This window comes from Pseudorca crassidens, chromosome 4, assembly GCF_039906515.1.
Source record: "Pseudorca crassidens isolate mPseCra1 chromosome 4, mPseCra1.hap1, whole genome shotgun sequence".
Classification (NCBI taxonomy): domain Eukaryota; kingdom Metazoa; phylum Chordata; class Mammalia; order Artiodactyla; family Delphinidae; genus Pseudorca; species Pseudorca crassidens.
The window spans coordinates 119141446-119213534 of NC_090299.1; the positions used below are offsets into that span (position 1 = coordinate 119141446).

Here is a 72089-nt window from a genome sequence, read left to right on the forward strand (position 1 = left end):
TGTATCTATAACTCTGTTTCTGTTATGTTCATGCGTTTTGTTTTTTTTAGATTCCACATATAACTGAAATCGTACAGTATTTGACTTTCTAAAGATGATATAGACTTCTTTCACTGAAGTTACTACTGCTCAGGGTAATTTTAGAAATCTTCCATTGGAACTGTTTACTTTTGAAAATTTTTTTTCCAGTAGAGGAAAACCTAATTCTTTGAGGGTAGATTTAACCTGTGATAGTCATAAAATATTTTGAATCAAGTCTGATGAATAAACTACATAGGGCCATTATTAAGATTCTGGTCCAAATTAACATATAACTACGATGAGACTAATTCTCTTGGATGACTTACAAATGGATGTTCAGGTTGTTTTCAAAGAGAAGTTTCAGAAAAGTTTTTAGCAATGGCAAGTAGAAAAACATAATTATAGCTTCATGAGGTTACTAATTGGAAGGACAACATCTTAATGCATAAAGAATCTTATTTCTATATAGTACAAGTCTACAATTGCTGAAGAGACAATTGCTCAAATCAGTTGCCTTTAACCTTTAATTTTTGTACAGGTTAACAAAAATCTTCCTATTTTCAGTTAAACATAAAGATCTTTTCTTTGAGGAGAAAAATATTCCAGCAACTACTAAATCAATTTTGTATTTGAAGGATCAAGAATAAACAATTACATAGTTTTGAAAAGATTCTATAAAAGCAATCAAACAATGAAAAGCAAAGTTATGAACACTACATAGGAAGAAGTTCCTACTTATAATAGGTACATGCAACATATTTTGAATCAATAAATAGCAACTTTCTGATCTCAGTACTTGGTAGTATATATGATAATTTATTATTTTGATTTGCTGGAATACTACTACACTAATACATGGTTTTAAGAAAATATTATAGAGAAGTTTTATTGCCACTTGTTTACTCCACATAAAGGAGAAAAAGAGACAGACTCAATGACACCCCAATATAATTTCTTTAGAAGTCTGATACAAGAAACCACAGAAAACATTCTTAACCAATAAGACATGAATTAGATTCTAAATGCATTTTCTATGATATAAGACATGGAGAAAAAAGGAACAAAACACTCAAGTGTACCATTTGCAAGAGTAGTTTCTGCAATTTCAGCAATCTCTTATCTAGGCATTTAACAGCACTGTAAGTTTAAAATGCATTTAGGAATTAAGAGAATGAATAATACTCCTTAGAGTACACAGTTTATTCAAACATTTAAAAATAAATTAGTTACACAGAATATAGTGAAATTAGTCAAAAACAGTATCAAGTAATTTGTTTTTAAAGTGGCAGTACAACACAGTAAAAGCAGTGGCTTTAATAACTATTCGGGAGAATCACACAGAAGCAACTAGAAATACTTTTCAAAGAAATATGCAAATTTTTACTTTTTCTTTTTTCCATTTATAATTTAGAATTTTAGCTCTACTTTATGTCTTTTTGGTAGGTGATCTTAACATCTGAGGTTAAAGGGACAGGCCTCACAATTAAGTAGCCATCTTCTTTGAATATTTCATCCTTCTGTTCCTGTGAATATAATCACCTTTCAGTTGCATGATTCCTTCAGCCTGATTCACATTTCATATCTCAAAGAATATGTTTCTAATAAAGAGACGGTGCATATTGACTCTACTATTAATTTTTCAAACCATTGTCAGGTCCTTCAAGGCTGTGCTTCTGACTACCCACACATGATGTAACAGCCAGCCACATATTCCATTTACTTCACTTTACTTCCCTTATGAGTAGTTCATATTTTATGGGTAGCTAGGGTACCAACTTAGTAATGTTAGATGACTACTGTATAGATAAAACCAGTAATGGAAATGTAACACCTTCATGTTCCTAAATGCTATACACATGACAAAGGCAGAAATATGTTAAAGAAAAAAACATTTTAAATGATCTTAGAAAGAATAAAAGATCCCCTCCCCCACAAAAATACATGTAACACACTAGTAACCATACCTAGACAAGCATTATAATACAAGAACTCCATTAGACATAAGAAATAGCTGAAGCCAGGTTTTGAGCCTTATCCTCCACATCCAGCCAGTTGTAGCCAGTCCACTGAGTGCTACGGAGTTAAATGCTTTTGGGATTGACTGAAATACGGTTACAATTGTACAAGAGAACACTGGTTCAGATCCAGCAATGACTTATGGACTTGCCCACAGGCTGACAGCAAAAAACTGGGACATTTAAATCTGCTTCACGATAGACCTTTATCTGCTAGCTGAGCCCACTTACAATTTTTTCTTCTTATTTTTTTGATCTAATATATCCAAGGCACTGGCTTTTGGAATGTGGCCTTCTGCCTTACTGTACTGACAAGCCTAGGTTGCCATTTAATAAGGACCATCACAGCTACTAGGCAATGAGCTTCAGGGCTGGACAGACGGAGTAGTGTTCTTCATTGCCGCAGCTTCCTTGTGAACAAGATGACTGACAGCAGTAAACTATACTAAATTCTAAGGCATGACTAAAGGAAAATTTAGGAAGGCCTAAAAGAGAGGTACCAAACTTGCACTGCAAATACAAAATATAATATTTTAATATTCTTCATAAATATTTATAAAAATATACACATATAACAAATAAGCCACTTTATAATGCTGCTAAAACCATGAAGAGCTGTTAGATCAGTAGATATATCAATATCCTGGGCTTTAAAGTAATCTAAAGAAATATTTTCAATTAAAGTTCAATAAATATACTGGAGAGAATTAAATATAACAGGAAAAACAGTTTCAATCTTTCTGTTTTTACAATATCTTTTATTGGTAATGATGGACTTGAAGTATTCAACAGTTCAACTACAATCTATAAAGGGTTTTTGTAAAAATGCATTCATTTACTGAAAATAAATAAATCCAGACTCTGTACAGTTTAGAAAAACTATGATGGTGGCAAATAACAAAATAGAAAGATAATAAATCTTGGGTTCAAAATGAAATGACTAAATCAAAGAAGAGTGTTAAACATATTTTTGGAGTCTCCTCATTAGGGAGTCATGTAATGGACACCATTCCCTCTCACGGCTCTCAAATGGGCACTAGAATAATGTCGAATTTAAAGCCTTCTCCTCTAATATCCCCTCTGGTTCAATTTTTGATTATGAAACAAATCCTTTCGGCATGCAATGAAAAAATAAAACTGCAGATTCGTTCAGAGGGAATTAGTTCAGTTAGATCTTTTGGTGTCCTAACAATTCAAACTGAAATTAAGGGCTTCCCACAGCATTCCTATAAGCTTCTGAAAACACAACTAAAGGGCACTCAGAAAGATGAAACATTTTTCCTATTTCTGTAATAGCCAAGGAATTGAAAACTCAACACCTAGAAAAAGCAAGGCATAAATTCATCAGCACCAAGTAGAAAAGATCTTCAAATGGAGCAGGTCTGTTATGTGTCCTGATATCCTTGTGTTGATGAATAGGTTCCAATCTCCCCTCTAGGAAAAATCCACTGCCTAAGGTTAACACCTTTAGGCAAAAGCTCAGCAAATGACTTCATTTTACATTTTGATTCATACACACTTTTTAAAAAAAGGAATTTCAAGGTTTTGGCACTCCTTTAAACACATTTTTTTTGGAGGAGAGATGGTTTCAGGTTAGAGTGTCTTCCTTCCCTACTTCATTATTTGTTAAAGTGGGAAGTATGAACTTTATTACTAGTAGTTTCAGCTACCATTTCAAAAGTTGCACTTAGTCACAATACAACAGTTTACATTTAAATGAGACTCTAGTAGTAGTTAAAATTGTTCAAAGGTGGCCATTACAAAATACTGGTAGTCTTTCTTGCCTATCAGATGTTATTAAATTGTTGGTGGCTGGAGTTCAAGTCACATACAGTCAACCACATTACTGGATCCATGACCTACATCTCGAATTTGGCTAGTTAAACAGGCACACACAGCTACACCTGCTCCAGCTCTGCAGTGAGACACAGATCCAACAAGCTCCCACCTGAAAAGATAGAGGAGAAAGGATGTTATCTTAAAACAAATCATGATTTACTTTACTCAAAAGACAAAACAAAAAAATCCCTATTATGGGACTGGTTTTGAAAGATAGTAAGCTATCCCCAAAGTTTTCTATTAACTACATGTAGCAGCATTTTAGCACTCCGGAATAATCTGTTACTGGAAGATCCCATTAAAGTGTAAAGGAAATAAAAATTACCTATTCAGCACTGGATCAAATGCTTCTACTGTATTTAAGTATGCATTGCCATTATGACCACCAACTGCAAAGATTTTGCCCATCACTGTTGCGATCCCCACTCCACCCCTGGGAGTGGTAAGGGCTGCTACATAATCCCACTTGTTGCTTCGAGGATCATACCGCTCAACTGAACTCAGAGGAGAATTATCATCAAAACCACCTATATAAAGAAAGATTTTTAAAATAGCATTATGTTTCATAGAAATTAACCATTAAATTTCAGTTCAATAGCTTCTACAAACCAATCTTTTCAAAACATTTTAGAAAACCCCAACATCTATCACTACTACCAACTCCTATTATACATTTACTACAATTCAAGATAATTTAAATAGTATTTTCCTCAATATTAGGATTAAAAATCTTAAAGTGAGAAAAACTAAAGTCCCTATATTTAAGCAGATAATTTAGGAGAAAAAAACCCCACGGACATTCATATAATTTTCCCTTAGCTTCCTAGAGGCAAGCAAGAAAGTACTGAGATTCCTTCTCTTTGTGTGTACATGTATATATTAGATTTTTAAACAGTAAGAAGGCTTGAGAAGAGAATAAACTACACTAAGTCACTTGACTCATTTAAATATGTCAAAGTTTTCCAACTGTTTCCCTTAGTACTATAATCGTAATCATAATTACAGAGATGGTGGACTATGACTGAATTCTTACCAATTTTTGCCAAAACTACATCTTCATGCTCCCTATTCTAGATGACGACAGTCCTCTCCACAGATCATCTTAACAATGTTACTTATTATGTTCCTGATTGTTAAACACAGAGACTGCTATTTTAACAGTGCTCTTTCCTTTAAAAATGTATGTGTCTCTTTTTAGGCTCCACCTCAGTCTACATGAGTAATAGGTCTCCCTGATGACTAAGCCTATTTTCCTGAGGACAGAAGTGTTGATATTCTGACAGTCTATTTAGAAACAAGGTCAGGTTAAAAAAAAAAATCAACAAAGTTAACTTCTCTAATGGGTTTAATTTTATTAAATCAATTGAGGTAAAATTCACTGATCGGGAGTTCCCTGGTGGTGCAGTGGTTAAGAATCCGCCTGCCAAAGCAGGGGACACAGGTTCGAGCCCTGGTCCGGGAAGAACCCACATGCCGTGGAGCAACTAAGCCCGTGAGTCACAACTACTGAGCCTGCACTATAGAGCCCGCGAGCCGCAACTACTGAGCCCATGCACCACAACTACTGAAGCCCATGTGCCTAGAGCCTGTGCTCCACAAGAAAAGAAGCCACAGCACTGAGAAGCCCACGCACCACAACAAAGAGTAGCCCCCGCTAGACACAACTAGCGAAAGCCCGTGCACAGCAACAAAGAATCAACGCAGCCAAGAATTAATTAATTAAAAAATAAAATAAAATTCACTGATCTTAGTTCATAATTCAGTGACTTTTAACAAATGTAATAGTGTTATCACCACCACAACCATGATAAAAAAACATTTTTTCACTGTAACAAAGGCTCTACTTTCAATTATTGCTAATGCTAATGTAGAAGAGATTAAGTTTTTAATACAGGGTAGTTATATTTTTCATGGCCCTCTTTTTCATGGGCTCCCTATCATTTCCCTAGCTAATGCATATAAATTTTGAACAAAGAACTCAAAGCAGAGGAACAGAAAAGGGAGGATGCAATTAGCTTCCTGTACATACAGTTACCTTCAAAGTTTTCTTATTCAAATCAGTTGTACCTGTTTTAAGTAGAACTTGAATGACCAAGAGGGTTTTTATTTTAAGGTTCTACCTGAGTCAGTCTTATTTTTACCATGTCTGTTCTACTATAAGTGCCCAGAAAATTTAACAAGTAACAGCAACAATGATACTCCTGTTGAGATATAACATATGTCAATGCCTGTGCTAGACAGGGAGCTGAGAGAGGTAGCAATGGTGTAAGTGTAAGAACTCTGGGTTCTCACAGACCCTGCTTCAAATTCCAGCCTTGTCAACTTATTTAGGCCTGTGACTATATTATTCACTCTCTCAGTCTCTCACTACCTCAAAGAGCTGCTGTGATGATTGGGCTAGACTGAAAAGGTAAAAAATTATGTTATTTCTCTTATTCAATACACATAAGCACTGAAATACTCAGTATTACTTCTATTACTTGTAGATGTTTAAGTGCTAACAATATCCCACTCTCTTATCAAGAACTCTTTTAAGTTTTTTTTAACATCTTTATTGGAGTATAATTGCTTTACAATGGTGTGTTAGTTTCTGCTTTATAACAAAGTGAATCAGTTATACCTATGCATATGTTCCCATATCACTTCCCTCTTGCATCTCCCTCCCTCCCACCCTCCCTATCCCACCCCTCCAGGTGGTCACAACGCACAGAGCTGATCTCCCTGTGCTATGCGGCTACTTCCCACTAGCTAGCTATTTTACGTTTCGTAGTGTATATACGCCCATGCCACACTCTCACTTTGTCACAGCTTACCCTTCCCCCTCCCCGTATCAAGTCCATTCTCTAGTAGGTCTGTGTCTTTATTCCCGTCTTGACCCTAGGTTCTTCATGACCTTTTTTTTTTTTCCTTAGATTCCATATATATGTGTTAGCATACGGTATTTCTTTTTCTCTGACTTCACTCTGTATGACAGACTCTAGGTCCATCCACCTCACTACAAATAACTCAATTTTGTTTCTTTTTATGGCTGGGTAATATTCCATTGTATATATATGCCACATCTTCTTTATCCATTCATCTGTTGATGGACACTTAGGTTGCTTCCATGTCCTGGCTATTTTAAATAGAGCTGCAATGAACACTGTGGTACATGATTCTTTTTGAATTATGGTTTTCTCAGGGCATACGCCCAGTAGTGGGATTGCTGGGTCATATGGTAGTTCTATTTTTAGTTCTTTAAGGAACCTCCATACTGTTCTCCATAGTGGCTGTATCAATTTACATTCCCACCAACAGTGTATGAGGGTTCCCTTTTCTCCACACCCTCTCCAGCATTTATTGTTTGTAGATGTTTTGATGATGGCCATTCTGACCGGTGTGAGATGATATCTCATTGTAGTTTTGATTTGCATTTCTCTAATGATTAATGACGTTGAGCATTCTTTCATGTGTTTGTTGGCAATCTGTATATCTTCTTTGGAGAAATGTCTATTCGGGTCTTCTGCCCACTTTTTGATTGGGTTGTTTGTTTTTTTGAGATTGAGCCGCATGAGCTGCTTGTAAATTTTGGAGATTAATCCTTTGTCAGTTGCTTCATTTGCAAATATTTTCTCACATTCTGAGGGTTGTCTTTCCGTCTTGTTTATGGTTTCCTTTGCTGTGCAAAAGCTTTAAAGTTTCATTAGGTCTCATTTGTTTATTTTTGCTTTTATTTCCATTTCTCTAGGAGGTGGGTCAAAAAGGATCATGCTGTGGCTTATGTCATGGAGTGTTCTGCCTATGTTTCCCTCTAAGAGTTTAATAGTGTCTGGCCTTACATTTAGGTCTTTAATCCATTTTGAATTTATTTTTGTGTATGGTGTTAGGGAGTGTTCTAATTTCATTCTTTTACATGTAGCTGTCCAGTTTTCCCAGCACCACTTATTGAAGAGGCTGTCTTTTCTCCACTGTATATTCTTGCCTCCTTTATCAAAGATAAGGTGACCATATGTGTGTAGATTTATCTCTGGGCTTTCTATTCTGTTCCATTGATCTGTATTTCTATTTTTGTGCCAGTACCATACTGTCTTGATTACTGTAGCTTTGTAGTATAGTTTGAAGTCCAGGAGCCTGATTCCTCCAGCTCCGTTTTTCCTCCATTTTTCTTTCTCAAGATTGCTTTGGCTATTCCCCTCCAACTCTATTATACAGTAAGTCAAAAAGCAATACAGAGACACTAACTGCCATCATGCATATGAAATACCTATTGGTTTGCTTAGTCAACACAATTCCCTTGAAATGAAGACAAGAAAAGTAAAGTAAAAATACAGAGGTAGAGTTTTAAACATGAAAGATGAAGATGTAAACAAAGAAGCTTGAATATGAATCTTAAGAATTCAAAAGCAAATCTTAGGACTGATTCCACTTGGGCCTAAATGCAATGTAAATTTGTGTCACTGACACTATCATTGTATGTCCTGTAAAAAATTAAACTAGAGAAATATCCACTCACCAACAACATATAAGCAACCATGGAGCTCACTAACTCCATTGCCTGCTCTTCGCTGACCCATTTCTTTAACTTCTATCCATTTATCGAGATGTGGATCATACCTCTCCACACTAGATAGAGAAGCTACTCCATCATTGCCACCTACTGCATAAACATGGTTCTAAATAAAGAAAGAAAAAAAAAACACAAGACATTAGATTTTGAATTGATTTACATGCTGTCCTAATGGTAGACCAGAATGTGCAAGAGAGCAGTATTTCATATAACAATCTGGTATGTAATCAATATCTGCATACTGGAAATATGAATACATCAGACCTTTCCTTATTTGGTTAGGTATGTGATGCAATGCAATCCAGTGAGCAAGCTGCAACATAACTTACCACAAGAGCCACAGAGCCAACTCCTCCTCGGGGAGTATTCATTGGTGCCACTGTACTCCACTGATCAGATTCTATGTCGTATCTCTCAACATCGTTGAAGCAAGTGTTGTCATCTAACCCTCCAATTGCATAAATTGGGCCTCCCAAGGAGGCCAAGGCAATTCCTCGCCTGCAAAAACAATAAAAGACACTTCAGCATTCCATTTGTTTCCAGAAAAAAGGTAGCAAAATAATTTTGCTAATGTACCCATTTATCACATTAAATGTCAATGTGGCTTTTTCCCGTTATTTTTAGGTTTATCAAAGCTTCTGAATAGATGGCTACAGGGTTGCCAAATTGTGCAAGTGTATGTGAACAGTGTCCTCTGGAGTTTTATAATGCATAGCCTACACAGGTTACTTTAAACTTAAATGAAATAATAAAGGAAAACCCAACAAAATACTATAAATGGAGTCCAAAACATTCAGTTAGTAAAACACTCAGTTGCATAATTAAGAGACTGATGAATTGACAGAGATGGTCTGCTACAGAGGTCAGAAGTCAATCTCATTACTAAATTCACGTAATTGCAGAGCACATTTTGTTGCAGTGTTTCATTACATCACACAAAAGAACATCAATTTTATATTACAAGCTTTATATCACATTGCTTAACTTCTGAAGGGCATCTATTTATCTTGGAACAGAAGAGACTTAGCCCATGTTAAAAGCTAATTCATCATAATGGTGACTGAAAAAAAAATTATATCAATTTCTTAAAAAACACACTGCAGCAATCAAAAGTTGAACGATTCTAAAATTTATCTGTCACTGACCTGGTATATACTTTGGATAATGTGTATTGCTTAAACCTTTACTACCTTGCTTCTTCATCTGTCACCCATTTGAGAAAGCAGTAGACACAACTGATATTAATTTGTCAATATAGGTAATGCACCAAGAACAGTGATTAGCCCATATTCAGTGCTGTGTATTAGCTACTATTATTTCTGGAGAGAACTGCTGCTCTACTGAGATTATAACTCTCAGTTTACCAAAAGAGTATCCTAGGAAAGAATTCTTAAGGATAATGTTGTCATTCATTTTGTGTCCTTAACTTCTTTTCCCTTGAGTATAAAGCAATGACTTACAAAATACTGTGGTTATAAAAACTTTCAGGTGTAGGTGAACACATGCGTGTACACTCTAGAATATACAAGTGTTATATCGTGGCAGAAGTGAGTATACCATATAATCCCCCCCTCCCTCCACCCCCTAAATCACAAGACCATAAGACACTATTGATTATTTCTTACTCCTCAAAACTCTCTTGATTTTTGTGACATCACATGTTTCAGTTTCCTCCTCCATTACATCTCTGGCTGGTACTTTTCAGCTTCCTTTACCAGTGCCTTCTTCTCTATGCTGTCACTGAATTATGAAGTTCCCTAAGGCCTCTTATCACCCTATACTCTCTCTGTAGGCAATTTCATTCTTTCCATAGATTTATAACTAATATGTATTTCCAGATATATATACAGCTTCTACTTCAAATCTGTGTGTCTGGATCTTCAACCTTAACTTTAATCTAAGTGAAACTTACTGTCTACCTCCTTGTGCTAGGCAGATTTTAAGATGTCTTCCTCCACAATATTCACCCTCTGGTTTTACTCCTATGATTATACTACGTTACATGGCAAAGTGGAGATTACCTGAATGAGCTTAATCTAACCACGTAAGCCCTATAAAAGCAGAGAGGTTTCTCCAGCTGGTAGCAGAAGACAGGTCAGAAACTCAAAGAACGTGGTGGATTCTACAAGTCGCTGCTAGTTTGAAGATTGAGGGGAGCACTTGGAAAGGACCTCAGAATGGCTTCTAGGAGCTGAGAGTGACCCCTGGCCTACAGCCAGTAAAAACAAGAAACTCAGTCCTTCAATCACAAAGAACTGCATTCTATCAATAACCTAAATGACCTTGGAAGTAGTTTCTTCCCCAGAGCCTCCATTAGAGCCTACAGCTTACACCTTGATTTTGGTCTTGTGGAGCCTAAGTGGAAAACTCAGTTACAGTTCCTGGACTTCTGACCTGTGGAACTGTGAACTAATTAATGGATGTTGTTCTAAGCTTCTAAGTTTGTCATAATTGGTTACACAGCAAGAGAAAACTAATATACCCATTAGAAGACAAACAAAAACTTGATCCTGTACACCGTCTTGCTCTTCCTAATGCAGAAAGTCACACCACTATCCATATCCAGTTGTTTAAGCCAGAAACTTAAGGATCATCTTAGCCTCTTCCTTATTGTTCTTTTTACCTCCCACATCTAATTATTATAAACTCTTGTTGATTGTACACTTCTGAACTCTCTCAAATATGTCCTCTTTCCTCTATCTCAACTTCTTCCACTTTAGTCCAAGCCACCGTTATTTCTTCGACTAAAAATATTACAATAACCCTTTTGGTTTCCCAGACTGTTTTCACTCTGGTCTTCCTCAAATACATTCTCCATTTCATAGCAGAGGATCTTTGAAAAGAGAAATCTGATTCTATCACTCCCCTACTATCAAAAAAAAAATGTGTGTGTATTTCAAAGCGCACCAGATTAAAAAATCTTGGCAAACTTGAAAGGCCCTTATTTTTTGCCTGCTATTTCAGCTGTCTGTTGACACTATCCCCTTTGATCTGTCAGCCACATGGGACTTCTTTCATGCTCTCAGCTCTCATTCATCTCCAGATTTTCAAAGGCTCTTCATCTCTTTCCATCCACCAACCTTACACCACCCACCACCCACCACTTAATGAGTCTAAATTCTTTTGTTCCTTCAGACCTTAGGTTAAATGGAACTCCACTCTCAAGCATTCTTTACTTACGCTAGTGCTAGCATTATTACCCTTGTAATTATGTCTTTATTTCTATCTTGCCTTCTAGAATGTAAGCTCTATGGCTGTCTTATTTATTGCTGTATCTTCAGCACTTGGTATATCCTGTAATGGGCATTTAACCAGTATTTGCTGAATAAATAAATCAACCCCTAGAGATGCTCTGTTAGGATGATGGGTTTCAATAAAACCATACCTTGAACAAACATCAGTATCCATTTTAGTGAAAAGATGAAAAAGAAAAAGGGCGAAAAACAGAAAACCAGGTATTTAACATATGAATATTATTTTGGAATACACACTGAAACAATGATTTGGGGGGATACAAATTATAAAAACAAATAACATGAGAAAATAAATGCAGTTCTATTATTTTTTATACAGTTGGAAAGCTATTGTAGTGCTCAGGGTATATTTTAGAAGATTAAAGAAATTCAACTGCTATTTTGTTAGACAAGTTTCACTCAATTCTCAGCTAAAAACCAGCTTAGCATGATAAGGAGGCAAGAGTATAAAGATTAAAAATGTACTTAAGGATTTTCTCCCCTATTTTAATTCATGTGTTAGAATTTAAACTGTTTGTAGTTACCATGTAGCATAAATCAAGCCCTACTAAAGTATTAAAATGTCATTTATAGATAAGTAGTGTATTTTAAGGCTAGGTTTTCCCACTAAGATTCTTTCTCCTCATGAGTGAAAAAAAGGCCAAAAATCTCTTTTCAGCCGAACTCTCTTCACATTTCCATCTAAGTTTTCATACTTCTAACACACAAGAAAACTCAGTTAAAAATACTATGTTAAATTAATCAAGAATAGAAAACTAGATGTCAGTGTATCCCCATGTGCAAAATTATCTTCAGTTGAGCACCACTAGTACATAGGAACGCAACTATTTTTGAAACTTTTCTGAAAATTTTAAATTATTTCAAAATAAAAATTTAAATAAATGCTCAGGTATGAGTCAAAACTATGACAATCATTATCATACTCAAAGACATGATTCTATTCTTAGTTCTCAGGAAAATTTTGAAAGTTATAACGAAGCATCACATTGGATGCTTTCACAAAATGTGTTTAGGAAGGTATTTAAAGTTTCTAAAAATGTAGAGTAAAAAATTAGCCCTTTCAGTTATAGGAAGCTTTATTTTCCACCAACAAATCAAAATAAATGTCCATGCTCATCTACCTCTTTGTGTTCATTGATGCCTTCATCATCCATTTATTATTGAGAGGATCAAACATCTCCATACTACCTAAATGTTCATTTCCATCATGTCCACCCACTGCATACACTTTACCTGTAAAGTAAAGAAGTATTTTCATTTGTTTCCAAGTAAATAAATTTATATATAATCAATATATAATTAAAATAGCACAATTAACTTTCAACAAATATTCTTCTGTTCAACATTATGATCAAGTCACTTCAGTAGTCAAATGAAAATAAATGTAAGCTTCTGCTTAATAAAATGCCTGAAACACGCTGTTTTACAAGTTATTTAAATGTTCAAACATTATCCTGCCCTTAGGTTTCCCAACTTTTTATTACTTAGTAGATGAAATCACTAATCATCCTTGCAAAGAATGTTTAATAAAATGAAAAAATGCTCTTGTATAAAGAAAATATAAAACTCTTAATATATCAAACCTTTTCTAAATGAAACAAATAAAAATTGGAACTATTAACATACCAAAATGGTAACTGTGACTATTTAGGTGTCTGGGTTACAGATGATTTTTGTTTTTTATGAAAATATGTTTTCTTATTTCTCCCCAAAGCATTTATACTTCTATAACTGGAAGAAAAGTGACTTTTTAATTCTCCTAACAATTTATCCATGGTTCTGCAATTAATTCATTTTTAGTAACCAGGTAAAAAACCTCATTTCAATAATAATAATTAGGTATAGAAAAAAGTTAATATATATTTATTATTTGTGTTCAATAAATATTTTTCTTTAGTTTGGTTATTTTGTAAATATAACTCAGAATAGTTTAACTCCCTTTTCCTTAATACTCATCTCCTGTTAAGCATCCATATGCAAGAGATTGTACACTGAGCATCTATGGGCATAAAACAAGTAAACATTCACCAAATAACCTGATATATTGAAACATATTTTATAATGTAGGAATTTTCTTATAGAAAGAAATTCTCAAAGTTCAAATATTTAAAAGAACATTGTGGTGACACGATGTGATTTAACACAAAAGCAGACCCACCTTCCACTGAGATTACACCCACATGTCGCCTTCGACTGTTCATTTCTGGTCCAAAGAACCAACTGTTTTTGTTGATAGAATAGCATTCGATACTGCGAAAGGGGTCACCCGATCCACCGCGACCACCTACACAAAATAGCACACCTAAAGGTAAAGCCACAAAATAGAGGTTAAAATCACAGCTCCCCCTTTTTTTTTTTTTTTACAGCTAATTTTATTTTTATTTTTTGGCCATACCACATGGCTTGTGGGATGTTAGTTCCCTGACCAGGAATTGAACCCAGGCCCATGGCAGTGAGAGAATGGAGTTCTAACCACTGGACTGCCAGGAAATTCCCCCTAACCAAAAAAAAAAAAAAATAGATAAGTAAGTGTGGAAAAAAACTTACGAACTCAAAATTTTGATTAACAGGAAAAAAAAATTATTTGGATAGCATTTAACGTCATTATACCACTAAAAATCTAATTTTCTTTTCTTCCCCCTCATTTGAACTTTTCAAAGAATAGAATACATCAGTTATCTCAGCTTGTTAACATTCCACTATAATACGGTTGAGTTCCTCACCCACCCTGAAAAATTGCTCTTGCTAGTAAGGTCATGACAAAATCCAACAAACTCATAAAGTTAATTTCTGACTGAATACAATTACAACATTTGATATACTGATCACCCTAGTTTTTTTGGAAACTCCTTAACTCTTGATTTCCATAATATCAAAGTCTCCTTTTGTCTCCAATCATTTCTCTCTTTTCTGTTTTCTGTTTCATTCTCAGCCTACTTCTCACATACTTCATGCTTACACAGGAAAAGTTCAATCCCTTTACTTAAAATTCCATCTGTATCATAATGCCTTCCAATCTACACTTCTAAGCCACATTTCCACTTGATGTCCCAGAGGCACCTCAAACCCATCATAAAAGATCTCCCTTCCTCACCCACCTAAAGACCTTCGTCCTTCCCTGAGGTATCCTTTCTCTCCCTCGCTATTCCCACAGCCACTGTTAGTTCAGGCCCTCATCAGCTATTACTGCAAAATCTTGTTCTCTCTTATCACTTAGTACTCTTTTGCTTTCAGACTGTCAACTGAATAATCTAATTAAAAGGCTCTTTCAACAGCTTTTCATTACCTGTATCAGTAGTTCTTAAAAATTTTACTGAATGCCACTAAATTGTACATTTAAAAATGGTTAAAATGGTGATTTTTATGGTATATGTGTTTTACCACAATTTTTCTTAACAAATCAAAACTTTATTCTGGGGACTTCCCTGGTGGCGCAGTGGTTAAGACCCCATGCTCCCAATGCAGGGGGCCTGGGTTCGAACCCTGGTCAGGGAACTAGATCCCACATGCTGCAACTAAAAGATCCTGTATGCCTCAACAAAGATCCCGTGTGCTACAACTAAGACCCGACTCAGCCAAATTAAAAAAAAGGAAAAAAAAAACCTTTATTCTGATTCAGAATCACCAGAGGAGCTATTTTATAAAACACAGATTGCTGGGCCTGACCCCTCCCCCACCAAGAGTTTGATTCAGTTGGTTTGGGGTAGGTCCAAAATTTTGAATTTTTAAAAACTTCCCAAGTGAATGGTCATGCTGCTGGTCAAGAGGCCACCACTTGCTTCACACTATTGAGAACCACTGCTCTACAGGATAAAGCCTTAGTAGAGCATAAAGGCCTTGCATTGTCCAACGCGATTTTCTCCCTGTCTTTCCTTTAATGTTTAAGCTCCTGCATCACCCATATAGTGATCATCCTCAATGTTCTGGTAACAACTTTTGGTAACTCTCATTCATGTAACATACAGTATTGAAATGATCTATTATGCTGATATCTGTCACCAGAGTCTAAGCGAGATTAAGATAGTGTGTTAAGCGTTTATGCACTAATAAAGACGAGTACAGTGCCTGGCGTGTACTAAACATTCAATAAATGTAAAATAAACTGAATACCCTTTTCTCTAACTGGCACCCAGAAAAACATCTATTTATTATTCAAAACTAAGACTGGGGGTTATTTTCCCTATAAAACCTCTGTCCCTTCCAAAGTAAAAATAACCACTCTTTTTGCTTCCCACTATACCTTTTGATTATATCAAAGTACCTTTAATACTTTATGGCATTTACTTATTCATATGTCTATTTCCCTAGATCAGACTGAAAGTTCTCTCAAAATAGGAACGGCTGTAGTCTATTTGTGTGTTTGCATTTCTAATGCCTAACCCAGAACCCGGCACATAGTAGGCACTTAATATATGTTTGCTGAATGACTACATACATGAATGACCAGAACTGCCTGTGCTATCTTTTCCAACCAATTCAATGTTTTAAGTCAGAGAATTAAAGTTGAAAGAATTAAAAAGAATTAAATTAAAGAATTAAATTAAATGAAAGAATTAAATTAAAGTTGAAAGTTGAATTAAAGTTGAAAATTAAAAAGAATTAAAGAATTAAATTAAATGAAATAATTAAGGTTGAAAGAGATTTTAAAGATCCTGCAGTCAAAATTATTTATAAACTGAAGCCTTCAGAGATTAAGAAATCTGCCCCAAATTACAGATGTTTTATGGCACAGCTGGAATTATAATCCCAGAATGTAATCCCAATTATTGATTAGATTTTATTTAAGTGGACCCTAATATTTCAGCTACATAGGTCACCTAGGGACATGACATGGAAGGAAAAAAATTAAAATGAAGTAAAAAGATCACGACACAAATCCTTTCTCCACTGTTCTGTGTAGCCTTGGGCATCCTTTCACTCTGATTCTTAGCTTCCTCATCCATAAAATGGAATAACACCACCTTTCTCACAATAAGGATCAAATCCTTCACTAAAACCTACTTCATAAAGTTCTTGCAATCATGTAAGAGATCATGTATATGAGGGTCTAATACATTTGGCATATAACCTAGACTGCCAAAATCTTTGAATTCAAGTCTGAATCTGAAGAATTAAATACCTTGACTTCTTAAAACAGGATTCACAACTAAAAAAATCTACACTTCAAAAATTTAATACTTGAAACCAACCTATAAAAGAAAAATAAGCCATCCTTTTCATGTTAAACTATTTAGAAGAACTACTTCTTCATAGGCAGATCTACAACATTCAAATTTTCTTTATACTATCTAGATAAAGTCCCACTATTCATTACCATGTACTGCCTTTTGTTGTTTTTAGGCTATTCCACGGATCTCTTTTTTTAATAACCACATTAGGTCACAGCAGATGTACAGGAAGTCTGTGTTCAGAGTACTGATTCCAGAATTCACTGACCACATTTATTCTCCCTTATCCCACAAATATATTCTTTTTAAAGACTAACATAAGTGAACATAAAACTATTTTCTTGGGAAAACATGAAAGTCTGTAAATTATGGCAAATAAAGGCGAAAATGCATGCCTCCTCAAGTATAAGAGCTTTATATTCTAAGAGTTTAATGTGGTCTGTTATACTATTAACATTAGATGTATTAAGTACCTTTCTTTTGATGTGATAAAATGCAAAAATAAACATTTAAATATGCAGTATGTGTTAAGCTCCATGTTTGGTACCAGGGATACAAAGTTATTAAGATACCTACCTGTCTCTGAAGGGCTCAAAACATGTCAAATAAATTTCAGTGCAACATAGTAAGATGTGAAAAGCAAGTGTCATTTAAGCAAAAATGACAGAGGATCTAATTCTGCCTAGAAGAATCAAAAAGACCCCCAAAGAAAAGATATTTCAGCAGGCTCTCCAGAGTGTATAAGTCTTGTTACAGCTTTTTAAAAAATTGGCTTATTGGTAAAAACTATCTGAAATCATGCACAGTAAGAATTCATATATAACCTTACTTGCCAATTATTACTTTAAGACAATCAGATACTAATTATCTTACAATTAGGTTTCAGCAAACATAACCAACCGTCAAATACAACAAAATTCCTTAGAGCAGAGTTGATAAAATGAGTAATTTAATTACCAGCAGTATGTTTCCTTGGGGTAGTCCGAATGGAGTATTCAAAGTCAGGTACTGCTCTGCTACTCAAGTGAAGGTGGTAATTTCTTGCTTCATCCAATAAATCTCTACATTTTAGATTTTGTTTGACAATCTGTTCTTTTGCCACAACACCCATAAGAAAATCAACCGGCAACAGCGGCAAACGAACCTAAGATTGTGAATAGTTGCAGATATAAAATTTAAGTTGCAATTGGACAGTTCATTCTCTACTTTCACTGCAGCATGTTCTCTTTTTAAAACTCATTTACCTTCTAAAATCTGAATGAAGCTCAATGTGCCAAGTTCTAAAGCAATTTAGATTGCTTTAGATGATATCTAAAGATATCTCAAAGGGATTTTTAAAATATTCAGGTTAAAAAGCAAGTAATGATCTTTCTAATTCAAATAAGACACATTCAGACTTATCCTTAAATGATTTAGTAAGTAGGAAAGAGTCAAAGCCATTTTCACATCATATTACATCAACGGATAATCTACACTTTTTATGATAAATGGAACATGCTGATTTGCTTCCATATCATTTCATTTCTATACACAATCTTATTCATCCCTACCTGTGCAAGTGTTTCATCCAACCATTTGGAATGATGCTGAGGATTGGCAAGAAGCCACTTGATGGCTGCACTATAGACCTGCTTTTCATTCTCAATATTTAGATCACTGGAGGACAAAAGCTTATGGAGATGCTGGGGTGACACACTTACAAAGTCTTCACACTCCACCACTTCAGGAAAATGCTCACAGGCATACTGATCCGCCATGTCCATTAAGTCTATTCGATTGTGACTTTCTGCAAAGGCTCTTACTGCCAGACAATTGGAGGGATGAAAATGTAACTTCATGTATTCACAACAAGCTCTAGCCACCAGTTCAACCTGTAGAATACAGGCTGCATATAAGAGAGGCTGGACATTGTCAACAGTCAAAGTGAGTCGTGAAGAATAGACAAACTTTACCAAGTCTTCTATTGCATCACCATCAAAATCTCTGATCTCAATCAGTGTTTGCTTGGCTTCAGCCATTTCAGAGAGAAACATAGCTCTGAAGTAGGGAATAACACAAGCCAATACCAGTTTGTGACAAGAGATTAGCTTTGAGCCAACCTGTTCAAAACAAAACAAAGAGAGACTCAGTTTAATATCAAAATTAGCCTGAGATCAGCATTGAGTACATGCTGTATAGCAGGGATAAAAACTCCAGACAAGTTTAGTGTATTTGTTTTAGCAATGTAATCCTTTGTCACTTACTTTCAATCTAGGCCAATTTCTTAAGGTCACGCAATTTTCTTCTTCCAAGTTAGAGTCAAATCTTTTATACATGTATCTATAATGTATTATACCATAAACTATGATTTTTCTGTATTATCTCACATTTCAGAAGCATTTTGTGAATTAATGAGGCTAATAGCAAACATCACCTAGCACTTACTATGTATCAGGCACTATACTTTTTTTTTGGTCTAAGAGTCCCTTCTTTTTTTCCAATTTTATTGACATACAATGTTGTATAAGTTTAAGGTATGCAACATTATGATTTGATATATGTATATATTGTGAAACGATTAGCACAGTTTTAGTAAGCTATTCATCACCTCATATAATTACAAATTTTTTTCTTTCTGATGAGAACTTTTAAGATCTACTCTCTTAGCAACTTTCAAATATACAACACAATATTGTTAACTACAGTTATCGTGTCAGGCACTATTCTAAGTGCTTTTCATATATTAACTCACTCGATTGTCCCAATGCCCCTATGAGTCGATACTATTATTATCCACAATTTACCAGTGAGAAAATTGAAGGAGAGTAAACAAATCAATGTTAGTATTTACTATGAGCTTAACTGAAGTTTTTTCATTTCCTATTTAAATCATTTTGAAATGATATCTTACAGAAATGTAATAACACTGAAATCTCACCACTTTGTTGAAAAATTAGATTGCTTCCAATAGTCTGCCATTACAAACACAGTAGTGAACTTTGTTGTAGGAGAATCTTTGTTTACATTCTCTATTATTTCCTAGAGATAAATTCCTAAAAACAGAAATGCTGTTTCAAAGGATAAGTACAATTTGGATACATACTACTAAATTGTCCATTTCTGATCTGCTTACAATATTTGTGCCATATTCTGAATGTTATCTTAAGAAAAATCTGCCAATTCAATGTATGAAATACCTCATTGTTTTAGTTTACTTGTTACTAATATGATTGAATCATTCATAAATTTTGGACTACGTTTATTTCTTCTAAGAACTCTTTCTATGACTTTTTTTCTCATTTGTAAGAACTCCTCAGACATTTAGAATATTAGTCATTTGTCATATATACATTTCAAAACTTCTCTTTTATAAGTATGCTTCAAAATTTTATTCACTCCCTATGGACTTTTATATAATCCAATCAATCTTTTTCCTTATGACTTCTGCCTTAGGTGCTATGCTTGAAATGGGAATCATTCTAACAGTCCATAAATATTTACAGGTATTTTTTCTAGTTTTATGTTTTTCACAAATCTATTTCCATCTGGAATTTTTTGGTACTGAGAAGACAGATATCTTTTTTTATTGATGTATAGTTGCTGTACAATATTATATGTTACAGTTGTACAATATACTGATTCACAATTTTTAAAGGTTATACTCCATTTACAGTTATTATAAAACATTGGCTATACTCCCTGTGTTGTACAATATATCCTTGTACCTTATTTTATATAGTTTGTACCTCTTACTCATCTTATTTTTAACACAGTAGTTATCCAGTTTTCCCAGCACTTTATGTTAAATAATCAATGAGTACAAGTAATAGGATAGTAGTGTTTTAGCAATTATCCTGTTTCCATGTAACATTTTGATTATGTAATACACTTATAGTTGTGTTTCATTATTTGGGAACTAATTTTAAAATAAGAACTCCTAAAGAAAAAGGCCTGAGGAATGTTACAATGTATAAAAGGTTTTGCTTATAAATGTCCCTTACCCAGCTTTTTTCACTAATGTAGAGGAAGAATGAATATCACTTATTTCAACAAGTACAAGATGATTGTTTCTGTTGGTTATACTATATTCACTTTGTTAAAATAATTTAGAAGGCAGGATTTAGAGTCTACTGAGATTCAAGTTGTAAACTATACTACAGCAGAAAGCTTGGCATGTTCTCAAATTCACACTAGCCCTAAAATGGGATCTGAAAGCTGATGTTAAACATTTAAAAAATAGTCTAAAAATATCTTTTTTTTTTTTTGATCATCTGCACTGGCCAGATATGTTGATAACTGAACAATTTTTCAATTGATTTAATTTTTACTTCTTTGACATTTTTAGTACTTTACTTAACAGTAACTCAAGCTAAATGTTTGAGACCGATATTGAAATAAAAGTGTAGAAAACACATAGAACAGAAATGAAGACTGGAAGGAAAAAAGCCTATATACCCAAGTCTCCTTTCATGTACATTTATAAGCTGTATTCTAATTTTTCAGTTTAAGCCCTTGTAATTTTGCCCTTTTATCTCAATTAGCTACTCTTTTTCAATAATCCACCAATTTTATTCAGTCAGAGTAGCCATAAACATGTTTAATTGCCAGGTCAAGAAGGGGTTAAATGTATAAGACTCAATGTCTTGGCTTGTAGTGAATTACCATATCACAATGTCTAGTCACATTCACTGTTCTACAATCTTATCTCACTACGTTTACTTTAAAAACCTACACAATGAAAACAATAATTTTTAGGTAGCATTTTGGGGGTCAAATAAACAAGGATCTATGGATATAAACACTCAAATATCCCTTCTTCTGAGCAACATTAAAAATAAAATCAAAATACTGACTTACTATTTGAATGGACAAAAGTAGAAGTGATCATTTTATTAGACTTCTTAACACAGAATGCTTAAGTGTTAAATATAAAATCACTTTTTTTTTTAACATCTTTATTGGGGTATAATTGCTTTACAATGGTGTGTTAGTTTCTGCTTTATAACAAAGTGAATCAGTTATACATATACATATGTTCCCATATCTCTTCCCTCTTGCGTCTCCCTCCCTCCCACCCCTCCAGGCGGTCACAAAGCACCGAGCCGATATCCCTGTGCCATGCAGCTGCTTCCCACTAGCTATCTACCTTACGTTTGTCTCGGGCTTCCCTGGTGGCGCAGTGGTTAAGAATCTGCCTGCCAATGCTGGGGACATGGGTTCAAGCCCTGGTCCAGGAAGATGCCGCAGAGCAACTAAGCTCATGCGCGACAACTACTGAGCCTGTGCTCTAGAACCCGCGAGCCACAACTACTGGAGCCTGTGCTCCACAACAAGAGAAGCCACCGCCACGAGAAGCCTGCACACCACAACAAAGAGTAGCCCCCGCTCACCGCACCTAGAGAACGCTGGCGTGCAGCAACGAAGACCCAACACAGCCAAAAATAAATAAAATAAATAAATTTATATTTTAAAAAAATCACTTTCTCCTTTATCATTTCTCTTTTATTAGATTATGCCTGCTCTCTGGTCAGGAGTTAACTGCTACATTTATAAGGATAACAATTTTATCATTTCTACCTCTTGGAAGTATACTACTATAATGCAGTTCAAATACTTTGTTTCTCTGCAATCTTTCAGAGCACTTATTCTTACCTGATCAGTTGAAAGTTTTGACAGCCAATAATTATAACACTTAGAGTCTTGAACGTGTTCATTAGAATCCTATAAATACTTGTTTTAAAAAAAAAAAATCACAGAAACGTGCACTTTCAAAAAAAATGCCAAACAACATGACTGAAACATAATCAGTGATGGCATCAAGAGGTGATGTAAGGGATTGTCCTCCTCTAATAATCTCTATCAACTTCTTGAGGTAAAATTAACTATGATCTTTAACAAGGATAATGACATTTCCTCAAACTACATAAAACATAAATAAAAGCATCTTTGTAGATGCTAGTCTTGTTGATCTATGATGTATAATTTAAGCATTATGAGAGCTATGCAATACCCCTTTCAAGACAATTTCCCTCTGCCTTTTCCCCACCAAATTGTTGCCCTTAAGAATCTTCCCTCATACATAACTTTAGAGCTGCCACTAGATATACTGTTCTAAAATATTTTCACTAATAAATACATAATAATATATAAACAAGTTTTACCTTTCCTTGGAATGACCTCAAGATTATATATAATCTCCTATGTGAAGCCTTTCCAATCACCTCTCAGACATAGTTAACAGATCCTCTCCTATGCTTCCATAAAAATATCATAAAATGACAATCACTAAATTGTATTTTAGTTAGCTGTGTATGTGCCTATCTCCAGCTAAATTTCAAACTCCCTCAATGCAAGTACAGCACGTTATTCAGATTTATTTATACTCTCCATATACTAGGGTAAGACCTTAGTAAATATCTGTTAAATGAGTTTGTTTTTCCAATATCAGTGCTCACTTTGGAATTTAAAAACACACTAATGGCCTTACATATGAACAATAAAACCAGTTTTGATAACTGTCTTTCTAAAATGCTTGTCCTAAAAGCAATAATGATCTAATGAAGCATACTAATAAAAAAAGGAGATGAATATATCAAAGTATAATCCTCAAGGTTATATGAATGTAAAAAGTGAAGTTTGTATTGAACAGAGCATTGTAAACTACCCATAATCCTGCTTGGTTTAGTTGTTCTGTGACAGTTAAAATTCTGAAAGTTTAAGAAATGTTGAATTAGAATTAAGAAACAAATCCAATAACAGACCTGCTAAAAGATTAAGCTACAGTTCTTTCTAATGATAAGAATATACTGTAGCAGCATTATCTAATACTTTTGGAACAACAAGAATAGTACACATAATGATCCTAACAGCTGATTATTTATTATTATGTACTGAGCACTGTTGTAAGGACTTCACATGTTATCAATTCACTTATTCCTCACAAAAACCTAATCATCATCATAATTTTACAGTTGAAAAAATAAAAATGATAGCTCCTTTCAATTAGTAAAGTTTCTCATTGCTAAATGACTTCTATCACTGCTTCAAACACAGTAATTTTGGGTTTCCACCATATTCTTTTTTTTTCCACCATAGATTCTTCTGAGGTTTTCACTTCAACCTATTGCTGAAGTTACCCAATAAACAAAGAAAAGTTATGAGATTAGTTATCACTTGCCCTAAAATGGCTGTATCCTTACTTTTCACTTAAGAAAGTTTACACGCAGTAGCTAGTAAAAATTATTCTAAGATCCAATTATAAAATGTATACAATCAATAATATTCTATTTAATTATTTTCCAACATATACTGATATGATGAACTGATAATTTATTAAATTCAAATAATCTATTTTACATTTTTATTTTTGTCAAATCCAGTGTGGGTCACTGAATTTCACACTTGCGTTGAAAATTAGAATGGCATTAGATTAAACATAATATACTATACAGATCAGGTGTTCTATACCTACAGTTTAGGTCTTCCTTCATTAAAATTTATACATGGCTAAATTTCACATAAAGCTAGTAAAATTATTTAATAGTTTTCTTCTCAATATCTTAGTGTCCTTACATATTTGTAGGTCCTAATTAAAAGTTTAAGTAAAGAGAATGTAGGTCATTTATTTACAGTATAACACTATACTCCTGGACATTCTGGGCCTAAAACTCAGAATTTATGCATTCAGTTTACAGACTTTTGCTGAGTGTCCCTGATCTGATTCTCTAAGGGTGTCCTCAATCCCCACAACTCTGAGCTCTAAGAACCTGGCTGATCAGGAGCAGAAAGCAAAATCTAAAAGATCCCAAAGTGGCAAATCTCATGTGGAAAATGCTGCATGTATACACATAAATCCTCAAAAAAATTTAATATTACACTGAGAGATAGGAATAGTAAGAAGTACTTTAAATGAGCTATGAGAAATAATTAGAACACAGGCTCTTCAACACTGCTTTATCAATTTTCCAACTTTATTAAAACTGTCCTTTGTAGCAGAGCAACATAATCATATAGGCCTTAGACAAAGTTTACTAAAGACTTTTTCATCCAAGTCTAAAAAACACTCTACTTCACTATCAGGTAAAAATAAACAATCTCACTTAAAGACGGTAATATTGAAATAGAGATTAAATTACAGGCATATCTTGGAGATACTGCAGGTTCAGTTCCAGACCACTGCAATAAAGCAAATATCTCAATAAAGCAAGTCACATGAATTTTTTGGTTTCCCGGTGTATATAAAAGTTATGTTTAGACTAAAAAACGCTAACCATCACCTGACAACTCAGGGCTGCCACAAACCTTCAATCTGTTTAAAACAAACAAACAAAAAAAACACATTATCTGAGAAACACAATAAAGCAAAAAAGTGCAGAAAAACAAGATATGCTTACACCAGAATAGGAACACACAGTTAAACATTAGTGGAGCTACATATAAAACCAAGAATTCTGACTTCTAACCAACATCAAAAGTAAGTGAATACATCAAGTTGGTTTTTTTTTCTTTTTTCTTTTTTTGGCTGCGCCAGGCAGCATGCAGGATCTTAGTTCCCTGACCAGGGATCAAACCCATGTCCCCTGCAATGGAAGCATGGAGTCCTAACCACCAGACCACTAGGGAATTCCCAACATCAAGATTTTTTAATTCACAAGTTAAAAGCTAATTCCCTGGTGGTCCAGTGGTTAGGACTCCACGCTTTCACTGAGGAGGGTGCAGGTTCAATCCCTGGTCAGGGGACTTAGATCCCGCAAGCCGTACAGTGCAGCCAAAAAAAAAAAAGCTTATCTGGTCAACAGCAATTTACCCATTTCACAAATAATAACTATTTGTTGTTTTAGGGCTCCAGAACTTTCAGAAGTGAAACTAAGAAATAGTGAATATCAACATTTAATTAGTATAATAATTTTATCTTATGCTAGGTTCCCTTTACTTACCCTCCCTTATGTCCCTTCCCCTTCAATGTAATAAAGGGTTGAAACTAAAACCGTTCTGACTATAATAAGTAAAGCAACAAAAATTTGCCTTGCATGGTTATAGAAACCTTTATTTTATATAATACACTGAAGAGATTGAGGAAAGAAAAAAAGACAGTCTCACCTTCAATGTGATATCACAGAGTTCTCCATTTTCATAAAACTGAAGAAGAGAACCATGAAAATCTTTCCAAGCTTCATTTGCTTCAAAGATAAAGGAGTCTTCTCCATCACCATCACCAAGTGAAGATCTGTTCTTTACTTGCTGGTGCTGTTGCCTCTTCCCCTTTGTGAAGCGATTCCTAGCTTGTTTTGCATTTACAGATTCTGAAGCCATTTGTAACACTCTTCTTTTAATACAGCTCTCTTCTCAAACATTCCATTTATTCTTTTGTAAAGGACGGGGAAAAGGTAGATGGGGAGAAGGTAGATGCAGTCCACTAAACTTCAGACATTTTTCAAAACCTACTCAACTGCCATTGTCCAGTTAGCTGAGACTGAAAAACGTAACAAAACACACATAAAACAACCACTCAAAAAATGATTACTAGAAATTATAGTTTACCAATACCGTATATGTAAAATGACCATATAAATCACTGTTGAAAGAAGAACAGGTGACTTTGTATTTTTACACTAAATGTCACATAAGCCACCTCAGCTAATTGTATCAGTGAAGGGACTCCTTTAAAATCTAATTGGAAAATTGTGGGAAGATGGTGGAGTAGAAGCACAAGGAATCTGTCTCCCCACATAGACAACAACTGCACTGACAGAATCTGTCTGATGTAACTGTTTTGAAACTCTGGAGTCGGCTGAAGGATTACAACTTCCAGAAGACTTAGTAAATTACAGTTGACTTTGGTCAATGTCAGCTCTGTGTACAGTAGCAGCTGCCCACCCTCAGCCATGTGGCAAGCAGCTGTGCATGTGTTTCTGGAGCAGCTTGCACAGAGTTTGCAGAAGCCACAGTAGGCAAGAAGGACTCTACCCTCTGAATATCAGGGATCTCTCCTCTGATTGCTCACTACTGTTTCTGATCACAGAGGTGCAGACAAAGAGGTGGCCAGCCACTGTGATTGCACCTCCTCCCACTGTTGCAGGCCCCTCCCTCTCATCTGAAGTGACTTCCACGATATTTTAAAGGCTGGTGCCCTTTACCGCTGCATTTTTCACTATTTCCCCTTTTGGAAGTAAGACACTAAAGACTAAGACATTAAAAAACAACTGCATATACAAAGAAAATCAGAAAGTGACCATGCATGCCCAGGAAAAGGCTCAGAAAAGACCTGAGAAGACTTTAAGTTTAAACCTCAAGCTGATCTTCATCATAAAGACAGCCCACAACAATTAAAAAAAAAAAAAAAAGCCAAACAACAAAAAAACCACAACAAGCCTTAAGGAATAGGGAAAAATCTGATTTTCAGAGTTACCACATTATTAGACTCAAACATCTAGTATTTAACAACCAAAAAAATCACAAGGCATACAAAGAAACAGAAAAGTATGGCTTATTCAAGGGGAAAAATAAATCAACAGAAACTGTCTCTGTCTAGTAAAAATGCCATTAGTTCTTTTTCAAAGACTTTAAAAAGACTGTCTTGAAGATGCTCAAAGAACTAAAGGAAGATGTGAACAAAGTCATTTGTGTTAACAAAATGGAACTATCAATAGAGAAACAGAAAACCTAAAAAGGAACCACAGAGAGATTCTGGAACTGTAATATTAATAACTGAAATTAAAAATTCATTAGAGGGGGGCTTCCCTGGTGGCACAGTGGTTAAGAATCCGCCTGCCAATGCAGGGGACACAGGTTCAAGCCCTGGTCTGGGAAGATCTCACATGTCATGGAGCAACTAAGCCTGTGCACCACAACTACTGAGCCTACGCTCTAGAGCTCACTAGCCACAACTACTGAAGTCCACACGCCTAGAGCCTGTGCTCCGCCACAAGAGAAGCCACCGCAATGAGATGCCCATGCACCACAACAAAGAGTAGACCCCGCTCGCCACAACTAGAGAAAGACCACGTGCAGCAATGAAGACCCAATGCAGCCAAAAATAAATGTAAAAAAAAAATCATTAGATGGATTTGAAGGCAGATCTGGGCAGGTAGAAAAAAGATTTAGCAAAGTTGAAGCTAAGACAATGAAAATTATCAAGTCTGACAAAGACTGAAGAAACATAAACAGCACCTAAGGGACCTGGGGAACACCATCAAACAGATCAACATACATATCATGAGAGTCCTAGAAGGATAAAAGACAGAGAAGAGGGCAGAGAGAATATCTGAAGAAATACTGGCTGAAAACTTCCCAAATTTAATGAAAGACATGAACATAAACATCCAAGAGACTCCAAAAAATATGACCTCAAAGAGACCCACACCAAGACATATTATAATCAAACTTCCAAAAAGCTAAAGAGAGAATCTTGAAAACAAGAAGAGAAGTGAATCATCACATACCAGTGATCTCAATAAGATTATCAGCAGATTTCTCATCAGAAACTTTGGAGGCCAAAAGACAATGGGCGGATATGTTAAAAGTACTAAAAGACAAGATGTGTCAATGAAGGATCTATATCCAGAAAAACTGTCCTTCAAAAGTGAGAAAGAAAGTAAGACACACCCAGATAAACAAAAGCTGAGGGAGTTCATGATCACTAGACCTGGTCTGCAACTCAAGGGAGACCTACAAGATGAAAGAGATGAAAGAACACTAGACAGTAACTCAAAGCTATATGAATATAAAAGTAAATACATGGGTAAGTAGAAAAGCTAGTATTATTGTAACAGTGGTTTGTAACTGTACTTTTTATATTTGAGAGACAAATACATTTTTAAAGAATTATTAATGTAAAAAGCTAGTTTTACTGTAATTTTGCTTTGTTACACCAAATCACGTTTCCTACATAATTTAGGAGAATACTTAAAATAATAAGTAAAAAATAAAACTTAAATAAAATTTAAATTAAACAATTTTAATAATTTGAAGTTTTAGTTCATGTTTTTAGGCACACAATGTATAAAGATGCAATTTTGTGACATCAACAACTGAAAAGGGTAGAGATGAAACTGTAAAGAAGCAGAGTTTTTGTCTGTTATTGAAGCTAAGCTAGTATAAATTCAAATTAGAGTATTATAATTGTAGGATGTTAAATGTAATCCTCATGATAACCACAAAGAAAATGCCTATAGAGTATACACATAAGAAAATAAGAAAGGAACTTAAACATTTCACTACAAAAAAAATCAACTAAACACAAAAGAAGACAGTAATACAGGAAATGAGGCTCAAAAAGCTCTAAGGCACATAGGAAACAAATAGCACAATACCAGAAATAAGTCCTTCCTAATCAGTAATTACTACAAACATCAATGAATTAATAAACACTCCAATCAAAAGACAGAGATTGGCAGAATGAATAAAAACACATGATCCAATTATATGCTGTCTACACAAGACTCATTTGAGATCCAAAAACACAAACAGGTTGAAATGAAAAGGATTGAAAAAAATATTCCATGCAAACAGTAACCAAAAAAGAGCCAAAGTGGCTACACTAGTATCAGACAAAAATAAGATTTTAAATAAAAAATGTTACAAGAAACAAAAAAGGACAGTATATATTAATAAAAGGTTCAATACAGCAAGGATATACAATTATAAACATTTACATATATAATGACAAGTCATGAAAACATATGGAGCAAAAACTAAGAAATGAAGGGAGAAACAGACAGTTCTACAATAATAGTTGGAGACTTCAATAGCCTACTCACAATAATGAACAAAACAACCAGACATAAGTATGGAAACAGAGGACTTAACACAATAAACCAACTAGATCTAACAGACATATGCAGAACAATACCCAACAACAGAATACACATTCTTCTCAAGTACATGCACATGGGATGTTTTCCAGGAGAGACAACATATTAGGCCACAAATTAAGACTCAATAGATTTTAAAAGATAGATATACCAAGTATCTTCTCTAACCACAACACAATGAAGTTAGAAATCAATAACAAAAAAGAAAACCGAAAAATTTACAAAATTGTGGAAATTAACACAATTTTAGACAACTGATGGATCAAAGAAGAAATCACAGAGAAATTAGAAAATACTTAGAGTCAAATGAAAACAAAAACACAACATACTAAAACATGAGATGCAGTGAAAGCTAAGCTAATTTCCCACTAAGGGGGAAATTTACAGTTTTAAACACATCAAAAAAAAAAATCAAATCAACAACCTAACTTTAAAACCTCAGGAACTAGAAAAAAGACGAATAAACTAAACCCAAATCTAGCAGAAGGAAGTAAATAATAAAGGTTTGAGCAAAGAGAAATTAAACAGAGAAGAGAAAAACAATAGAGGAAAGTCAATCAAGCCAAAAGTTGGTTCTCCGAAAAGATCAACAAAATTGACAAAACTTCAGCTAGACAGACTACGAAAAAAAGAGAGGGACTTCCCTGGTAGTGCAGTGGCTAAGAACACACCTGCCAAGGAAGGGGACATGAGTTCAATCCCTGGTCTGGGAAGATCCCACATGCCATGGAGCAACTAAGCCCATGTGTCACAACTACTGAGCCTGCGTTCTAGAGCCCACGGGACACAGCTACTGAGCCCTTGTGCCGCAACTACTGAAGTCTGTGCGTCTAGAGCCCGTGCTCCGCAAAAAGAGAAGCTACCGTAATGAGAAGCCAATGCACCGCAACAAAGAGTAGCCCCTGCTCGCCGCAACTAGAGAAAGCCCCACGCAGCAACGAAGACCCAACACCGCCAAAGATAAATAAAATTGAAAAAAAAAGAAGGGCTTCCCTGGTGGCGCAGCGGTTGAGAGTCCGCCTGTCGATGCAGGGGACACGGGTTTGTGCCCCAGTCCAGGAGGATCCCACATGCCGCGGAGCGGCTGGGCCCGTGAGCCATGGCTGCTGGGCCTGCGCATCCGGAGCCTGTGCTCTGCAACGGGAGAGGCCACAACAGTGAGAGCCCCGCGTACCGCAAGAAAAAAGAAAAAAGAGATAAGCCTCAAATCACTATATTCAGAAATGAAAATGGGGACATTACTACTGATTCTAAAGAAATAAAAAGAACTATAAGAGAAAATTACGAACTGTACATCAACAAATTGGATAACCTAGATGAAAAGGACAAGTTCCTAGAAACACAAAACCTATTAAGACTAAATCACAAAGAAATAGAAAATCTGAATAGACCTATAACTTGTAAAGAGATTGTATCAGTAATCAAAAATCTCCCAACAGTTTTGGTTGGAGCGCAGGGAGAGGACTGCGGTTAGCGGCCTGAACATAGCCTGAAGGGGTTAGTGCACCACGGCTAGCCGGGAGGGAATCCGGAGAAAAGTCTGCACCTGCCGAAGAGGCAAGAGACTTTTTCTTTCCTCTTTGTTTCCTGGTGCGCGAGGAGAGGGGTTTAAGAGCGCTGCTTAAAGGAACTCCAGAGACGAGCGAGAGCCGCGGCTAAAAGCGCGAACCCCAGAGACGGGCGCGAGCCGCGGCTAAAAGCGCGGACCCTAGAGACTGGCGCGAGCCGTGGCTAAAAGCGCGGACCCCAGAGACGGGCGGGAGATGCTAAGGCTGCTGCTGCCGCCACCAAGGGGCCTGTGTGCGAGCACAGGTCACTATCCACACCCCTCTTCCGCGGAGCCTGTGCAGCCCCCAACTGCCAGGTTCCCGGGATCCAGGGACAACTTCCCCGGGAGAACGCACGGCGGGCCTCAGGCTGGTGCAACGTCATGTCGGCCTCTGCCGCCGCAGACCCGCCCCGCCCGCAGTGCCCCTCCCTCCCCCCCCCCCCCCCCCGGCCTGAGTGCGCCAGAACCCCCGAATCAGCGGCTCCTTTAACCCCGTCCTGTCTGAACAAAAAACAGACGCCCTCCAGCGACCTACACGCAGAGGCAGGGCCAAATCCAAAGCTGAGCCCCTGTGAGCTGTGAGAACAAAGAAGAGAAAGGGAAATCTCTCCCAGCAGCCTCAGAAACAGCAGATTAAAGCTCCACAATCAACCTGATGTACCTGCATCTGTGGAATACATGAATAGACAATGAATCATCCCAAATTGAGGAGGTGGGCTTCGAGAGCAAGATCTATGATTGTTTCCCCTTTTCCTCTTTTTGTGAATGTGTATGTGTATGCTTCTGTGTGAGATCTTGTCTGTATAGTTTTGCTTCCACCATTTGTCCCAGGGTTCTATCCATCCATGGTTTTTTTTTCTTAATAATTAATTTTAATAACTTTATTATACTTTATCTTCTTTCCTTCCTTCCTTCCTTCCTTTCCTTCCTTCCCTCCTTTAGACAACAAATCATCCCAAATTGAGGAGGTGGTCTCTGAGAGCAAGATTTATGATTTTTTCCCCTTTACCTCTTTTTGTGAGGGTGTATGTGTATGCTTCTGTGTAAGATTTTGTCTGTATAGCTTTGCTTCCAACATTTGTCCTAAGGTTCTATCCGTCCCTTTTTTTTCCTAAATAAGTATTTTTTAATTCAATAACTTTATTATACTTTATTTTACTGTATCTTCTTTCTTTCTTTTTTCCTTCTTTCCCTCCTTCCTTCCTTCCTCTCTCCCTCCCTCATTGCTTTCCTTCTTGCCTTCTTTACTTCTTTGCTTCTTTCTTTCTTTCTTCCTTCCTCCCTTCCCTCCTTCCTTTCTTTCTTCATACTTCTACTAATTCTCTCTACTTTTTCTCCCTTTTATTCTGAGCTGTGTGGATCAAAGGCTCTTGGTGCTCCAGCCAGGAGTCAGGGCTCTGCCTCTGAGGTAGGAGAGCCAACTTCAGGACACTGGTCAACAAGAGACCTCCCAGCTCCACATAATATCAAACGGCGAAAATCTCCCAGAGACCTCCATCTTAACACCAGCACCCAGCTTCACTCAACGACCAGCAAGCTACAGTGCTGGACAACCTATGCCAAACAACTAGCAAGACAGGAACACAACCCCACCCATTAGCAGAGAGGCTGCCTAAAATCATAATAAGGCCACAGACACCCCAAAACACACCACCAGACGTGAACCTGCCCACCAGAAAGACAAGATCCAGCCTCATCCACCACAACACAGGCACTAGTCCCCTCCACCAGGAAGCCTACACAACCCACTGAACCAACCTTAGGCACTGGAGATAGACATCAAAAACAGCGGGAACTACAAACCTGCAGCCTGCAAAAAGGAGACCCCAAACACAGTAAGATAAGCAAAATGAGAAGACAGAAAAACACACAGCAGATAAAGGAGCAACATAAAAATGCACCAGACCTGACAAATGAAGAGGAAATAGGCAGTCTACCTGAAAAAGAATTCAGAATAATGATAGTAACGATGATCCGAAATCTTGGAAATAGAATGGACAAAATGCAAGAAACAGTTAAGAAGGACCTAGAAGAAATAAAGATGAAACAAGCAATGATGAACAACACAATAAATGAAATTAAAAGTACCCTAGATGGGATCAATAGCAGAATAACTGAGGCAGAAGAACGGATAAGTGACCTGGAAGATAAAATAGTGGAAATAACTACTGCAGAGCAGAATAAAGAAAAAAGAATGAAAAGAACTCAGGACAGTCTCAGAGACCTCTGGGACAACATTAAACCCACCAACATTTGAATTACAGGGGTTCCAGAAGAAGAAGAGAAAAAGAAAGGGACTGAGAAAACATTTGAAGAGATTATAGTTGAAAACTTCCCTAATATGGGAAAGGAAATAGTTAACCAAGTCCAGGAAGCACAGAGAGTCCCATACAGGATAAATCCAAGGAGAAATACGCCAAGACATATTAATCAAACTGTCAAAAATTAAATACAAAGAAAGCATGTTAAAAGCAGCAAGGGAAAAACAACAAATTACACACAAGGGAATTCCCATAAGGTTAACAGCTGATCTCTCAGCAGAAACCCTACAAGCCAGAAGGGAGTGGCAGGACATACTGAAAGTGATGAAGGAGAAAAACCTGCAACCAAGACTACTCTACCCAGCAAGGATCTCATTCAGATTTGATGGAGAAATTAAAACCTTTACACACAAGCAAAAGCTGAGAGAGTTCAGCACTACCAAACCAGCTTTACAACAAATGCTAAAGGAACTTCTCTAGACAAGAAACACAAGAGAAGGAAAAGACCTATAATAACGAACCCAAAACAATTTAGAAAATGGGAATAGGAACATACATATCGATAATTACCTTAAATGTAAATGGACTAAATGCTCCCACCAAAAGACACAGATTGGCTGAATGGATACAAAAACAAGACCCATATATATGCTGTCTACAAGAGACCCACTACAGACCTAGAGACACATACAGACTGAAAGTAAGGGGATGGAAAAAGATATTCCATGCAAATGGAAACCAAAAGAAAGCTGGAGTAGCAATTCTCATATCAGACAAAATAGACTTTAAAATAAGGACTATTAGAAGAGACAAAGAAGGACACTACATAATGATCAAGGGATCGATCCAAGAAGAAGATGTAACAATTGTAAATATTTATGCACCCAACACAGGAGCACCTCAGTACATAACGCAAATACTAACAGCCATAAAAGGGGAAATCGACAGTAACACATTCATAGTAAGGGAATTTAACACCCCACTTTCACCCATGGACAGATCATCAAAAATGAAAATAAATAAGGAAACACAAGCTTTAAATGATACATTAAACAAGATGGACTTAATTGATATTTATAGGACACTACATCCAAAAACAACAGAATACACATTTTTCTCAAGTGCTCATGGAACATTCTCCAGGATAGATCATAACTTGGGTCACAAATCAAGCCTTGGTAAATTTAAGAAAACTGAAATTGTATCAAGTATCTTTTCCGACCACAACGCCATGAGACTAGATATCAATTACAGGAAAAGATCTGTAAAAAATACAAACACATGGAGGCTAAACAATACACTACTGAAGAAATCAAAGAGGAAATCAAAAAATACCTAGAAACAAATGACAATGGAGACACAACGACCCAAAACCTATGGGATGCAGCAAAAGCAGTTCTAAGGGGGATGTTTATAGCAATACAAGCCCACCTTAAGAAGCAGGAAACATCTTGAATAAACAACCTAACCTTGCACCTCAAGCAATTAGAGAAAGAAGAACAAAAAACCCCAAAGCTAGCAGAAGGAAAAAAATCATAAAAATCAGATCAGAAATAAATGAAAAAGAAATGAAGGAAACAATAGCAAAGATCAATAAAACTAAAAGCTGGTTCTTTGAGAAGGTAAACAAAATAGATAAACCACTAGCCAGACTCATCAAGAAAAAAAGGGAGAAGACTCAAATCAATAGAATTAGAAATGAAAAAGGAGAAATAACAACTGACACTGCAGAAATAAAAAAGATCATGAGAGATTATTACAAGCAACTCTATGCCAATAAAATGGACAATCTAGAAGAAATGGACAAATTCTTAGAAATGCACAACCTGCCAAGACTGAATCAGGAAGAAATAGAAAATATGAACAGACCAATCACAAGCACTGAAATTGAAACTGTGATTAAAAACCTTCCAACAAACAAAAGCCCAGGACCAGATGGCTTCACAGGCAAATTCTATCAAACATTTAGAGAAGAGCTAACACCTATCCTTCTCAAACTCTTCCAAAATATAGCAGAAGGAGGAACATTCCCAAATTCCTTCTACGAGGCCACTATCACCTTGATACCAAAACCAGACAAGGATGTCACAAAGAAAGAAAACTACAGGCCATTATCACTGATGAACATAGATGCAAAAATCCTCAACAAAATACTAGCAAACAGAATCCAACAGTACATTAAAATGATCGTAAACCATGATCAAGTGGGGTTTATTCCAGGAATGCAAGGATTCTTCAATATACGCAAATCTATCAATGTGATACACCATATTAACAAATTGAAGGAGAAAAACCATATAATCATCTCAATAGATGCAGAGAAAGCTTTTGACAAAATTCAACACCCATTTATGATAAAAACCCTGCAGAAAGTAGGCATAGAGGGAACTTTCCTCAACATAATAAAGGCCATATATGACAAGCCCACAGCCAACATCATCCTCAATGGTGAAAAACTGAAAGCATTTCCACGAAGATGAGGAAAAACACAAGGTTGCCCACTCTCATCACTGTTATTCAACATAGTTTTGGAAGTTTTAGCCACAGCAATCAGAGAAGAAAAGGAAATAAAAGGAATACAAATCGGAAAAGAAGAAGTAAAGCTGTCACTGTTTGCAGATGACATGATACTCTACATAGAGAATCCTAAAGATGCTACCAGAAAACTACTAGAGCTAATCAGTGAATTTGGTAAAGTAGCAGGAAACAAAATTAATGCACAGAAATCTCTGGCATTCCTATATATTAATGATGAAAAATCTGAAATTGAAATGAAGAAAACACTCCCATTTACTATTGCAACAAAAAGAATAAAATATCTAGGAATAAACCTACCTAAGGAGACAAAAGACCTGTATGCAGAAAATTGTAAGGCACTGATGAAAGAAATTAAAGATGATACAAATAGATGGAGAGATATACCATGTTCTTGGATTGGAAGAATCAACAGTGTGAAAATGACTCTACTACCCAAAGCAATCTACAGATTCAATGTAATCCCTATCAAACTACCACTGGCATTTTTCACAGAACTAGAACAAAAAATTTCACAATTTGTATGGAAACACAAAAGACCCCAAACAGCCAAAGCAATCTTGAGAACGAAAAATGGAGCTGGAGGAATCTGGCTCCCTGACTTCAGACTATACTACACATCTACAGTAATCAAGACAGTATGGTACTGGCACAAAAACAGAAAGGTAGATCAATGGAACAGGATAGAAAGCCCAGAGATAAACCCAAGCACATATGGACACCTTATCTTTGATAAAGGTGGCAGGAATGTACAGTGGAGAAAGGACAGCCTCTTCAATAAGTGGTGCTGGGAGAACTGGACAGGTACATGTAAAAGTATGAGATTAGCTCACTCCCTAACACCATACACAAAAATAAGCTCAAAATGGATTAAAGACCTAAATGTAAGGCCAGAAACTATCAAACTCTTAGAGGAAAACATAGGCAGAACACTCTATGACATAAATCACAGCAAGATCCTTTCTGACCCACCTCCTAGAGCAATGGAAATAAAAACAAAAATAAACAAATGGGACCTAATGAAACTTAAAAGCTTTTGCGCAGCAAAGGAAACCATAAAGAAGACCAAAAGACAACTCTCAGAATGGGAGAAAATATTTGCAAATGAAGCAACTGACAAAGGATTAATCTCCAAAATTTACAAGCAGCTCAATAACAAAAAAAAAACCGAATCCAAAAATGGGCAGAAGACCTAAATAGACCTTCCTACAAAGAGGATATACAGACTGCCAACAAACACATGAAAAAATACTCAACATCATTAATTATTAGAGAAATGCAAATCAAAACTACAATGAGATATCATCTCACACCAGTCAGAATGGCCATCATCAAAAAATCTAGAAACAATAAATGCTGGAGAGCGTGTGGAGAAAAAGGAACACTCTTGCACTGCTGGTGGGAATGTGAATTGGTTCAGCCACTATGGAGAACAGTATGGAGGTTCCTTAAAAAACTACAAATAGAACTATCATATGACCCAGCAATCCCACTACTGGGCATATACCCTGAGAAAACCAAAATTCAAAAAGAGTCATGCACCAAAATGTTCATTGCAGCTCTATTTACAATAGCCCGGAGATGGAAACAACCTAAGTGCCCATCATCGGATGAATGGATAAAGAAGTTGTGGCACATATATACAATGGAATATTACTCAGCCATAAAAAGAAACAAAATTGAGCTATTTGTAATGAGGTGGATAGACCTAGAGTCTGTCATACAGAGTGAAGTAAGTCAGAAAGAAAAAGACAAATACCGTATGCTAACACATATATATGGAATTTAAGAAGGAAAAAAAATGTCATGAAGAACCTAGGGGTAAGACAGGAATAAAGACACAGACCTACTGGAGAACAGACTTGAGGATATGGGGAGGGGGAAGGGTGAGCTGTGACAGGGCGAGAGAGAGTCATGGACATATACACACTAACAAACGTAAGGTAGATAGCTAGTGGGAAGCAGCCGCATGGCACAGGGATATCGGCTCAGTGCTTTGTGACCGCCTGGAGGGGTGGGATAGGGAGGGTGGGAGGGAGGGAGACGCAAGAGGGAAGAGATATGGGAACATATGTATATGTGTAACTGATTCACTTTGTTATAAAGCAGAAACTAACACACCATTGTAAAGCAATTATACCCCAATAAAGATGTTAAAAAAAAAAAATCTCCCAACAAATAAAAGCCCTGGACCTTATGACTTCACTGGTAAATTTTACCAAACACTTAAAGAACTAATATCATTCCTTCTCAAACTTTTCCAAAAAATTGAAGAGGAAGAAACACTTCCTCACTGATTCTATGAGGCCAGCATTATCCTGATACCAAAGCCAACAAGTGTTGGCACGATGGGGAGAAACTGGAACCCCTGTGTACTATTGGTGGGAATATAAAATGGTACAGCCACTGTGGAAAACAGTGTGGTAGTTCCTCAAAAAATTTAAAATAGAATTACCATATCATGCAGCAATTCCACTTCTGGATATATATCCAAAAGAATTGAAAGCAAGATCTTTTTTTTTAATTGAAGTACAACTGATTTACAATGTCATGTTAGTTTCAGGTATAAAGCACAGTGATTCAGTCACATATATACATATGTATATAATATATATTCTTTTTCAGATTACTTTCCCTTACAGGTTATTATAAAATGCTGAATATAGTTCCCTGTGCTATACAGTAGGTCCTTGTTGGTTACCTATATGTTAATCCCAACCTCCTAATTTATCCCTCCCCCTCTCATTTCCCCTTTGGTAACCATAAGTTTGTTTTCTATGTCTGTGACTCTGAAAGCAAGGTCTTGAAGAGATATTTATACACGCATGTTCATAACAGCTCTAATCACGATAGCTAAAACGTGGAAGCAACTCAAGTGTCCATAGACAAATGGATAAGCAAAATGTGGTATATACATACAATGAAATATTATTCTGCCTTAAAAAGGAAATTCTGCAATATGCCATAATGTGGAAGACCTTGAGAACATTAAAGATATTATGCTAAGTGAAATAAGCCAGTCAAAAAAAGATAAACTGTATGATTTAATATATGAGGTACAAGTAGTCAAAATCATAAAGACAGAAAGTATAATGATGGTTGCCAACGGCTGTGGGGAGAGGAGAATGGGGGCTTGTTTAATGGGTACAGAGTTTCAGTTTTACAAGATGAAAAGAGTTATAGGAATGGATGGTGGTGATGACGGCATAACAATGTGAATGTATTTAATACCATTGAAACATGCACTTAAAAATAATTAAGATGGTTGGGCTTCTCTGGTGGCACAGTGGTTGAGAGTCCGCCTATCAATGCAGGGGACATGGGTTCGTGCCCTGGTCCAGGAGGATCCCACATGCCACGAAGCGGCTAGGCCCGTGAGCCATGGCCGCTGAGCCTGGGTGTCCGGAGCCTGTGCTCCCCAACGGGAGAGGCCACAACAGTGAGAGGTCCGCGTACCGCAAAAAAAAAAATAATAATTAAGATGGTAAATTTTATGCTATGTGTATTTTATCACATTAAACAAAAATCTAATTTGAGAATAATTCAATAGCACATGACTTTCAGGATGTGGAATGCACTATCTCCAAAAAGAGAGGCTATGAGCTAAAAATTTTAAGTTTAAAGACTATCCGATGATGCAAAGCAAAAATAGAGGGTAGGGCTTCCCTGGTGGCGCAGTGGTTGAGAGTCCGCTTGCTGATGCAGGGGACACGGGTTCGTGCCCCGGTCCAGGAAGATCCCACATGCCGCGGAGCGGCTAGGCCCGTGAGCCACGGCCGCTGAGCCTGCGCATCCGGAGCCTGTGCTCTGCAATGGGAGAAGCCACAGCAGTGAGAGGCCCGCGTACCGCAAAAAAAAAAAAAAAAAAAAAAAAAAAGAGGGTATTTTGACTGAAATAGGTTCATCCTAGATTTTGAGGTCAGATCATGGTTCCACCATTTACCAACTGAGTAACCTTGGGTAAATGACAATCTGCTTAAACTTTCGTTACCTCCTCTGTGAAACAGAGAAACCAGTTACTTACCTTACAGAAATATTCTGGGGATTAGAGATACGGTGTTGCTAAACACGGACACTTGCATTATAAAAATCTCATTTCATTTGCATTTTCACATCGAATTTACTAGTATTTACATAAAGTCAAACTTACTCATTATCAAAGCATATTTGATGACTATTCACACCACCAATAGTTCTACGCTACAATCCTATTTTAGTGACAGAAACAAAGAGACTTTAAGTTAAAATCTGTGATTATACCACTTACTGGCTTTTTTTGAAGTCTTTGCTAACCTCAATTTCTTTATCTGTAAATAGGTATACCTATCTACTTCATAAGACTATTCTGAGAATTATATCAAACGCAATAATGGATTTACAAGTGCTTATGAAAGTATGACCCATGTTGCAAATACTGGTATTATTAGCGTGGAAGCTTCACTTATTATGCAGTTTTTGAAAAAGATAAATACCTTAACTAGTCTTTTCCTGTATTACCTCTTTACTGTTAATTGCATCAACTATTTCCAGCTTTTGACAGTAACCAAAGTGGTCAATGTAAGACTACAGATTATAGTTATTAATATACTTTTTTTTTTTTTGGCTGCGCCACGCAGCATACAAGATCTTAGGTTCCCCAACCAGGGATTGAACCCATGCCCCCTGCATTAGGAGCGCGAAGTCTTAACCACTGGACCTCCAGGGAAATCCCAATAGTTATTAGTATCTTCTTAAAGTTACTGTGGTGGACACATGATGGTGACCCCTAATGAGTCATGCCTTCATATAATCCCCTTGAGTATGAGAAGAACCTGTGACTTGCTTCTAACCAACAGAATATGGAAAGGTGATGAACTGTCACTCTCTTGATTATGTTACATTACATAAGCTTGTGTGAGAGCCTCTCCTGCAAGCCTTGAGAGAGCCACGTAGCAGGAAACTATAGGCAATCCCCAGGACCTGAGGGAGGCCTCCACCTGACTGTCAGTAAAAAGTTAGGGTCCTCAGTCACACAACTGCAAAGAAATTCTCCCAACAACCTAAATGAGTTTGGAAGTAGATTTTTTCCATAGTTAAGCATCCACAGGATAACAAAGACTGGCCCACACCCTGACTGCAGCTTTTGTGAGATCCTGAGCAAAGGACCCAGATAAGCCAGACTCCTTACTCACAGAAACCGAAAGATAATAAATGTGTGTTGTTTTAAGCCACTAAGTTAATGGTAGTCTGTTAAACAGAGTAGAGAACTAATACAGACACCTTCTGTCAGGTCTAAACTTTTATCTGAGGAAAGCATGTGTAGATGTTCTAATAGGCAGCAACCACTCTACTATCTTTTAAGCTCACATTTCTGATGCAGAATAAACAATGAACAGATGGAACAAATAGAAAACAAATACCCCAATTTGTAGTTGAAAACCTCTTTGGTAAACAGTCAGATAGTAAGCATTTCAGGCTTCGCAGATGGTAAATCTCTATCACAACTACTCAACTTTGCCAATGTAGCACAAAAGCAACCACAGACAATAGTAAGTAAATGAGCATAGATGTATTTCAGTAAAACTTAATTTATAAAAACAGTTGGTGCCATTTGGCCCTTGGGTCATAGTTTGCCAAAACCTGAGAAGGATGGCTGATTTAAACCCAACTATGTCAATAATCATGTTAAATATAAGTGGTCTAAACACCCCCAACTAAAAGACAGAGACTCAGAAATACTACTCAGCAATAAAAAAAGAATAAGCCATTGAAACATATAACATTATGCTGCATGAAAAAAAAAAGTCTCAAAAGGTTACATACTATATGATTCCATTTATGTAACAATCTTGAAATGACAAAATTATAGAGATGGAGAGAAGATTAGTGGTTGCCAGGAGATAGGGAAAGATGAAGGAAGAGGAGTGGCTGGGGTTGTAAATGGGTACCACAAAAGATATTTGTGATAGAACTATACTATATCTTGACTGTGGTAGTGGTCACATGAATTTACACATGTGATAACATATACATTCATAAAATAGTGCATGTGAAACAGGAGAAATCTGAATAAGGTAAGCAGACTATATTAATGTCAATTCCTTGGTTGTGATATTGTTCTAAAGTTATGCAAGATATTAGCATTGAGGGAAACTGGGTGAAGGATATACAAGATCTATTATTTCTTACGACTGCATGTGAATCTACAATTACCTCAAATAAAGGCTAAAAAAAAGAAAAAGACAGACTGGATAAGAAAAAGTGGGGAAAAAAAAAAAGTGAGACCCAACTATAAGTTGCCTACAAGAAAAGAGCCACTTCAAGTATAAAGATACAAATAAGTTAAAAGGATAGAAACAGATATACCATGCTAATAGTAATGCTAATAGTAATAGTAAAGAAAATGGAAGTGGCTGCATTATCAAACACAAACTTCAGAGTAAAGAAAATTACTAGTGATAATAAAAAGACACTATATAAAACATGGATATCCACATGCAAAAGAATAAAGTTTGACTCTTACCTTACACCATGCACAAAAATTAACCCAAAGTATATTAAAGATCTAAATGTAAGACCTGAAACTATAAAACTCCTAGAAGAAAACATGGGGAAAACACTTTGACACTGGATTTGGCAATGATTTCTTGGATATATGACCAAAAGCACCAGCAACAAAAGAAAAAAAATAGACAAACAGGGACTATATCAAACTTTAAAACTTCTGTGCAGCAAAGGAAACAATCAACAGGGTAAAAAGGCAACCCACAGAATGGCAGAAAATATTTGCAAACCATATACCTGATGAGGGGTTAATATCCATAATAAACTCCTATAACACACAATAAAAAACTGACAATCCAATTAAAAATGGGCAAAGAACTTGAATAAACATTTCTCCAAAGAAATACAAATGGCCAATAAACATACGAAAAGGTGCTTAACATCGCTAATCATTAGGGAAATGCAAGTCAAAATCACAATGAGATACCACCTCACACTTTCAAAACAAACAGAAGATAACAAATGCTGGCCAAGATGTGGAGAAACTGGAATCCTTACACACTGTTGCTGGGAATATTAATACAGTACAGATAGAACATAAACAGTATGACAGTTCCGCAAAAATCTAAAATAGAATTACCACATCATGCAGCAATCCCACTTCTGTGTATATATACAAAAGAACTGAAAACAGGACCAAGAAGATATATTTGCGTAACCATGTTCACTGCAGCATTATTCACAACAGCCAAGAGGTAGAAGCAACCTAAATGCCCATCAATGGATGAATGGATTAAGAAAAAGTGGTATACACATAGAATGAGTATTATTCATAGAATGAGTATTATTCAGTCTTTAAAAAAAAAGAAGAAAATTGTTATATGCCACAACACGGATGGACCTTGAGGACATTTATGCTAAGTGAAATAAGGCCGTCACAAAAAAGACAAATACTGCATGAATCCACTTATATGAGGTATCTGAAGTAGTCATATTCTTAGAAAAAAATAAAATGGTGATTACCAGAGGCTGAGGGGTGGGGAAAAAGAAGAGTTGCCATTCAATGGGTATAAGCATTTCATTTTTGCACAATGTAAACACACTTAACACTAATGTACTGTACACTTAAAAATGGTTTAGATGGGAAATTTTATGTTGTGAGTAGTTTACCTCAAAAAAAAAAAAAGACACTACATACATAAAAGGGTCAATTCACCAAGAAGATACAATAATTTTAAGTGGTGGAGTCAGGACTCAAACCTAGCCAGCAGGACTCCAAGTGTCTGTGCTATTAACCCCTGCACTACTGTTCAGAGCATACTGCAAGTGAAACAGAATTACAGAACAAAAATACATGAAAAATCAAAGTCTAATTCCCCCTTGTAAAACCAGCTATTTTTTCTAATTCCTCTGCTTTTGCAAGTGGCAACGCCATTTTTTCAGTTGCCCTAATTCAAATCCTGAGCCAATCTGATTCCTTTTTCGACTTACATAACCCATCAGTTTTAATTCCCCTGATTTCTACTTGGGAAAAATCTCTCTCCTATTCATCTCTTTCTTCCTACTCTCATTGAACTCTACTCTCTTTCACTGTACTCTAATTCATATCTTCCATTAACCATTAATGCTCCTTTGTCCCATCCCTAAACATCCATCAAGGGCAAGGCTGCCAGATTTATCTAGCTATAAGTGTCCCTTCCAAACTGCTTAATGTTATGTATTTCAACAGCTTATCCAGGCATTCAAGACTTTCCTTGCTCTGACTTCAGCCTACCTCCCAATCTTTTCCTCCATTAATTTTTGACATAAAGTAGGGAAAAGGAGGGGAAGGACTATTTACTAAACCACTGGGTGTCACATATTTTTCCAGAAATCTTACATATACAGTCATCCCTCATCCATGAGGGATTGGTTCCAGGACCCCCCTCAAATACCAAAACCCAACGATGCTCAAGTCTCTTATACAAAATGGCATAATACAGCTGGCCCTCCCTTTCCACAGATGCAGAATGTGCAGATACAGAGGGCAGACTGTACTCTGTCATTTAAGCATCACAACTACATTACAGACAGCCTAAACATCCCTGACTTGCTGTCACACAGGTAGAAAATGGTGGAAGGGACTTCCCTGGTGGTGCAGTGGTTAAGAATCCGCCTGCCAATGCAGGGAACGTGAGTTTGAGCCCTGGTACAGGAAGATCCCAAACGTTGCGGAGCAACTAAGCCCGTGTGCCATAATTACTGAAACCTGTACACCTAGAGCCTGTGCTCCACAACGAGAAGCCACTGCAATGAGAAGCACACGCACCGCAACAAACAGTAGCCCCCGCTCTCTGCAACTAGAGAAAGCCCATGTGCAGCAACAAAACCCCAATGAAGCCAAAAATAAATAAATAAAATAAATTTATTTTTTAAAAAATGGTGGGAGTTAGGGTTTCAATTCAGTTCTGATTAAGCCCATTCTTCTTCTACTATATCACAGACTTTTCCTCAAATTCCATTTTCCTCAAGTTTATGTACAAGTTCTCAAGCTGTTCCTCATGGGGCAATGATGTGAAAGCCTAGCCTATTAAGTAATGCTTCTTTCATGAAGTCTTCTCTAATTCTTCCAATGGGATGTGATCTCCCTTCTATGAAAACAAACAGTAGTTTGACTTCTCTAATTCATTTAGTTTTCTTCCCCTTGTGTTTTAGACATATCTGCTTAATACAGTGTGAACTCTTTGAAAAGATTATGTCTCAAAAACATCTACGTATCTTACCTTATATCAAACTACTCTAGCTTCTATCTAGTAAAAGGCTTTATTATGGTCATAAAATTATTTCCTTTGTCAGAGCACTGCTCTATAAAAAGGGCATTAACAAATATTCATTTTGATAAAATTACTTTTACATTTGACATCAGATTTGGGCAAGACACAACAGCTCAAAAACTTTCTATACTAAATTCTTTTAAAATGGTCTATTTAAAGAATGCAATGTTTTCAACTTTTTAAAAAGTCTATTATATAAAGTAGAACAGGAAGACAGGAGCAGGAAAAGAATATTTACCCTAAGACACTCACTCTATAGAACTTAGCCGAGGGACTTCCCTGGAGATCCAGTGGTTAAGACTTTGCCTTCCAATGCAGGGGGTGCAGGTTCGATCCTTGGTTGGCCAGTTAAGATCCCACATGCCTTGCGACCAAAAAACCAAAACATAAAAAACAGAAGCATTACTGTAACAAATTCAATAAAGACGTTAAAAAAAAAAGAGATAACATCCTAATAAGAACTGACTGTGAGACTTATAAAGACTGCATATTAATAATGAGTGCAAGTGTAACTCCACCTAAACTCTAACCCAGAATTTTTTTTAATGTATCTAAGATTCTGACTCCTAGGAAGAAAAAAAGATGATACTCCTCCTTCCCCAATATATTAAGAGATTAAAAACACCAGAAAAAAAGAGATGGTCCACGGAAGTTTGTTTCTATCATACCCTGGCACATTATGACACTGAGGCAGACAGGAAGTTGAGGCCATTTTTATTGTTCCTCTAAGAGCCAGTAAAGTCACATCAACCAACAAAATAGGAAGTTCTGAAGAAAAAAATACTTCAAACAGAAGAAGATAGGTTTTACTGGTTCACTGCAGGAAATACACAACAAAAAATAATGTACTTTTACATGTAAACACAACAATTCACAATCACAGAAAAGAGGCCTTACAGCAAAAGCATAAAGGTACTACTATGTGAAGTCAGCCCACTTTATTTTCTTTTTTCAAACTTCTTTGCATTTATAATCTGACATTTTAGCATGTACTATCAAGATGAAATACTATTATGCAGAATACTGTATTAACTCATACAGTATTATCCTCAGAAAGGTCTTTACAGGCAAAGAGTGACTTTTATACTAAATATTAATCAGAAGAGTACTAAGTAGAAAGAATTCCAAATGGCACTTTGATTGAAAGCACCTCTAAAGTAAACTCAATGCTATATAGTTACTGATGCAGTACTTACTACAGGCAGCAATAGTGCTATTAGACTCATTCTTCTTTAAAATAACCTTAGTTTGTACTCTTTACAATTCAGTTAGAAGATTTTAAATGATACAAAATATATTTTATAGCAGTTTCTGATTAATTTTAGAGCTATATCTGAAAGTTGACAGAGAATGTGTGTGTATTTACCAAACTTAACTCGTGTGGATTTGTGAAATAAGATGGTAAACCCCACCTTATGTTGTATAGAGGAAAACATGACCGCACGAAATTCTCCACACACTTCATGCTATTTCATACCTCTCTGCCTCTGTTCAGGCTATCTTCTCATTTTGAAATGCCCTTTACCAACTCCCAGTCTTATCAACTGACACCTACTCATTTGTTAAGACTCAGCTGAGGTTCATTTGCTCAAAAAGGCCAGCCCTGAAAATCTCCCTTATTCCTAGTCTGGATTGGGTGTACTTCCTCTGTGCTCCTATAACAATTTAATCACATCTTTTTCATTGTACTTATATAGTGGATTATACCATACTCAACTTTTTAGTCAAATTTATAATACTCGTAATAATTGCCTATTCACTATTAGTCTTTACCGTAACACTATGTAAGTCCCCAAAATATAGGCACTTTCTACGCACTCCTACTGTTCCCATGTTGAGCACAACACATGGTAAACAGAGGTGCTAAAAATACTTTTGGAATGGATGAACAGATTAATTATGAACCCTGGAGAGTGTTTTTCTATTATCCAAATCAACATATAAATTATCTTAACTAAAATAACACTGCATTCTGCATATATTATTTTAATCACAATCATAAAGGATGTCACTTAGCAGACATTTTTGAATTACTTCATTTCACAGGTAAATGTTTCTTAAAATTTATTTTTTTACTTTTAAGTCAGAAAAAAATTAAGCTATACTCATTATTTCCTTTTTATTTACAAAAGCAAAGAGTATAGAGATTTTAAATTTTGAATGAAATGGTCCAGAAAAAAATATATTATGCCAATAATTAAAGGAAAATTTGCTGCTTTGACAAACTGAATTACAGCTTCAGTAGTTCCTACTCAGTAAAGGTACATGAAACTTCCAAGAATTTACTGTGACTTACAAAAAAAGGTGTTTCTTAGCATTAGCATGTTTAGATACAATTGTTATTTGTTATCAGAATCTGCTTGTTAAATACTACTGTCATTTCCCTGGTCTAAAAACAACATTTTCACTGCACTGTATATTTTGAAAGATGTTTCTATTTTAGAGTCTGTTTTATTGAGAAGGCATTCTACTGAGGCTTCACTACCAATAATCATTTCCTTGTCTGAACTGGACCACTTAATTTATTACAGTCACAATAGTTTAAAGGTCTAGTATAAACAGTTTTTTTTAAAAAAAAGGACTTGAAGTTTACCTAAATATGTGAATTGCATTTGCAAACTCTTAAGAGGAGCCCCTATTATTATTTTTACTTGAGAATGTCATAGAAGTCACAGGGTTGTACTCAGATAACAGATGATAATTACTTGAATAAAAACATGAAGCCTACTAAAAAATTAATTTACCAATAATTTGTTTCCAAGTGTCAAAAGATGAGATATTTCCCACTCAATATATGAAATAAAGCAAAAAACACAAAGCTAAATAATAATTCTTACTTCAGGGAGAGCCATGCTGGTCAGGCATAGTCCCTCTGAGTAGAGCACATTGCTAATCTTACATAGAGCTTGCGAGGAAGTGTGGCGTTCGGTGGCTGGTGGACTTGCAGAGGCTTGCAAAATCTTGTTCACTAAGGGAAGCTGTTGTTGATTTATTACACTGACTTAAAATGAATGCTAAAGAACTGTCATTTATTGAGTAAGCAGATTTGAAATTGGTCTGATGACTAATTGTTACCATGGCTATACAAGAATCAGTCTTCTCTTTGGAGTTTGGCAACTTCCTTTTATTTTTACAAAATAAGCACATAAACCAACATATGCATATATATACTAAGGATATACTACTCATGTGGTTTTATAACATTTCAAGAAATTTCAATTAAAAAACAAACACTGTCAGTGTTAAGGATAAACACCATCTGTCTTATATTAATCATTCAATCAGTCATCACATGTAATATTGCAGGTTCTGGAAATTCAAAGATGAATATGAAAAGCAACAACAAAGTGCTTTACAGCAGTACTAGCAGTACTATTCAAAATGGATCTGGTCCACAAACGTTTTTTTTTTTTTAAACAGGTCTGCAGTGAGGCAGTACAAAAATGGAGTGTCTAGAAACTCTGATAGCAAAGCTATATTTGAAAGTAATTTTATGTCTGTTGAATTTCATAAAAAATTGAAGTTTGAATTTTGTGTGTCCTTTTTTTCATTTCATTTTTCCAGTAATTTATTTTTGTTGTCTTTACCAAAGTATTAGTTCATAGACTAGTTTTTCACTACAGCGTCTGAAAAGCACTACTTTATGAGACACAAGCAAGGCAAGTAGCCACAATAGGTGAGGCTGTATTATGTTTTGCTACTAAGATACATGCAAAAATAACATGTATTACACCAAGAAAGTATCCACATTAAAATTTGAGGAATGGTGTTGTTAGTGGCCTAGACGAAAATCCCTCAGAAGATGATACAGCACACTTAAGAAAGGCTGCATCATCAATCCTCTAGATGGATGAGATTATAATGAATGGAAAAACAAGGGACTCATTAAAATGCTTCAAGAGTCAGATCCTAAATGTGAAGAAATTTAGGAATACCTTAACCAATCTCTCTCTTGTATTTTTCTTTTTCTTTTTTTTTTTTTTGCGGTACGCGGGCTTCTCACTGTTGTGGCCTCTCCCGTTGCGGAGCACAGGCTCCGGACGCGCAGGCCCAGCGGCCATGGCTCACGGGCCCAGCCGCGGCTGTGGGATCCTCCCGGACCGGGGCACGAACCCGTGTCCCCTGCATCGGCAGGCAGACTCCCAACCACTGCGCCACCAGGGAAGCCCTGTATTTTTCTTTTTTAAAAAAAAAATGTATGCAAAAGCATAATCTAATTTTTTAAAGTAATCTGTCCCCCCAAAAGATGAATAAGACATGACATAATTCCCAACATTAAGGAGCTTGAATCATCTAGACGGGACACAAACAGGTGATAATAATAATGTGGTAAAGGCAATAGTAGAGAAATATGCTGGATAATATGGGAGAGCCTAAACTAGCCTTGGTGATCAAGAGGGCTGCCCATTGAATGCAATAGCTCACATGTACTCAAAGTTGCCATTCCACTTTATCCAACTATAACCAAGTTTCATACATTCTCCTCCCTAAATTTTTCTCATATTGTTGGCCTTGCTTCTCCAGCCACACCACTTTAGTCACAGGCCCCATCATCTCACAGTTATTATTATAGCCTCCCCACAGCCTCTTCTCTCCCCAATACATTCTTCTTACTGCTGCCAGTTATCACTCCCAAATTCAAATCTCAACACATCACCTCAATGCTTAAAAACTTCCACGGATAATGTAACGGTAAGTAGAAGAAACTAGGTACAAACTGTATGATCTGTATTTTATAGATGTATATGTGATAGGTTTCTAACTTGAACTGCTGTTTACAATCAATTAATGAAACAATTCCAAAGCCTCTATTTTTTACAGAGAAATTTGTGAAGGAAAATAAGGAAATATAAGTTTAAAGCTGGCTGCAGAACTTTAAGGCATGGGCTATACAAAGTGTAATCCCAAAGCTCTTCAAATTCTAAGAAAGAAAGAGAAATGACTAAATGTTTACTCTTATTATAGCTAGCATTCTGTTTTAACTAGGTTAAATATTCCTATATATTATAAACATTTTATAATACTTTAGAGTCCCTTATATAATGATTATATGGTACACTTGTTGATTTTATAGGACTTAAGAAGTAGCACGGTATAGGAGAAAAAACAGTGAGTTAGGTATCAGAATTGGATTTTAACTACTGCATTATTGGGAAGTTACCTAATCTCTCATGTCTCAATTTCTTCATTTATAAAAGAACAGCATTGGTCTAGGTCAGGGGTCAACAATCTTTTTCTGTAAAGGGCCAGACAGTAAATATTTCAGGCTTTATGTGTCACTGAGACTGTCCCAACTACTCAACTATGCCATTGTGGTAGGAAAGCACCCATAGATAATAAAGTAATGAGTGTGGTTGTGTTCCAATAAAACTTTACAAAACCAGAAGCAAGCTGGGTTTGGCCTACAAGACCATAGATCTGGGAAATTGCTGTTTACAGTCTTCCCTTGATATCCTGGGGGATTAGTTCCAGGACACGGCACTTCGTACCAAAATGCAATGATGCTCAAGTCCCTTATATAAAATGGCATGGTATTTGCATATAACCTATGTACATCCTCCTCTCATATACTTTAAATCCTCTCTGGATTAATTATAATACCTAATACAATGTAAATGCTATGTAAATAGTTGCCAGTGCACAGCTAATTCAAGTTTTGCTTTTTGGAACTTTCTGGAATTTTTTTCTTGAATATTTTCGATCTGAGTTTCCTTGAATCTGCATATATGGAATCTGCAGATTCAGAGGGCCTATTGTACTTCTAGTTCTAAACTATGAGAGTACTTTTTTCCTATTTAAAATTATTGAAACTGTTGCCTTTCTTTTTAGAGAAATCTATAGTCATATTTAACACAAGGCACATAAACTAGTGGTTAATAGCAGACTTTAGAGCCAGTTTTGAGAGTCTCTGCTAGTTGTGTAACCTTGGGCAAGTCACTTAAAATCACTCTGAGCCTCAGCTTTCTGTAAGACTGTTGGGAAGGATAAATGAAGTAGTATAAGTAAAGTACTTAGCCCTGTGTCTAGTTCACAGCAAGCATTCAATAAATGGACATTATTACTTTTACAAATTATGTGATCCTCAGCCCTTGGTGAGGAACACAATCCTTCAATCAACGTTTTTTCCAGCAAAGAAACAAAATATGCTATATAGTGATCTACATTCAGATTCATTTTTCACTATAGCAAAAGATGAGAACTGGCTATATTACTCTAAGTCTTTTTTTTAAAAAAATAAACAGTCAGCATTAGTTGAGTGCTTACTATCTACTTTGTATGTATGACTTTGGTTAAGTTATATAACCTTTTATCAGCCTCAGTTTCTTTACCTGTAAAAATGAGGAAAGTTACAGTACAAATTTCATAATCCATAAAACTGTTATAAGGACTGAGTTAATAAATTGTCTGGCACAGAAGTTATACAAGTAACTGCTATTATTTGAGTTAGATATTTCACATTTATTCATTCCACTCCTCAGGACAACTCAAAGAGGTATTATTCCTATATTTACAGTTGTAGACAATAAGGCTCACGGAAGTTAAGAAACCTACCCAAGGTCACACAGCTATAAGTGGCAATGCCCAAGACTCAACACAGGCTTGCGTGACTATACAGCCAAAACTTTTAACACTAGGCCAAAGATGGCACTAACTGTCTTTGTACAGGGAGTGTAACTACATCTTTGTATGGTATGTATAGATTTTAAGAATTAAATATGGATGTTAATAATATTCTCCCCATACAGAAAATTTTTGAATTTTTTTTAAAGTTCAAGAGTAAGAGAACACACATAAAATCACAGATTTTTTAAAAATTGAAGTATAGTTGATTTACAATGTTGTGTTTGTTTCAGGTGAACAGCAAAGTGATTCACTTATACGTATTTTTTCAGATTCTTTTCCCTTATAAAATCACTGATCTTCTCAACATGACAGTATTTCCATAGATAAAATTTTTGCTGAAATGATTCCTGTTTTCTGTATCCAATTAATTTAACTCAAACTTTCATTATTAAAGAAATACACAATCCTCTGCATTAAAATAACTAAAGATGCAACACAGTGACTTTTATATATATGTGTGTGTGTATACAGATATACACACACTATGCAAATGCTGACATTCATCTCTAACTGATCTTCAAGATCCATATAGACCTCTCAGACTACTTTTATAAAGTGCAAATCTAGAGAGCTGAACATAGTTCTGCTACTTTATAAATCCCCAAGTATTTATTTAGAACCTTGAACTTTGAAAAGCATTCAGCTATCAAATGAAAATACCAATATCCAAGGGGAAAAGAGGGGCTTCCCTGGTGGCGCAGTGGTTGAGAGTTCGCCTGCCGATGCAGGGGACACGGGTTCGTGCCCCGGTCCGGGAAGATCCCACGTGCCGCGGAGCGGCTAGGCCCGTGAGCCATGGCCGCTGAGCCTGCGCGTCCGGAGCCTGTGCTCTGCAACGGGAGAGGCCACAGCAGTGAGACGCCCACATACGGCAAAAAAATAAAAAAATAAAAAAAGGGGGGGGAATAAAAGAAAAAAACTCAAAAAAGAGGGGGACTTCCCTGGTGGTCCAGTGGTAAAGAATCTGCCTTCCAATGCAAGGGACGTGGGTTCGATCCCTGGTCAGGGAACTAAGATCCCACATGCCACGGGGCAACTAAGCCTGCAGGCCACAACTGCTGAGTTCATGCACCTCAATGAGAGAGCCCACCTGCCGCAAACTACAGAGCCCACGCGCCCTGAAGCCCGCACACCACAACTACAGAAGAGAGAACCCGCACGCCTCAATGGAAGATCCCGCACGCCTCAACGAACATCCTGCGTGCCTCAACTAAGACCCGACGCAGCCAAATAAACAAATTAATTAATTAATTAATAATTTTTTAAAAAGACATTACTCCACTGGATACACTCATTCATAAGTTTGTATACCATCACTTCATCCACCTCATACTCTTCAGACCTTGTGACTGCTACTGGTAACTGATCCAGAAACAGAAGTTCGCTTCACACTGTAAAGCCTTATAGCCCAGCAATCTACCACTAACAAAGAAAATAGGGCAGTCTGATATAGCTTACTTCCAAACTCTATTACAGGAATGAACTCAAACTTAGAACACTAACCTACTTCTGAAATTCCCAAAATGCAAACAAGATTAATTTTAAATGTCATAATTAAAATCACAAATTAAAATTTAATCTACATAAGCTGACTGTAAATTTCACATTCTTTCCAAACTAGCAATGCTGAATGTTAAAATGATCATCAATTAGAATTCAATATAACTTCACATTCCGTGTTATATAAAAAGAAATATTACAACATAAATATACTATGTAAGTATCATCATCTAGTTTGGAAGAGAAAATGCTTAGTTTTCTTTAGCATCTGGTGTTTTGTTGAGAAAAGAAAAAAGTCCAAATTTTAGAATAAACAAACCAAATTATCTTTTAGCATTTCAAAATCATATTCTAACATGCTGGATTGTATCAGGGTGACATTCTTTGCCATGCATTTTAACGCCCATCAAGCCTGGAGGGGTAGGAGGAGGAGTGGACATTATCTGCCTAACAATAATGGATCAATCAGTGGTGTGCGCTCCAGGTATAAGCAGCAGCACTCTTATTGGTATGAACATAATATATCAAAAATATCAAGCTCTATTTCTAGAAGAAAAACAGGCACTCACGGTGCTTCAAAAATTATCTGTATACACATACACAAACACAAAATTCTGTTCACTTTCCTTTATCAAAAAAAAATTTTAAAAATAATCTGCAAAATATCTAGTAAAGAAACCTCCTTAGATAACTGAAGCTAATGCTTCAGTTCAGTTAAAAAGGGCCGTGAACTCCTTTTAAACATACATTGAAAGCTGTGGGTCTTCTCCCCAGAAAAACACAAATTTACACAGAATTCAGACTCTTGGAAGACCATTTATGGACACATCCACAGATCCAGGTTAAGAACCACAGACAAAGTAGAAATTTTCTCAAGGTCCCTTTGACCCTCTTCCATAATTTTACCTCTGACTCACAAGAACCAACTAAATTATTCATAACCAGACAATGAACTCTCTTGTACAGCCAACCCTTAAAAAAAGAAGTTTGACAGTACTTACATAAGCAGTATTCAACAGAAAATAAACTACACTGGCAACATTTTGAAATATAGCATGTGACTAATGATACTGATAAATATGATAGTGCATTACAGTTTATAAAATGACTTCACATTATAAAAATGAATATTTTTACCCCCTTTTACAGCTAAGGAAATAGAGGTTCAGAAAATAACTTGACAGAGTCACAGAGCCAACAACTGAAGAGCTGGTATTGTAATCCAGAGTTGCCTAGCTCCAGAACTGAGCTCAATATGTTATTATATCCTGATGCTTCCACAAGAGCCCCTCACACAAAGAAAATACATTTTTTTAAAAAAAGCCTAATGGGTCACATTTTAGTGTAGTTGTATCTTGAATACTGACATCAATTTTTTTTAAAAAGTATATTTCAAATGTTCCATTTCCTCTTGCTTCATTGGTTTACATAAAACATGTTTTTCAGAAAAGTGAAGAAACTCTCAAGCTAATGAGTTTCAGGACTGAAAAATATGACATTTTCTTATTCTACGAAGCATTTCTTCTCCCTCAACTCTTTAGTTCTTAATACACAAAAATAAATGACTCTTTGTTGAAAATTCAAATATAAGAAACCAGTTTAAATATCCAATGTTTTAAAACACAAAAGCTATTTGAAATTAATTTTTAGGAGGTTCAAAATAGCCCCTTTAATCTTTTCAAAATGACAAACCCATTTTCAGTTCTCTACAACTCTAAAAGAGTTCTTGATTTTTTGAAAAAGGGTCATTTGTCTAATCCCACAGAATGTACAACACCAAGAGTGAACCTTCATGTAAACTCTGGACTTTGGGTGATGATGTATCAATGCAGGTTCATCGAGTGTAACAAGTGTACCATTCTGGTGTGGGGATTTTGTTAGGGGAGACTGTGCATACATGGGGCAAGGCAGGGGGCATATGAGGGTAGGGGGTATATGAAATCTGCACCTCCCACTTAAATTTGCTACGGGGCTTCCCTGGTAGCGCAGTGGTTGAGAGTCCGCTTGCCGATGCAGGGGACACGGGTTCGTGCCCCGGTCCGGGAAGATCCCACATGCCGCGGGGCGGCTAGGCCCGTGAGCCATGCCCGGTGAGCCTGCACGTCCGGAGCCTGTGCTCCACAACGGGAGAGGCCACAACAGTGAGAGGCCCGCGTACCGCAAAAAAAAAAAAAAAAAAAAAAAAAAAAAAAATTTGCTATGAACCTAAAACTGCTCTAAATATAAACTATTTTGATAAATGGTGGGGGGGGGGGTCTAATTTATCTGCTTCACTTTCTTCTTAACAAATGAGGAAATAGTATTTTTTAAAATTGCCCTCACTGGCTGTGAATTAAATTTCCTGCCAGGATACAGAATGTGCAATTATTACAGAATATATTACCATCTTAGAAAATAATAGTAATCTTATCAAATGCTGAAAGAATTAACAGCTTTAACTGTTAACATGATGAAGCTAAATGCAATAGAGTATGCTATCTTAAGATTTCTTTTGATATTTATACTCTTCGTATCTTAAGGGCGCTATACAAAGTGACTGAAAGTTTGAAGTAGGTCATGGGTTGACTGACAAACTAAAGTGGGTGCCCCTAGGAAGGAGAAGGAAAAGCAGCAGCCAATGAAAAAAGCCACCGCCAAGTAGAGAGAGCCTCTGCTTACCCAAGTCTACCCTCTGGCAGGATCAAGACTCGAGGGAGGTGGAGGAAAAGGATTTCCTCATAGAATGAAAATGAAGAACACCAAGGGTCAGCAAGTATCAACCTACACAGGAAAAAAAACAATGCAAAGAAAACAAAGAAAAAAAACGTGCAACGAGCAGATAAAATACCTGTGTCGAACCAGTTTCTTTCAAGAACTTTCTCCCAAAGTGGTAACATTAGCATAAGGTAAAGGGCCAAACGTAGTTATGCTATTAATGCAGATTAGAAGGAATACTGAGAAAAGTTCAATTTTCTACAAAAAGTCATCCGATCCAACACTGCCAAGTGCGAAAACATATAAAAAGCTTTTCAAACGCAGGCACCCAAACGCTAGGACAGTGCGAATCCAGTAAAGGACCAGCCCTGGGCTAGAAAACTCGAGCGAAGTAGATAAATCGCCTCCCGCAGGAAACCAGCAAGCTAAGCCCAGAACTGAGAGAAAGGAGGAGAGAGCAGGCATCCGTGACTGTAAAACAACTCCATTGAGCAGCTGCGTGTTTTGAAAGAGGCTGCAGTTTCTGGTGTCTCACCGGGAGGCACTCTTCGATCCGGTCTCCACCCCCGCGGATGGTCCACCGGGCGCGGGCTGCAAGCCCCCAGCACCAGGCAGTCCGATCCTCAGCGAGCCCCGCGGACCGGCCAGTCCCGACGGGCCACGAACCCCTCAGGCGGGCCAGTCCCAGAGGGGCGGCTAACCCTCCGGGAGGGCAGCAAGCCCCCGCAGCGAGCATCCAGGACAGCGGTTAACCCCCGGCGGGCCGCGCGTCCGGCGCCGCAGAGCCCGGAGTCAGCCTGCCTGCCCCACCCCCACAGGCCGCGGGTCCCAGGGGTGTAGGGCCGCCCTCCCCGGACCCCGAACCCGTGCCCGCCGCACCGCACTGCTCATGCCCGGGACCCCCGAGAACCACCTGCTTGCCCCTCTCTTCTTCGAAAGACCCAGACGAGCGAGCCAGGGGGCCGCTGGCGAGAATGACAGAGTCAGAGACTGGGGTTTCCCTCGGGGAACGCGACCCCGTGAGAGCCACAGAAACAGTGCAGCGGTTTAATGGGCCCAAACCCTATCAGCTGTGGAGTTTGGGTTACTGCGCGCAGGGCTGGAGTTTCCCCGCGCCGCAGGCACGAGCCCGGGCGGCGCTACGATCTGGGGTAGGGAGGACTTGGCAGGAGGGGACAGCACCGCACAAAGGAAGAGGGAAGTGAGGCGGAACGAGCGTCCAGTTACCTCAGTCCTCTGCTCGTCCCTCCGCTTGGTTCCTCCCGGCCTCGCCAAGGATACAGCCGCGCTATCAGGTTCCCGCAGCCCCGAGCGGCGCCTTACCAGCCCCAAGCGAGAACCCGACGGACGCGCGCTCTGTTGCGCGGCCTCGCCGAGCCCAGCCAGTGCCTGGCGTCCTCTCGCCCGCGCCTGCGCACAGCACTCTGGGAAGTGTGGTTTCCAATTACCTCCTCCGGTGGTCCGCCCCCGCCCCACGTGCTCTCCGAGCCCAGCTCCGCTTGGGTAGCTGGAGTTTTCACCCGACTGGGAGCGTTATCCTGCCGGATGCTGACGGGCCAGGGCCTAGCGGACGTCCCCAAAACACATTTTTAGATAGGCCATGGCATAAATACCTGTGGAGTTACCCGTTTCTTCACTTCTGTGGCAGTACTATAAGTCCCCTCCTGATAATGGTGAGGGTTCTTAGGGTTTATGTCTCTAAAAAAAAAAAAAAAAGGGAAAAAAAGGCTTCTACTTTTATTACTTTCAGTTTCTCCACAGGCTCTACAAAGGATACATAAAACAGCTGGTGTTTATAAGCACATAACCACAGTTTATAAGCCCACGGAAGCCGTTGATTGACCTAAGCACTCGCTGCTAACAACCATTGCAAGTAAAAATGATGTTGAAATAAACTGATTTTTCGATAAAGTCAATGAAATGTAGGAGGAGGGGGATAATGAGAGAGCAAAGAAAAAACTTTGAAGAAGGATATTCCCCAAAATGTGTCTTTTGTTAGAGCAACCTCTAGCTTTCACAACCCTAGGAATCTGTTTCAGAATAAATTCGATCCTAGGTACATTTATAAATATTAACACACAGGTTTGGATTGATTTTGCTAGAAAAGAGTTTTTTTTTTTAACATTAGCATCTTATGTAAAAACCCCAAAATGACTTTGAATTTTCGTTTCTAGGGGAAAAAAATCACTTTTATTTTTTTAAATAGCAGAAATAGAAATAAATCTTAATACTTCAGAATATTTCTCTTCAGAACATTATATTTTTCAAATTTAATGTAAATACATTTTGAAAAATAGAGCAAGACCAATTTTAGTGTACACACACACACATTGTAAAATTTGTCTGGAAGCATGATGTAATACTATATATTTAATAAGACCATGTTCTAATAGAATTTTTTTATAATCTGAACTTCTTTTTAATTGCATGTGCAGTATCTTCTAAAAAATGCTTATGTAACAGAACTGCTCTTTTTTCCTCTGCTAATTGACAAATACCAAACTACTTGTAGTTACTAACAACGTCAAAGAAATATACACAATATTTCAATATTGTTACCATTTATTTTTTCAAAAATATTTAGTGAGCACCTACTATATGCCAGACACTGAGTTAGGAACTGGGAGATACACAGTGAACAAAACCAAATAGTCCCTGCCCTTGTGGAGACTTAAGATCTAGTGGAGGAGACAGACTAAACAGATAATGAGAAATAAAAAGGTATGCAGAGGGTGGCAAGGGGAGTGGGGAACATATAAGGTATACCAATATAGAGCTTTTTGTTGGGAGAGGGGAGTCAGGCAAAAATTCTGAAAGTTAAATGAAATTCTCAAACCAAATAACAATAAACTGGGGGGGGGGGGAATCCTTCCCTAAAATGTGATATATCCACAACAATGCTCTCAAATAATTATTTTTAAAAATAAAATCTTACAAAACAAGATACATCTTGATAGGATTCAGAACATGCTACCCCAAAATATGGCACCTTGTAATACTGAATATCTTAAACTGAAAGAATTTGAGAAAACAGAAGCAGGAAGGTCACTCTTCATTCCCGCCTCACTCTTCTTCCCCAAAACAGGTCATCAAACTCCCATATAAAAAGTATCCTCCCTATACCAGGAGTAAAGAAGACATTTATACTGCCAGAGATGGAATTTAGGGCCGAGAAGTCTGTATAAACATACCTAAGATAAACTAACCCTTATCTTCCTAGTTACTTCTTCACCACTTACTAACCCTAGCCCAAACACCACTGTCTTGTCAATTCTTCACACACTTATTGTTTGTCTAAAAGGTGTAAAAGCTTCTTGCTGAGGTCACTTCTTTGAGTCTTCATTCTCTTGAATGTACATGAAGTCTCCCACATACCCGTAAAAATTCAGTAAAATGTGTATGCTTTTATCCTGTTCATCTGTCTTTGTCCGTTTAGTTTTCAGAGGTAGACAGAGACCCTAGGAGAGTCAAGGATAACTTCTTCCTCTGCTACAACCTCAGTGAAAGAAAAGAACACACATTTCCTAAATATGACAAAGATATCTTCTTAGCTTTTATTCATTCTTCCCTAGCTCCATTTGAGAATAAACAGGACTAGCCTTAATAAGTAAGGACATTTCATTAGAGACCCCTTACCTTCCCTAAAGTTCCATAAATTAAAATTGGTAAAGATCTGATATCTGTTGGCTCACTGTCTGTTGTACTTTGGTCCAAATAAATTGCAATGTTTTAACCTCAATTGACATTTGCATGTTAAGTCTTTATCTCTAATCCTGGAATAAAAGGCTTTATACAATCTCCAAAAGAATTTCAAATGGGGCCTGCCAAGGGATTTGGAAACACTAATGAAGGGGACCATTTTATTTTCATTTGCAGTGGAGGCAAAGCTTTCAGTCAGTGGGCAGTCCCTTGGACAGCTGCCTGCCTATGAAAATTTCCTTAAAGAGTCTGAACAAGCAAGACCACCCCTCCTGTCCAGGTCAGAGTCACTGGTTTGCAGTTACCTTTCTTCCCACTCCTCAACTCCCATTTTATCACCCTCCTCCTCAGCCAACTGCCAGCTTCAGCTTCCCTTAACAATCACTTCCTGCCTTCTGCCCCATGATATACTGGATGGCTGCATTTTCTGGCCTCACCCTAGTGGCCTGACTTAACCTATTTTAGTTACTTTATGATAGTTCTTCCATCCATTACCCTTGCCATTAATCTGACACAGGTATCTCTAAGCCTTTGTTGACCATTTTTCACTCTCATCTCTGAAATACTTAAATTTCCCTAATTTCTCTCTGGGCCTTTGTAATTGCTATGCCTTCTCCCTCTTTGCCTGGTTAACTCCTACTCACCAACCAACATCAACCTAGTTACTGTTTTCATCAGGAAGTCTATCCTGGTTACAGTTCCCCTCCTCTCTAATGCTTCCTGTACATGCTCACATTAATGCTTCCTGTACATGCTCACATTACAACCTATTTTTGCCCCTCAGGTAGCACATGTCAGTGAGCATTTTAGTTAGATATCTATTCTTTCATTTGTCTGAAAACTTCTTAAATAGAAAGTAGGAGCACAGTACTTGATATGAGGTGGCTGATTAACAAATACTTGGGAAATAAACGAATGCATATCAACTTTGTGCAATAAAGAAGGACCCAACAAATATTTTCTGTGAAGAAAATATTTTAGGCTTGCGGACCTTCAGGTCTCCGTTGCAACTATTCAACTCTGCTTCTTAAAGCACGATGGCTAATTCTCACTGGTGCCTCCAGAGTATCTATATAACAGGGAATTTGAGTTAAAGATTTGAATGGAAGTAGTGGGGCTGCAGCGTTGACCAGAGGACAGTACTTGAGGATATGTTTACATAGCAGGTACACTGTTCTTGTTTAGAGTGATTATTTATTTTGGGTAGTTTGGGGGCAGGTCAGTAGATGGAGCTAAAACAGAAGGCATCCTTGGTATAGCCACTGCCAGTTAAGGTTGTGCACTAAATTATTTCTTTGGAAAATTACCTGTTGTGTTGGTGAGTTTTTAAAACGTATCATTTAATTCAGGTTTGCTTTTTCCCCCTCCACTTTTAACATTTCACTTTGGCTATTCCATCCTGCCCAAGTTAAATCACTTTCCATTTCCCATGAACCTGCCTAGACATGGTTGAACTTTCAAGCTGCCTTTGTGGGAGCTGTGGAATCTTCTCTCCAGCAATACGTGACATAACAGGATAAGAGCATTTTGCCTCTATCCCTACCACACTCCAGAAGTCTCCTGACTTTAATTATTAGAAAAACCCATTTAGAGAAACTTTGTTTTCCAACGTTTGAAATGTGTGCAATACACTTCTGAGCAAAGTTGTATCCATATGTATGGTAGAAAGTGGTACAGTGATACAAATGTAATTGTGTTTCAATTCCAATACTATTCCAAATGTATGATCTCTATGAAAACTACTGTAGATCTATATTACATTAGCTTTCTGATATCATCTTCACGTTCTCAAAGAAATTCTATCCCTCAAAGGTTTCTTTTTTTTTTTTTGAATTTTTTAAATTACAGTGCAGAATGGCAGATACTGCTAGTTCCTAAACAGTATCTTCCTGCCTTCTTCATTAATGAAAGAACCCCAGTTTTTTTGAAGGGATGACTAGGTACCCAGCTAACAAATTATTTGTCACGCTCCCTGACAAAGTTCTATTCATAAGGTGTAAGTACAAGTGTTGCATGGGACTTTAGGGATGGCTGCTTAAAGGGAATTGATTCAGCTGGAAGGTACCTCTCTTATCCTTCTTTCTTCCTGGAAATAATGGCTTGAGTTTTAGCAGCCACCTTGGACTATGAGGTTATTTGAGGGTGAAAGTCATGTACAGGATGATGGAAGAATGACAGAAAGAGCCTAGGTCCCTCATGACCACTGAACCACGAAAATAGTCCTACTACAAGCCTTCCAGTGTTAGAAGTTCCAGTTGTGAAAAGGATAATATTTGTATGTGATAAACAAAATGTGGCTGCTTCTAAATTTTAGAACTGGCAAAGTGGACTGCCCAGGCTTGCAGGCTTTCTTTCCTTATTAATTAACGATTTAGGACTGTCCTTTCACTGGGCCAGTGGAGAAGGAAGAACAATAGTCAGGAGACAGGAAGAGATCAGCAGGTGAAAACCATTGATTGAAAGAGATAAACTAGGGTTGAGTAATCAGATAGGGTGTGTGCATTTATTTCACTAGGCCTTGACAGTTCTGCACAGAAACCTTAAGACAATACTTTGAGGTTATCATGTTGCAACCTTGGGATGATGGTGTAATTTTCCCCTAAATGGTTACAAGCTGTCCTGTAACCACAGACTCACGCACTCATAATCCCTGCACAGATGGTACAGAAAGAAGCTAAAATTTTCAGATCCTCTTTGTAAGTGATTCTCTTTGGAAGTTTATAAGCCAACGTTGAAAAAGAGATATTATTATAATTGCATTTCATTTTCAAGGAAGCAGAACCAAAAGAAAAACTTTCAGCCAATTTCCTCAGAGGCAAAACTGGGTTATTAGAATAGAGTAGCCTGTTGTTCAGCCTATATGTGAAGTTCCAGTTGCTACTTTTATCATCAACTGAGCCTTGAGTCAGAAGCCCGTGCCTACCTGGTTGGAGGTGCCACAATAAGACTCTTGCTTTATGCTCACAACTGTTGAATAGAAAACAGATGAGGCCAAAGAGGGCTCAGGATAGAAGATATGTGATCACCTTTGCTGCGTGCTGCCTTGGCAAGCAGTCATTTACATGTCAGTCAAGGAGTTTTAAACTTCACTCAGGCTACTGTCCTTAAATCTGGACTACCTTTTTCCTTTAGAAAAAATTTAAAAGCAGTGTCCATCTTACCTGCCTCTACTTCTCAATGTGAACCCTTTCCTCAAGGTCTGCCAAAAGTTTCCCTTCTCTTGGGCTTCCCTGGTGGCACAGTGGTTAAAAATCCGCCTGCCAATGCAGGGGACATGGGTTCAAGCCCTGGTCTGGGAAGATCCCACATGCCGCGGAGCAACTAAGCCCGTGCGCCACAACTACTGAGCCTGCACTCTAGAGCCCACGAACCACAACTACTGAGCCCGTTCACCTAGAGCGGTGCTCTGCAACAAGAGAAGCCACCGCAATGAGAAGCCCACGCAACACAGCGAAGAGTAGCCCCCACTCGCCGCAACTAGAGAAAGCCCGCACACAGCAACAAAGACCCTATGCAGCCAAATAAATAAATAAATTTATATAAAAAACAAAAGTTTCCCTCCTCTCTCCTCCCAAGAAGCCCGCTCTCACACTCTCAGGCAGGCTGCTGGCAGATGACTCACGGTACATTTAATGAGCCATTTGAGGCAAATTTAATAAAGGTGTGGACAGGTTCTAGGAAAAGCTAAAAGGAGCATGCAGTACTCCTGAGCTAGTAAGAGAGCAGTTACCAGAACTGGAGGGGAGAGAAAGCTGTGTGTAGAGGCCTGCTGACTGTAATAAAGCCTTGATGACTCCCTGCAGGAAGGGTACTAGGATAGAAGTACCCCAATCTCCCTCTCCTTCTCTTTGACTTCAGGTGACAACCCCTGCCAAAGGCAGCTTCTGGAAGCCAGTGGATAAGGAAGTCTGTTAATTTTGTCCATCAACGTAGATTTTCTGGCACAAAGCTGTATAGAGAAGAGTGAAGAGGGATTTAGAAAGACAACTGGAAGATATTCAGTCACCTGCTCTGACATTTTTGTTCATGCTGGGCTTATCACCTACCCTCATTTTCAACTGTCATATAATCCACAGGTCTGGTCTACGATTCAAGTGTATGACCCCCTTTTAAATAGAGAAATGTTTCTCTCCTCAGTTGGCATTTTTATCTGCATCATTCACGCTGACACTTAACCATATACAGCCTTTATTATCACTTAAATGTTTTAAATGTATGTGAGTATCCTGTTATATTGTAAGCTCTGTGGACCAGAATTTACGAGTTATGCTTCTGTTCTATCTCCATAGTACCTAACACAGCGCTCAGCACAGACCAGTTGAAACAAATTGTAATCTTCTTAATTCCCTCCCTGATTTTATCCCCACCCCTTACCTGCCCCAGCAGATGCTTATACCTTCATATTATTTTGTGGACACACAAGGTGAAAAAATTATCTAAAATCACCATTAGATGGTTCTGATGAACCTAGGGGCAGGACAGGAATAAAGACACAGATGTAGAGAATGGACTTGAGGACATGGGGAGGGGGAAGGGTAAGCTGGGATGAAGTGAGAGAGCTGCATTGACTTATATACACTACCAAATGTAAAATAGATAGCTAGTGGGAAACAGCAGTATAGCACAGGGAGATCAGCTCAGTGCTTTGTGACCACCTAGAGGGGTGGGATAGGGAGGGTGGGAGGGAGGCTCAAGGGGGAGGGGATATGGGGATATATGTATACATATAGCTGATTCACTTTGTTATACAGCAGACACTAACACAACATTGTAAAGCAATTATACTCCAATAAAAATGTAAAAAAAAATTTTAATAAAAATAAATAAATAAAATCACCATTAGAAAGCACAAGAAGTCTAGATATGTTTGTAGGGGTGTTTCTGAAGTTGGATAGTGGAGTATGCAGGTCAAAGCTAGACTTCCATCAGCAGACACCTGCAACTCTTTACCTGATGGCTTTTTCTATCTGCCTCACTAGCCCAAAGGCAGAGGAGACTAGAAGCGCTGGGAAGTTCTACTGTCTCCCATCTCCCCACAAGCAGCTCTCAAATAGTGACTGAAGGGACTTGGTGACTAAAAATCAAGCAACCTCACCGACCTGATGGGGGGAGGGGGCAGGCAACTCTGAGGTACCTTCTACACGGGTTCCCAGAATTCCCCTGCGGTTTGATCCCAGCTGCCCACAGGGGTGATCTGCATGATAATTCATCCTTAATTAGCTTCCTTCCCTTTGTTTTTCTCTCTCCCTCTCTGCTGCTGCCAGTGCTTCTTGGAATCACCTCCCAAATGAAATACGGACTTAAATTCTTACCTTCAAGTTTACTTCTAGGGTAGAATGATGTGACATCACCAATGATATGCAACTCATTTGTGGTAGGAATGTACAAGATGTACTTTTCTTTATATACCTTCTCTGTCCTGACATTTTCCTCTTTCTTTGCTTTCATATCTAAACATATTATTGATCCACCTAAGAAAAATTCCAAAGACATTTAAAAAAATTAAAAATAAAGTTAGTGTTTTTTTAATCTTATTATAAAAGCAATATATGCTTATTGTTAAAAAATTAGAAAATAAAAATAACACCACTATTCTAAAATAGCAACTGGTAATATCTTGCCAGTTCCAAAAATACCTGCCTCTACTTCTCAATGTGAAATATTACCTTCCAAAAATATTTTGGAACATTTTCTTTACATGAATTAAAGTAGGCTTTTTTAATTGCTTTTTTTCCCCACTGAAGAATATATGTTGAATAACTTGACAAGTCAAAAAATACTTATGTTTAACAACATTCAAAAATGACTGCAGAGTGTTTCACTGTATGGACTTACTACTACTGTTCCTTCAATCAAGTTTCACTTTTAGTTATTTTGAGTTTTTCAGTTTTCAAAAAAAAAATTACTAGGTTGTATAACTTGTAACTAAATGTAACTTCTAACTAAATCATCAAGGTACTTCCGCAAAAGTGGAACTGCTACATCAGAGAACGCATATATTCAAAAGATTTTTGACATCTTACCTAAGTGACTCCTACAGCAATGTATGAGGTTGTTTATTTCCTGACAGTTCTATCAACTCTATTTTCTTCTTTAAGCCTTTGCCAATAATTAATTTCATTGCTCTGATTAATAACAAGGATGAAATTTTTAATATTCCCATTGGTCATTCTTTTCCTTTTTTTATGATTTGCCTTGTTTCCGTACATAAAGACAATTGTAGGAAGACAATGCTGCTGTAATACTAGCTGGAGGTTATGATCTCATTGCTTTTTTTTTTTAAACATCTTTATTGGAGTATAATTGCTTTACAGTGTTGATCTCATTGCTTTTTATTAATTGGTTGGTTATTCTTCCTCCAAGAACAGTCCTAAGAAAGAACTCTGACCTCTCCTTGCTTCAGATATCTAATTCACACTTAAGTTTAACCTCAACCCCTGTACCAATGACCTTTCACATCAGTGAAAGCAACCTAGCAACCAACTGCATCTCTCCATTAGCTTTCCTATCAATATTCAGTTTCAGCATATTGAGTCCTGACTTCCAATCTGTTGCCATTCCCACCCCTCTCAGTTCCATCTAAACTCTATTGGCCTCCAAAATTTGAAATAACAGAGCTTCTTTTTAATCTTTTTTTCTTTTTTGTACTCAAATCCAATCAAACATGATTACGCATTTTCTTAGTTCATAATATTTCACAGATTTTCTCCTAAAGCTTTATCTCTACAACCAGGACTCTAATTTAGACCCATCACATTCTATCTAGAGGACTTCTCCCTTCAGAGCTAATAGAGTTTTATGCGTACAATTTTCAATATTTTAAAATAATTAAATTTATTCTGCACTTAACAGTATATGTGTATACATAAGGTAAAAAGAATAATTAAAGTCTTACTCTGAGGGTTCCTTTCCAAACACATTCCTCTCTCTCTCCCACAGAGGTAAATACTATCCTGAATGTATGTTTATGAATTTAGTTTGCAAGCTTTTGAACTTTAAATAAGCAATATCATATTATATGTATTTTTTTTGCAACTTGCTTTTCTTGCTCAACATTGTATGTAAGATTTGTCCTTGTTGATGGTTTATTCATTTTTTTTACTACTGTGTAGTATTGCATTGGATGCCTATACCATAATTTACTCATCCCCCCTGTTGATAGGTATTGAGTTGTTTCCAGTTTTTCTTTTTTCTATTACAGACCATGCTGTTATGTACATTTGTGACATGTACAAGCTTACATAGCAAATGCAAGAGTTTCTCTAGAAGTGGAATTTGTGATTTCACAGTGTTCATAACTTTGATATCACTAGATAATTCCAAATTGTCTTCCAAGATTTACACTTAGGAAAGTTTCTGAGGATTTCAGTCATCGCACACTCTGACCAGCACTTAGTTTTGTCAGATTTCATAAGTTTTGCCAATCTGGTAAATATAAATAGTATCTCCTGGTTTTAATTTAAATTTATCTAGTTATGAATGAGATTTTAATGTTTCATATGTTTACTACTAATTTAGATTTCCTTTTCTGCAAAATTCTTCTTCAATTTTTTCCTTATTTTTCTATTGGATTTTTGTTCTTTTTTCTGATTAGTTTTTAGGAATAATTTTCAATATCCTAAATAGTAATCTTCTGTTCATTATCTGAGTATTAAACATCTTCCAGTTTGTGGCTTCTTACTTTTTTTTTTGTGGTACACGGTCCTCTCACTGTTGTGGCCTCTCCCATTGTGGAGCAGAGGCTCCAGACACGCAGGCTCAGTGGCCATGGCTCACGGACCCAGCTGCTCCATGGCATGTGGGATTTTCCCAGACCGGGCACGAACCCGTGTCCCCTGCATCAGCAGGCGGACTCTCAACCACTGCACCACCAGGGAAGCCCGCTTCTTACTTTTTAATGATATCTTTAGATAATCAGTTTTTAATTAGAATGTATTGATAATAAAATCTATCAATCTTTACCTAATGGGTTGAGGTTTTTATATCTCCTTTAAGAAACACTTTCCAACTGAGACTTAAAAAATTTTCTCTAAAACTTTTGAGTTTCACATTTTATATCTAAATCCTTAGTTTATTTGAATTGATTTTTGTAAATGAAATTGTTATCATGTTACCATTTATGCCTACACCATAGTCAGCCTATAGAAGATACTCAGTATTTTTCCACTTATTTTTTTATTCTTTGATTTATTATTTTAAATAAATGTTTTTAAAAAAATGCTTATTTCAAGCTAAATGAATCTTTTAGAAGCACTCACAACGTACTCTTCATTATCATTTTGATGTTGCGTAAACTACTAAAAACCCAGGCAAGCCAACGATTTACCACAATCAGCATTAAATTCTTGGATGTACCACTAGATTTTAGAGTGGGATGAGTTCTGGGTCCATAGTGTAGATTGTAGAGATATTTTTAAGTATTTGACCTGCTAAAAGAATAAAATGTAAAAATATACTTGTGTCATCCTTTGAGATGAATTGGATAAGCTACACCTTTGTGGGGGAAAAAGCATGGTTGTTATCAGTGAATCATGATCTATCATGATCTCTAACTATAACAAATCAAGCATTAAAAATTATGTTCTATACTTCATATTGTATATTTAAATACGAGCTCCTTAATGGAATATGAATGATAAAACACAGAGTCTCTCTCTTCAGGTTTTTCAAACCCTACCAGTTCCTAATATACCCCCAGGGGAAAGCCAGACCCACTCAATGACTTGGCACCAGAATTAAGCCAAAGCTTGTCTTTGAGATAGGCACAGTGGGAGGAAGCGAAGGCACCATAGTAATAGTTGTAAAACACTTGGAGCTCCCTCTGCTGGAATATATTGGTATAGTAGTAGTGGTAGTGCAGTAGAGCAGTAGTGTAGGAAGCACTCTACCTCCAAGGTAGAAGAAATGGAAACAAAAGGAAACAATCTAAAAGTTAGCTTTGATACCAGGTTAAAGGGAAAGTTTAAAACAACAGTAGACTTTCTTCTAGACAAATTTTGTAAAATTTGTCATTTTCCTTCTACTTTAGGGATATTTGCCTTATAGTACAAAAAGCATTATCTTGATTCATTAATTGACACCTTATGGGAGCAGCCTCAGGGAAGAGCATAACATCATTCTAGAACATTGATGACTGAAAATGTATTTAGAGACTAGACTTTTATTCATTATGTAACTTTTGGAAAGTCATTTAACTTCTCTGTATTGTGTTGCTCTAATTTTAAAATGAAGATGACAATAACAACCCCAAACTCTTTGACAATGGAAGGTAAATGAGAAGCCAAAGATGTGAAACAAACTTCCAAGGTGTCACATATCCTTGTGGCTAAAATCCCAGAACTGGTTGGTAACCATGTTCCCAGATGAATAGTGTTGAGTCGCAGGCACTGTGTCAGGTCCTGGTAACACAGTGATGAATAAAGACTGTCCCTCACCCTCCTAGAACTCACAGTTTAACAGCCTATGGGAGAAGACACTATAATAACACAAACAGTAACAAAAAAAACATGGCAAATCCTATAAAAGAATATATTGGAAGGTTATAGAGACACATAATTTTCTAGATGGTCAGAAAAGGCTTCAAAGAAGCCTTTTTGTTTGAGTTGGGACTTGAATGATGAGGTACTTTCCAGTATATATTTCTTTCTTAAAATTTTAGTTTATTTAGCTGTTCTTAGTAGGAACTCTCTTCCAAAAACGTTTTTTAAAAACATGATAATTAGGGGAACAGAAAGTTAGCCTAGTTCTAGTTTATTTCATTGGAAGTCTTAATAAGCAACGTACTGATGCAACCATTAGTTTAATAAATAAATTACTAGACTGAGATAAATATATCGGCATGGGAATAAGGAAAATATTTGCTGATGTACAGGGAGAAATTAATGGAGAGAAAGATTATAAGTTATATATTTATCATTTATATCCTACTTCTGAAAATAATGTTAGGCTTGATAGCTTTTAGTTGGTATATTAAAGATAATAATACAAATTTACCATTAGTAATGATAAGGTGTTCTGTTTCTGCTCTCCCTTCCAAAAAAAAAAAAAAAAATCTGTGTCCTGTTAATACTTTAAGATCCTTGGATGCTAAGCATTATCTTATATTTCATGCATTTAGCCTTTAATGATTTCTCAACAGGCAGAGTCTTAGAGCAGGAAAAAAAATTTATAGCTGCACTTGCCTACATTAGAAAAGAAGAAAAACTGTAGATCAATAACCTAATTGTATATTTTAAGGAACTAAAAAATGAAGAGAAAATTAAACTGAAAGCAAACAGACGGAAGGAAATAATAACTGACTGGAATTATATAAAATGGAAAATATGAAAACAAGAGAGAAAATCAAAGAAATCTAAAGCTGTCTTTTTGAAAAAGATCAACACAATGACAAAGCTTTAGCAAGACTGGCCAAGAACAAAAGAAGGAAGACTCAAATTACTAAAATCACAAATATAGGCATGGACATTACTACCAACCTTACAGGAATTAAAAAGAGATTATAAGGGAATTCTATGAAAATTATATGCCAATTATAGGTCTAGATAACCTATGTGAAATGGACAGATTCCTAGATTTGTTCTAACTTCCCAACTCATTTTATGAAGCTAGTATTACTGTGATACCAACAAAGACATAAGAAAAGAAAACTATAAACCAATATCCCTTATGGATATAAATGCAAAAGTCTTCAATAAAATACTGGTGAAATGAAGCCAGTATTACATTAAAAAGATTGTACACCTTGATCAAGAGGGATTTTATCTCAGGAATATAAGAACAGTTCAACATATGAAAATCAATCATTTTAATATACCATATTAAAGAATGAAAGGGAAACATGATCATCTCAGTAGATGCAGAAAAACTACTTGACAAAAGCTGACACCATTTCATGATAAAAGCACACAACTAGACGCAGAAGAGAATTCTCTCATCCTGACAAAGAATAAATATGAAAAATCACAGCTAACATCATACTTAATGATGAAAGACTAAAAGATTCCCCCTAATATCAGGAACAAAGATGTTCTCTCTTGTCACTTCTGTCCAACATTGTACTGGAGGTTTACCCAGGGCAATTAGCCCAGAAAGAGAAATAAAAGACATACAAATTGGAAAGGAAAAAGTAAAAATTTCTCTATTCATGGAAGACGTGACTTTCTATGTAGAAAAACCTAAGGAGTACATGCATACACACAAACTATTAGGGCTAATAAATAAGTTCAGCAAGTTTGCAGGTTACAAGATCAATACAAAAAAATCAGTTGTATTTCTATATACTAGAATAAACAATTCAAAAATGAAATTAAGAAAATAATTCCAGGGCTTCCCTGGTGGCGCAGTGGTTGAGAGTCCGCCTGCCGATGCAGGGGACACGGGTTCGTGTCCCGGTCCGGGAAGATCCCACATGCCGCGGAGTGGCTGGGCCCATGAGCCATGGCCACCAAGCCTGTGCGTCCGGAGCCTGTGCTCCACAACGGGAGAGGCCACGACAGTGAGAGGCCCGCGTACTGCAAAAAAAAAAGAAAATAATTCCATTTACAATAGCATCAAAAGAAATCCAAGACTTGTACATTGAAAACCATATACATTGTGGAAAGAAGTGAAAGAAGACCTAAATAAATGGAAAAATATCTCATGTTCATAAATTGGAAGATTTAATAACATTTAAGATGTTAATACTTTCCAGATTGATTTAGAGATTCAACATAATCCCAGCAACCGTTTTTGCAGAAATTGAAAAGCTGATTCTAAAATTCATGTGGAAATGCAAGGCACACAGAATAACTAAAACAGTCTTTAAAAAATTAACAAAGTTGGAGAATTCACACTTCCCAATTTTAAAAATTACTACATGGACCTCCCCGGAGGTCTAGTGGTTAAGACTCTGCACTTCCACTGCAGGGGGCACAGGTTCAATCCCTGGTCGGGGAACTAAGATCTCACATGCCAGGCAGTATGGCCAAAAATAAAAAACACTTACTGCAAAGCTACAGTTATCAAGACAGTGTGGTACTGGTGGAAGGATAGACATATTGGATATTCACATGTAGAAGAATGAATTTGGATACCTATTTTGTACTATACACAAAAATTAACTCAAAATGGATTGAAGATCTAAATGTAAAAACTAAAGCTATAAAAAATAAATAAGTTAATTAATTAAAAAGAAAACAAAACTAAAGCTATAAAACTCTTAGAAGAAAACCTAGGCATAAATCTTTGTGGCTTTGGATTAGGCAATGGATTAGGATTAGGTCTTGAGATACAACACCAAAAGCACAAGTATTAAAAGCA

General features: G+C 36.9%; 1 protein-coding gene across 7 annotated transcripts; it reads right to left on the reverse strand.

Annotated features, from left to right (window-relative positions):
* Positions 1-1206: 1206 nt before the first annotated feature.
* KLHL8 (kelch like family member 8) lies at positions 1207-57501 on the reverse strand. 7 transcript variants are annotated; one of them, XM_067736560.1, is made up of 12 exons: positions 57321-57501; positions 56058-56159; positions 45528-45639; positions 25922-26294; positions 18544-18942; positions 17801-17987; positions 13834-13977; positions 12797-12908; positions 8751-8919; positions 8368-8527; positions 4201-4402; positions 1207-3984 (listed from the first exon to the last, which is right to left on the reverse strand). In XM_067736560.1, the coding sequence occupies exons 4-12, from the start codon at positions 26132-26134 to the stop codon at positions 3861-3863; spliced, it is 1710 nt and encodes a 569-aa protein (XP_067592661.1). In that variant the 5' UTR covers positions 26135-26294; positions 45528-45639; positions 56058-56159; positions 57321-57501; the 3' UTR covers positions 1207-3860. The 7 variants fall into 7 exon arrangements, with proteins under 7 accessions (XP_067592661.1, XP_067592655.1, XP_067592657.1 ...); XM_067736554.1 differs by having other exon boundaries at positions 18394-18942; XM_067736556.1 differs by having other exon boundaries at positions 18394-18942; positions 45514-45639.
* Positions 57502-72089: the final 14588 nt, after the last annotated feature.

Excerpts from the sequence above, each read along its gene's own strand:
- KLHL8 (XM_067736559.1), bottom strand. The coding sequence starts at position 26,134 with ATGGCTTCAGAATCTGTAAATGCAAAACAAGCTAGGAATCGCTTCACA. Across the intron at positions 17,988-18,393 it reads TGGATGAAACACTTGCACAG|GTTCGTTTGCCGCTGTTGCC; the intron begins GTAGGGATGAAT and ends TCACAATCTTAG. Across the intron at positions 8,920-12,796 it reads GCATCAATGAACACAAAGAG|GCGAGGAATTGCCTTGGCCT; the intron begins GTAGATGAGCAT and ends TTGTTTTTGCAG.